Here is a 66,633-nt window from a genome sequence, read left to right on the forward strand (position 1 = left end):
AACTAGAAATTATCATCTGTGAAATTGGATATAGAGCCTCATAGTGAGAATGATAGACAGAGTTACACTGAGGATATTTAAGATAGATCATTGTCATCTCACAAACAGCATTATGGGGGATAAAGGCCTCCATAACTCCAGTAAAGAATTTTTTTTTAAGATTTTTATTTATTTAATTACTTGATAGAGAAAGAGAGCACAAGCAGGGGAAGCAGCAGAGGGAAAGGGAGAAGCAGACTCTCCACTGGGCTGGGAGCCAGAGTCAAGGCCCAATCCCAGGACTCTGGGATCATGACCTGAGCCAAAGGCAGACATCTAACTGACTGAGCCACCCAGGTAATCCATGAGTAAAGGTATTAATAAATCTTTCCTTATCTTTATGATTGTCATTTTGTCACTGAAAGTCTTTCTAGTATTAAGAACATTTCCTATCTTTTCTATTCAACTTATTTTCCCCCTTTTGTATTACTTCTATCAAAAGGAGAGAAAGGAAAGAAGAAAGATTGTTTGGGTGGCTCACTTGGTTAAATATCTAACTCTTGATCTCAGGTCAGATCTTGATCTCAGAATCATGAGTTCAAGCCCCACATTGGGATCCACACTGGGCATGGAGTCTATTAAAAAAAAAAAAAGAAAGAAAGAAAAGAATGAAGGGAAGGGGGACAAGAAGGGGGAAAAAAGAAGAACGGAAGGAAATTTTTCTATGATAGAATTAAATTGCCAGAGATTTATAGTCCAAGAGATAAAAATTAAACTAGTGGCCTAATTTTGTATTTTTCTGTCTTCTAATTCCACCAAAACACAATTTAGCTAACATCTATAAAGCCCACTTCTGGAAAATACTCAAGAAATTTAGTTCTCTAAAACTATTTCCATATTGTAGTTTTTAATTTGAAGGCATTTTAGCTTTTGAAAAATATTTCTTGAAATGCTAACCTGACTAGAGCACAAAGTTTGAACATTAGGTACAATTTTTAATTCTCATTTCATCTTGTTTACACCATTACCGTATAATAGTCTTCTATTTAAAACAAAACATAAGTGAAGAGTAAGATATCTGGTCACTTATTTTATATGAGCATAGAAAATAATTACAGCATACTATTATGTATTATTTATTTATTTAAAAAGCTATCAGTTTTACATCTTGACTGTTTATAGAGCAAGACAAAGGCATTATAGAACCATCCTGTCAATGTAGGCCATTTGTATAATAACTAGAAATTTACATAGAATCCACAATCCAGTAGTATGAATGGTCATTTATCATACTTTAAAGACAAAATAATCAAGAAGGAAAATGCTTTGTGTGCTTTCAGGTATAAATATTATATCTTCTTTGTGAGATAAATGTTATTTCACAGTAAATAATAATGGCTACAGCATGATTAACCTCATATGAATTGATCTTAGAATTTTGACAGAGGTAAATATGTTTATATTAATGAAGCTAAATCTAAGATTTGTCTAGTAATTTCAATTTTTTTTTTTAAGAAAAAAAAAAAAAACATAGGGACACCTGGGTGGCTCAGTGGCTGAGCGGCTGCCTTCAGCCCAGGGTGTCACCCTGGAGTCCCGGGATCAAGTCCCACATCGGGCTCCCTGCATGGAGCCTGCTTCTCTCTCTGCCTATGTCTCTGTCTCTCTCTGTGTCTCTCATGAATGAATAAATAAAATATTTTTAAAAAAATAAAAATTAACATATAGTATTATTCATTGGACCTTCAAAGACAAATACTCTTGGTATGATAAATATCCATTTTCTGATATAATTTCTTTTATAATAATTTGAGCCAAATGAAAGAAATTGCAGATATTGCAATTTCATATAATTCAACCCAACTACATGAGCAAGAAAACTAAGGAATTGAAATAAGAGAAAGAAAGAAAATGTAAAGAAGAAAGCTGGTTTAGTAAAGATAAACAATTCTCTAATTGTGTCATATTCAAATTATTCTAAATAAAAGCTGAGGAAAATCACAAAAAAATTCGCATCCAAATGACTTCGAAAAATTTACACAAAACATTGGTCTAAACAACCAAGGAACATGTGACATGTAAATTTTATACTTTGACTTTGTGTCATTATCAGGTATCTAATGGATGAGAGATTAATAAAACATTCTACTCAACACTGAATAGTTAAGCATAATGAATGGATAATTCTGATTATAATTATTTTTTTTAAAGATTCTATTTATTTATTCATAGACACAGAGAGAGAGAGGCAGAGACACATACAGAGGGAGAAGCAGGCTCCATGCAGGGAGCCCGATGTGGGACTCAATCCCGGATCCCCAGGATCACACCCCAGGCTGCAGGCAGCGCCAAACCACTGCGCCACCGGGGCTGCCCTGATTATAATTATTTATAGAAATAACAATGCATTTGCAAGAAAAGAGATCTTTTTTTTTTTTTTAAGTTGATAATGTCAGGGCTTTATCATACTTTCTTGACTTAAATAGTAAAATCATATTGTAGGGACTACAGATGCTCTGTGATGCCTTATACCTGAAACTGTTCTAGGTAAAAACCCAAGTAGCAATTCTGCATATATTATTAACAATGTGAATGTTTATAGTGAATTCCAAGTTATGAATTAACTACATAATTGACATATTTTGAGGGTCAACTACTTATAGTAATTTAGGATATTAATACTGATCTGAGAGCAAAAATGAAAACACTATTGATCTTAGCTTCAGTTTGATAACATAAAATTGGCATAATGACAAAAACAAGTGAAATGTAATCAGGCAATTCAGGAAATACTGTTTCGGTTAAGACACTTTAGTACAGAACTTCAAAGTATTCAGAGCCTTCAGTGTAGGTTTTAAGACATTATTGCTAATAAACCTTCCATAGAATCCCAGTAATCCTCAAAGAGATAGGATTGTGATATCAGCCAGTGCTGCTGCTAAATAGATTATCCTTTCTTTGACCCCTTGATTTGTTCACAGTGTTGATGTATTTTATTAATGCTCACCATTTTGGAGAATTAAATGTATTTTATTGAGGGAACTTGATAATTTTTTATGGGTCAAGGAGGATGAAACATGAACAGCTCTTCTTCTGGCATGTGCACTACAACAAAATAAAAAATATTACATGTCAGAGAACATCAGATCTCTAGTACAGATTTTAAAATATAAATACAAAGTTTCTCAGGGGCCAATATTATGATAAATATAGTTTTCCCATTTTATGAATTTGACTTCCTAAAAAAATCCATCATATAGTAGAGAAACTGCTATCCAGTATTCTGTTTGGTACAGACCCTAAGTGAATTAGCCAAGAAATTTTTAAAAACAAAAGAGGAAAAGTATCTTTCTACATTCTTCCAAGTGGACAGATATGACAGGAAAATATGAGGGTGTTTGTTAAAACCATGGTTTTCTTCTCTGATCCGTATATTCCCTTCCCCTTGTCCACACAGATGTAGTTCTTGACAATATGTTTCTTCTAGGCACCCCGAATTCTTCCAGGATACAATTATTTGGTTTATGGGTAAGCAATTTATCTAAGCTTGTCAAACAAGAATTTCTTTTCTGAAAATTTGGATTTAGACTTAGAGGCAGCAGTTAGATTCTTTATATATATATATATATATATATATATATAAAGTGTAAGGGACGCCTGGGTGGCTCAGCGGTTGAGTACCTGCCTTCCGCCCAGGGCGTCATCCTGGGGTCCCAGGATCGAGTCCCACATCGGGCTCCATGCGTGGAGTCTGCTTCTCTTTCTGCCTTAGTCTCTGCCTCTCTCTCTCTCTCTCTCTCTGTGTCTCTCATAAATAAATAAAATCGTTACTAAAATATGTATATATATGTATATATGTGTATATATATATATTTACACTTCATATATATATATATATATATGAAGTGTAAATGGTATACATGTGTGTATATGGAGTGCCAAATGTTCCCTCTTCACCTGACCAGCAATGGCCCTTTAACTACAGTAGGAAAAAACAAAACAAAACAAAAAAAAAAAAACATTTTGTGTGAAACTGGTGACAACTGACATTTAAGATCAGAAAAAGAGCTGTTTATACTTGATACCTTAAGATGCTGTCTGCCCAAAGCTCTGAAAGACTTTAAGGTAGGAAGTAATACTTCCCACAATACCACTGAATTTTCATAGAATCATTATATTTGATAATAAAATGTACCTGTTTAATCTCAAAAACAAAAAAAAAAACAAGCCCATGGTATCATCAACTGAAGTGGAGAAACAGGCTACCCCCAGCCAAGCCTGTTTCTCCACTTCAGTTGATGATATCACAATTTATACTTTTTCTCAGGGCAAAATCATTGGAACCATTATGATTTACCTCCCCAGCCCACCTACTATATTCAATTCATCAGTAAGTGTAGTTGGTTCAACCTTCAAGTCCCAAATATAACCATATATCATATATACTACTCGCCACCCTAGTCATGAAAAGTCTCCTTATAGGTCACCCAACTTTGGCTTCCTATAATGGATTTTGGGCACAGAAAACATAATTCTATTTTAAATACGAATAAGAGCAAAAGAGGGTGGGGGAGATAGAAAAGGAAAGATGAGGTAGAAGACAGAGAAGAACACAAGGAGGAATGTGAAGGAGAGATGAGAAAACTAAGGAGAATGAGGTGTATGTGAGAAAAAGAAGAAGAAAGAAGTGTGAGCTGAGGATAGACAACTAAAGAGAGGAAAGACAAGAGAGAACAAGATAAAGACACAATGGAGTTATCCTTTCTCTCCTACCATCCATATGTAATCTATCATCAAATTCTATAGATTCAACTTCATAATATATCTGAAATCTGTCAATTTATCATTACTTCCACCACCACTACTCTAATACAAGCTATTGCCTCTTGCCTGGACTACTTTAAAAGCTCCCTAAATAGGGATGCCTGGGTGGCTCAGCGGTTGAGCGCCTCCCTTCGGCCCAGGGCGTGATCCTGGAGTCCCGCTTTGAGCCCCGCCTTGGGATCCCTGCAGGGAGCCTCCTTCTCTTGCTGCCTCTGTCTCTGCCTCTCTCTCCGTATCTGTTATGAATAAAAAAGTAAAATCTTAAAAAAAAAAAAAATGCTTCCTAACTAGACAACCTACTCTGTCCTTGCTATATCCATTTGTCACATAGCAAGCAGAGTGACTCTTTTAAAATGTAAATCACATGATATCATTTCCATATCTACTCCTTCTGTGGCTTCCCATTATACTGAGGAAACAATAACAATTCTTGATGAGCTGAACTCAAGCTGGTTCTCTGACCTCCATTCTGATTACTGTCCCCTTTGCTCACTGTTCTCCAGGTGCCCCAACCCCCAGGCTGGAATATGCCTCACATTCTCCTACTTCAGAGTCATTGCTATTCCTCTTGAGATGCTCTTCCTATACATGCCTGGCTTCCTACTGGAACACCAACCTTTCAGAAAGGCCTCCATAAAACATCAGCCCTTTCACTGTCCTTGACTCTAATTTATATTTCCCTATTGGACTTACCAATATTTGACATTTTAGTACATTGATCCATATTGGGTTTTTTTGTTTGATTGTTTGTTTGTTTGTTTTTTATCAGTGTTTGCCCACTTTCCTATAGGTACTTTCCCTAAAGACAAGGACTTGTTTTGTTTACTTTTGTATTTCTATTATCTAGAACAGAGTCTAGCATGTTAAAGGCACTCAGAAACTAGTTGTTGAATGAATACAAGACAACAATAAATCTAGACTTATTCTTAAACCTCTACCTGTTTGTTAGCATGAGAAAATATAAGCTAAATGTCCCTATCATCCAATTTAATTTAAACTGAGATTGATTCAATACTTTTAAAAGTCCCTTTAAGTTATAGTTGATCATTTGGAAAAAATAGTAAATCTTCTTTTTAATACTAGATGTTTTATTTTTTTTAATATTTTTATTTATTCATGAGAGACACAGAGAGAGAGAGGCAGAGACACAGGCAGAGGGAGAAGCAGGCTCCATGCAGGGAGCCCGATGTGGGACTCCATCCCAGGTCACCATGATCATGCCCTGAGCTGAAGGCATGCGCTAAACCACTGAGCCACCTGAGCTGCCTAATACTAGATGTTTTAAATGACTGTCTCCATCTCCATTTCTTTTCCCAAAATGATGACAAAAGACATGGGTGGCTAGAGAGTGAGGCTCCTTGTGGCAATAAAAGACAGGTAGTTCTTAGCTAATGAATTTATTATATAATTTTTCCGGAAAAAAAAATTTTCTGGAATATTTTCTTCAATTATTCTCTCTAATTTGACGTTTGCTTCTTCATGCTACCTCTGTTTGACTTGTTTTTGTCACAGAAAGTAACGAAATTATAAATACTTTTATTTGTATATACAATAAGCTATTTTTTGATACTTTAGAATTTCTGGTCATAAGTGGCTGTATGTTGCATACTGTTTGTTATAAAATATTCAATAGAAACTTGATATTAATTCCTGATGTTAAAAAAAGCATATACTTGAGTTGAATATGATCAAAGACACTGATTCCAAAGAAACCATTCCTTATATTTTTACTTGTGAATGTCTAAACTTGTTTAAGAAAAAGAAAAGGAGTCACCCTGTGTTTTGAAGGTCATCAGCTAATGAATATTACTGTTTGAATTTTCTTCTTAAAAAGATTCATAGAATAGGATAGTATGATATTTAGATCATGAACCTGTTTATAATCAAAAGTATACAGAAAATTTTGTTCTGATCAGCATTGTCAGTTTTATTTCTAATATAATGAAATGTTTTCTTCTTGAGAAAAAAAATAATTATCCTTTGCAGATAAGCTTTCTCTTTTGTATATTAGACACACACACACACACACACACACAATCCAGCTTTAGTATAATGGATCAGAGCTGAGTGGTGTGTACTGACTCAGAAATAAGGAATGACGTTGCTGCAATGCATACCATATTTGCTTAGATGGTGTTTTGAGAACCAACTCAAGTCATGTCTTTTCCTTCATAACAGCCAGCAAAGCTATAAAAATAGGGGCTCAACAATAACTAAATTTTCATCTAGGAAATGCAATTAATGGCCTTATTCATCTACAATTTTAAGATTCTTCTACCCTGCAACTACCCAAAGGGTGATTGGTGCCATTTCCATGTTTTTTGCCTTCTTTCCACTACACCTAATAAATGGATTGTTTTGCATTCCTCCTAAGTGATGTTAAAGAGTTCTTAATTCACATGAACAACGTTGTTGAACTAAAAAGAATTGGAATAGACTGTCTATAATTAACTGCTACAAGTTGCCCACAACAGATAAATGCATAAATGTATGAGAAGTTTTACAGAGTAGGGAAAAAAAGAAGAAGAGTGAGAGAGCAAATTGTGATTAAAGAAACGGAATTCAGGGGGCATACCTTGGTTTCCAGAGCTACAAATGAAGTTGTGATACTTTTAAAGATGTTAGCAAAACAAACAAAAATACTTTAGCAAAACAAAGAACCTAGCATAATAGCAGAAACTATAAAGATAATTTAAGACAGCTGGAACCAAAGAACAAAGACCACCTCAAAATAATATTTCTATTTTTTGTCAATGTCTAAGGTACTGTACTAAAAGTATGCATGAGTTCCTCACCTTTGTTTTCATCATTAATTTCTAAAGTTAGCAACAACTTTTCAATAGTATTTGAAATTGCATTTATTCTTTGAAAGTTACTGAATTCCAGAATAAAGTGGTCATTTCACACATAATTCTGTTGTCCAAGTAAGGCTGAATTTAAAACAAGTCATATAGTTTCCCTTAGCATGAAAGTTCTAAACTTTCTGGTGTATATAAAATTAAAAATAAAGAGTCAATAATACTTAAGATAAATATTACATGTGATTAATAACCCAAGTATATGATTTTCTACCAAATCTATTCATCATTATCTTGTTAAGCAGGCCAGTTCTTTAATAATTTGGAATTTTATTTTTTTTTAAATTCTGGGTTTTTAGCAGATTTACCATAACCTTCAAGTATTTGAGTTAGCAGAGAATTTATTATGCCAGTTTCCATAAATATCAGTTATATGTATGTTTTCACATGTCAGACACAAACATATCTCAGACTCTCAGTTTTACACTAGATGTCTTCTTATGGATACCACAAACATCCAGGAATTCAGCTTTTATATTGTTTTCCACACTGATCTGAACAGATAATTCCAGATAAATACTTTAAAATCAGAGGAAACATCCAAAAAATGGAAAAAAGTAAATTTCTTTAAGTCATGTATTTCACTTGAAATACATGAGTTTAAGAAGTTCTAGCAGTTCTCCAAATGATAATATGCTTCCTAAAACCAGAGAAAAAATTCGTGTAATACATATAAATGTGTGTATTGCATTTCCCAAAATTTAAAATAATGTTCTTAAATGCAATTTTATGTATGTTTACCAGTTTCCTTTATTCTAGTTACAAAAAATTATTTGAAGTGTACTTTACCTTCAGATAAAAAAAATAGCATACCAGTTACATAATTAATTATTCTTCAATTTCAGCTTTATATTTTTAATATTGAATGGTAACTACTAATCTAAGGGAAGAATGAGTTAACTAAAATTTTATACTGATGGGTACATTACTATCAAACATAATTAAACATTTTTAGGTTGGGAAACTAAATTCCATTCCACAATCAAATAATTATAAAGAAAAATCCAAGTTATATAATAATACATGACTAAAAGTTATCATGTGAAACTACCATTATGCTGACTTGACAAATTTTATGTGGTCTCCTCCAGCTTAATGTACATATAAATCATTTAAAAGAATGTGCCAAAATGCACATTCTGACTCTGTAGGTCTAGATGTAGTCTGAAATTCTAACAAGTTCCAGTGATGCTGATGCTTATAGATCATGGAACACATTGAATAAGAAAGGGAAGATTTTAGGAAATTCCTCACACACTATATCATAACTATAATAAATGTCATCCTTTTACAGGCCATGCTAACCTCCTAAATATTAATCTGACTTAGCATTTTTTACTGGACACAAAGTGATTATCCAACTCGCACTTCTTCCAGTGACTTTAGTACTAATACCATTTCCCATTCACCTCCACCCCTGTCAAAGGCTATCAGTCCAGTTAGAAACATTTGATCCATGAAGACAATAAGATTCTTTCTGGATGACTACTTTTTTAAAAGATTTTATTTATTTATTAATGAGAGACACAGAAAGAAAGAGAGAGAGAGAGGCACAGACCTAGGCAGAGGGAGAACCAGGCTCCATGCAAGGAGCCTGATGCAGGACTCCATCCCAGATCCCAGGATCATACCCTGAGCCACAGGCAGACGCTCAACCACTGAGCCACCCAGCTGTCCCTTTCTGGATGACTATTAAAGTTTAGTCACTTTTGAGATGCCTGGGTGGCTCAGCAGTTGAGGGTTTACCTTTGACTCTGGGTATGATCCCCCTGGCCCCTCCAGTCAAGTCCCACATCAGGCTCCCCACAGGGAGCCTGCTTCTCCCTCTGCCTATGTTTGTCTCTCTCTCTCTGTGTCTCTCATGAATGGATGAATAAAAATCTTAAAAAAAAAAAGCTTAGTCACTTTAATGGAAGCCCCTCAATACAATCTTATGTTTCTGATACTGAGATCCTTGGAGCTGCCTTTCTGAAGTTTGATCAATTCATTTTAATCTGAGTTAACTTCAATACGTATCCAATAAATCCTCCTCTGAATTTAAGTTAGTCAAAGCTGACGTGTCTCTTGAAACTCAATAAACCTCAATAAAACAATCTATCAGAGTAAGAATCAAAATATAATTATTATGAACATTGCCTCTACTGAACACCATAAAAAAATAAGTGTCAAAAAAAATAAGTGTCATTGTGCTATAGAGTAGCTACTAGGTGCATGACTATTTAAATAAATTAAAATTAAAGAAAATTTAAAATTCAACTCCACTGTTGCACTAGTCACACATTAGGTGTTCTATGCCTTTATGTGACTTATGGCTATCATATTAGTGCAGATAAAGGACCATTTCCATCATTGCAGAAAGTTCTGTAGGAAAGCATTATCTAGAGACTGACATCAAATAAATTGATTGGGGTTTGTGGGTATAGCTAAGTTTAGAATAAGATTACTTAAACATGCTAAAACAATTCCTTGGGGATCCCTGGGTGGCTCAGCAGTTTGGCGCCTGCCTTTGGTCTAGGGCGTGAACCTGGAGTCCCGGGATCAAGTCCCCTGTCTGGCTCCCGGCATGGAGCCTGCTTCTCCCTCCTCCTGTGTCTCTGCCTCTCTCTCTCTCTCTCTCTCTCATAAATAAATAAATAAATAAATAAATAAATAAATAAATAAATCTTTAAAAAAATAAAAATAAAACAATTCCTCCATTGGACATCATACAAAGAACGAATTCATAAATTATATCTCTAAGTTCTACTTTCTCTTTTCAGAAGGAAACTTCATAAACTGTCCATTCTTCTATGAATGCTATAATACTCTTGCCCCTATTTCCAGTAGCCAGTACGCTTATCCTAAATTTAGGATGACTCTAGCCAGTATGCTTATCCTAAATTTAGTCATTAACAAACCATATAGAGTTACTATTTGATAAAACTAATTAAAAAAAAAAAAACTAATTTTCAGGGCAGCCCGGGTGGCTCAGGGGTTTAGCGCTGCCTTCATTCCAAGGCCTGATCCCGGAGACCCGGGATCAAGTCTCATGTCTGACTCCCTGCATAGAGCCTACTTCTCCCTCTGCCTCTGTCTGTGCCTCTCTCTCTCTCTCTCTGTCTGTGTCTCTCATGAATAAATAAATAAAATATTTTTTTAAAAAAACTAATTTTCATTAACACGATAAAAATTAAGTCTAAACTGAGAATTATACTATATGTTGGCAAATTGAATTTAAATAAAATACAAAACAAAACAGTTAAAAAAGTAAACTGGGAATTATAAATGAAAAAGAAAGTATTAAAGTATTGGATCAGAAATACTAATTAATTCATTATGCATATTCATAATAAGTAAAATATGCTAAAATACTTATGTAAGTAAAATATGCTAAGAGGAGGCCATTCTCGAAGAATCTAAAACAAATCAATCTTATAGTCACTGCAGACCAATGAGGAGAGTTCAAAGGTCATTCACTTTCCATTGGCTAGCCAATGATGTCTTTCACTGAAAGTACAAGGTATCACTGTAGTATTTTATTTTACCTAACTCTAAAGTCATATGTCATTATATATTTCTACATTACACAGTAAAAGTAAAATATTATGTTGTTAATGTTTGAGACTAAATATTTACCCTACCATTCCCCTAGTAGGCACATACTCATTAAAGTGTAATGTCAACCTTGTAAAGGGAAGAAGGCTTATATGCGTACATATATACATAGACCCATGAATCTGGATTCAGACACTTTTTGTCTAAATCTTCAGCCCTGTCCCTTCCAGCCACCGTTTTCTCCCTATATGAGAAGATATAAGGATGAAGGTCGCCACTCTTTTTTGGCTTTTCTTGTTTTCAAATGATACCGAATCTAAGAGGTAATAATCAATTCTAAAAAAATATCCTTATTAATTAAATAACCAAATTATAATCTTTACCCATGTATAAACATATCTTTATAAGAAAACCCAGAATATTCTGAGGTAAACTTACTGTGAAGACAACACTTACAAGCTGATGTGTTCTCTAACAAACAAGCAACTTTTTTCCATATGACATTTTATATGCAAGATGGTACCTTTATTCTGAGTCTTATGATGAAAATATATTGACCATTTAATAGATTTCTAAATAGATCATTTAATATCTGTAGCAAAGTATGGGTAATACTTAGAACATAAAAAATTCTGACTTTGGAATTTAATTATTTAAGCTTTTGAATATTGCAGGAAAGTTTTTAGAGTGCAGAAAATAAATTAACTAGTTGATAAAAGGAGTATGCTAATGAGACTTTGATGCCTGTATATATCAGTTAATTTCCATCTTTTTCATTACTTTTAAATCTTAAAACTGTGTTTGTGTGTGTATATATAATATGTGTATGTATGTTGTGTATGAGAGAGAAAAAGAGAGACTAAATTAATGCAAATGATCCCTATATCAGAAAGAACTGCTATGAGTACATGTGTTACTCACAATGGATCGATATTATTATTTATTTGAAAATGACACTTAATCATATTGCTTGTTAATTAAGTTACAATATCTCTAAATCTGGAGTCTATTATTATCTCCATTATATCAAAAACAATTCTATAATTGATAAATAATTTTGGTGGGGCTTACCAGCAGATTTACCGGTACTGATTTCAGGAATTAAATCAACCCACTCAATTGAATGAAGTTCAATTCCATATAATTGGCCTGTGCTCTCCTAACTCAAAAAACAACACTCATTAAACTGTAATACATCTGATTACTTTATACAACAAAAGCAACATACATCTAACTGATAGAGCAGCTGTGGTGAAACAAAATACTCTCTTCCCTTTTGGAGACCATTAGAAAGCTAAAGCTGATAGATGAGTCAAATCCACAGGGGAAACTCTAATAGAACAGTAAAACAATATAGATAGTACTCCTCTGCAGAATTATGATCCTGTTAAAGGAAATTTCTCTCTAGAACTGTCCTCAATGACTCCTACACTCGTTCATATTAGAATACCTATAATGTGTGACACATGGAAAGTAAATCTGTTTCAAGTATGCATGGTCAGATTAAAAGACTATACTTCGCCATTATTTAAGTGTTCCATTTCTCTTTTTAAAGTTAAAACATATGTCATGATGTTACCATTAGCGTTTCATATTTATACTATTCTGCCTTTTCCCAATAAAATTATTTATCACTGTCTATACTTTCTACTTACCACTGATATAAATTTTATTTCAAATTGATGTTAATATGAGTAAGGAAATATTATTTAGTTGTACTATCATTACTGCTACTTATAATGTTTGCAAATATCCATGGTAAATCAATGAAAGGACACCTTCAAGGCATTTCTACTGCAACAAATGTGACTTTTATTAATGTAACTTTTAAATGTTTTGATATAAATTAACATGTGAATATAGATGTAAATGTTTTAAGAGAATATTTCAGATCAATTGATGAAAACATGTTGATAAATAGTTGGTGAGCTACAGAACAAGAAGATGAGGGTTTAAAGAGAAGAGGCTCACAGAGTGGAAGTACATCGACAGAGCAGTAGAAAACTAAGAAATATAAATTACAATTACATGGAAAATAAATAAACAAATAAATAAATAAATAATCATTACATGAATCCTTAACCTTAAATGCTTTTCCACTGGGAGGTAGAGGAAACAAAGGGGAAAAAATCTTTACCAGACTTTGGGTATTCCAAATAAAAAAAGGAAGATCTTTTTGCTGTCTCTGTAATACAGGTGCTATCTATCAATATAGCACTATAGTCAGGCCATGTGGTCCACTTTAGTTAGTGTCCTCCTAAGTGACTATTAATTAGCATGTTATTATATAATAAGTCTCCTTATCATTCCCAAGTTTATAGTTGGTTCCTTACTTTCTTCTTTCCTTGGAGTATGCTTCATGAGTCTTCTGAAGAAGTTCCAATGCTTACAAGCGCTCAGAGCAGTAACGTGTTTGTTGGCAGCAAGTTTTAGTAACTGGCAGGGAGGGAGTAGACAATAAATGAGCCAACACAAATGAGGATCATAAGTAATAATGAAACACTAATAATAATGAGTGGAGTAGTTTTCCATATCTCAGGCTTTAGCATCATTTAACTGAGAAAAATATATATGTTTTAAATTGTAGTAAGAAATATTCCTCTCTTTAATATGTATTTATTCATACAACAACTAATTGTTCACCTATGATATTTCTGGAAATGTGGTCTGGGATAAAATTACTTTTCAAACTTCATGATGAACGTGAATTTTAGCTCCCTTGCCTTTTTCACTTATACAGGATAGGTACCTCTGACTTCAACCTGTGAAAAACTTTTAAAAGGTGAATGAAACACTGAAATAAAAGAAAAACATACACATAACTTAAAAGCACAGGAAGAAATCTTCAACATTGTAATTTGGAAAACAGCCTTGTATACTTACAAGGCTTATATTTTTGCTTTGAAACAACACATGGTCTGCCCATTTGCCACACCTAAGAAATGTCTAGGCTACCCACATATCTTGTTAACAATTTCTTAGATTTACAACCACCATGCTGATCAAAAATGCTTTCTGAAGGTATTTTGTCAAAATGAAATTAGTTTTACTATTATGTGAGAATATATTAATTTGGGATAGAGCTGAAAGTATTATTTCTCACCTAGATTCTATATGAGGTTCCAATATGGAAAACAGGTCAGTGGAACTTAAGGAATGATTTGTGCCAAGAGAGAAAAAAATAATCTTATATATTATCAATTATATAATGAGGTTTGCAGGCAATTATTATAAACCATATCATCCATTGGCACTTGGGTCTTAATATTTAAAAAGCAACCCTTCCGTTTGTTTTTTCTTTAAGACAATACTTAAAAAAAAAAGACTATACTTAAGTCACCTGTTTTCAGATAACTGTGGACAAAAATTTTGAGGTTCAATAATCTATATAACTATGTTAAGAATTATTTGTAAGTAATGTAACTGATATCAGCATGAAATAGTTTAGAACTAATACTCCAGGGGCTATTTTTATTACACAAAATATCATGGTTAATATATTTCTGCTCTTTTCAGCTATATTCTTTCATTCAAAATAAGTGAATTCTGTACCCCACTTGTGAGTAAACCACTTAGGCAGTTGTCCAGGGAACAAAGAACATCCATAAAAGAAAAAGAGAGGTACAATGCATTTTCCCTAAAAAGAAAAATAAACTGTCTCTAGAAATATAAAACTGGCACTAAGCATTTTAGTTAAAAAATACGAAAAATGTCAACCTTCACAAAAATTATAACTAATAAGCACAATGCTAAAAACAGATTTTGAAGACTTGGAATAAGAATTTTAAAAATATATAAGCCAATAAAGAACATAAGCATTGAGAAACACAGCAGAATCTCTAACAGACTTGGAAATCACTAGACATGAATCCAGACTTGATTAAAAAGGTGACATTCTGACAAATACCAGGGTGAATTTTATTGCAATTTCTCAGTGAAAAAGGAATATGAAAACCCAATGTCTTTTGCACATAATTATGTTCCCAGTTGATTGCATACTAAATTTTATATAGTTCTCATTCTATAGTGATGTCAGTGATTCTACACATAAACATTAAGTGTTCATAGAGTCCTAATAAAAGAATCCTCCCAGGCATACTTGCAACAATGACCTCTATGTAATTGGCCAAGTTCTGGTGCCAGGAGTACAAAAAAACAAACAAGAACATTCTCACAGATAATTGTTTTTAGCAAGGCTTATTTTTGTTTGGGTGTTCTACTTATTACATATGCATGCCTGATCTCTTGCAAAACTAAAGCTTTATAAGAATGTCAAGGTTAGAAGTGAGGTTCTGTAATTTTCCATTAGTCATCAGGTGGTAGATTTAAACAGCAGATTGTGACTTTCAATTGGTTTACTTGGCTGGTGCCAAAGCCTATTCAAATGTTCCCTGCTTGTTGTTTACTTTTGTATTTGTGACTCAAAGTATTGCTGCCAAGTATTCTATGAGTTCTCCAAAATATTTTAATGCAAATGGGTTGGAAATGTCATCAGGACAATTATATTAAAGAAAAAGGTCAAATAAATCCACAAGCAAATGGGAAGGGGGGGGCACTTTCACATAGATCATTAATTCTTAATAATGAAGATAATGAAAGTAAGGCACTGATAAAATACTATGTATTTAACATTAGCTGAGAAATAATGATTAAGCAGTAAAACCATAAAACTGTGATTGGAAGATGACAAGCACATTCCAAGCAGAAAACAGAGCAGAAATGAAAGCACAGTGGTAGGAAGAATAAGACAGAAAAGGCAAGAGAGCAAGGACTGCAGAGTCTTCACAGTGTTTGTACTTGGATTTTTTGTAGAAGCCATCAGTATCCTGTTAAATAGCCATCCCAGGCAGCGGTCAAGTCCATATGCCCAAGGTCAGATACCAAGGGGGCTAAATTTTGCAACAAATGTGACTAGACAAACTAAAGGGCACACTTGTGTGAAATTATTGGCCTGCTCAGCAGGACCAATTCTAATTCCTTTTTTCTAGTATCTGACAACATTCTCTATCTCCTTCTTTAAAGTGCAAATGGCATGTTGCTATTAACATCTGATATCAACTCCTTAAAGCCACTGTCAACTTTGGTTTACAAGATTCAATCTATATCTGCTGTCTGTTTCAAAATTCTGAGTATCACAAGCCTATTTTATATCTCATTGTAGTCTCTTTGTCTAACCAAATCTTAAATACAAATCAGAAAACAACTAATAGTAAATATGCAAGAGACTTTAAGGCATATAATAAATCATCATTTTTATGACATTTACTATATGTATTGAATTTAAAAGTTTCATCTAAATTATTTATGATCAGATCAGGCCAGGTATATAGGAGAAAATGCATCTATTCAAATATAGTCAAAGCATCAAATCCCACTTATTATTCACCCTCATTATTTTAATTTACCTTGTATAAATTAATATATTTCAAAATTATAGTATGCGATGTTAACCTTTATTTCAAAACCAACATATGGTTTCTCTATTTCATGAAGTAGCTTGTGGAGACAGTACAGTGATTGATAAAAATATTTAGACACAAGAAGGAACTTTAAAGTTCACGCAGATACCAAAGGTCAGAAGAGGCAATAGTTTCAAAATCCAGGAAAACAGTTTGGGCAACTGAGATAAGAAAATGAAGCAAAAAGACTGGGTAACGCAGGCCAGACAAAGGCAAACTTTCATACAATAGGAATTTAGAGCCAAACTCTGAATATTTATGGGAATTATATGATCCAACATCACATAGGGCCTCAAACTAATAAATTTATGATAGATTTATGAACTTATTGTTTGATAGGAAAAATATGAAGTATTGAGCCTCAAAAATTAAAAGATAAGACAAGGGCACCTGGTTGGTTCAGTCCATTACATCCAACTCTGATTTCAACTCAGGTCATGATCTCGGGGTCCTGAGATCAAGCTCCACCTTGGGCTTCTTGCTTAGCAGGAAGTCAGCCTGGGATTCTCTCCCTCTCTCTTTTCTTCTCCTTCCACCTCTGACCCTCGCCCCACTTGATTCCCTAAACAAATAAATAAATAAAATCTTAGAAAAAAAAAAAAAGGAAAGAAAGACAAGACAAATAGGTACCTCTAGCCTGGAAGATAAAGTAAGGTGAAGAGAAGGAAAACCATGCCTAATACTTTGCCTTTTTTTAAGCATGAATTTTAAGTTTCTTATTAAAGTATAAAACATTTTTAAAATGATGATCCTAAGTGTTTAGTTGCAATTACATGCAACCCTTTAACTACCCCCAAAACATGATAAAGAATATTTATATAGGACATTTATAAGAAAATTTACATAGAACATTTATATAATTCCAAAAAGTTCCTTTATATCCACTTACCTTTCCATTTCTATTACCTCCTGAGGCAACCATTTGCAGATTTCTATAACTATATATTAGTTTTGTCTTTTCTTGGAATTTACGTAAATGAATCATTGTATGTATTCTTTTTTTGCATGTAGATTCTCTTATACAACAAATGTTCTTGAGATTCATCCATGTTGTTTGTATCAATAGTTTATTCTTTTTTGCTGATTAGTATTCTATTATACAAATGTACAAATGTTTATCATTTGGTTTACCCTATTAATGGATATTTGTTGGGGTTTTTTTATTTTCAAGTATTAACCTTAAAAGAATACACCTCTATAAATATTTATATTTGATGGCTCTGTAGATAGCTGTCACAAGACAGATGTATGTTTAACTTTATAAGAAACTCACAGATAGGGGTGCCTGGGTGGCTCAGTAGATTTTTTTTTTTTTTTTTTTTTTTTTTTGGTGGCTCAGTAGATTAAGCATCTGCCATTATCTCAGGTTATGATTCCAGGGTCCTGAGATCCAGCCCCACATTGGGCTCCCTGCTCAATAGGAAGCCTGCTTCTCCCTGTCCTCCTGGCTCATGTTCTCTCTTGCTATCTGTCTCTCATAAATAAAATCTTTAAAAAAGAAATTAAACACACAGATAGTTGTCCAAAGAATTTATTTTGTACATTCCTACTAACAATTTATCAACATTTTATTTTTTTAAATATTTAAAAATTGGGACGCCTGGGTGGCTCAGCGGCTGAGCTTCTACCATTGGCTAAGGGCATGATCCTGAGATCTGGGATCAAGTCCCACATCAGGCTCCTCTTAGGGAGCCTGCTTCTTCCTCTGCCTATGTCTCTGACTCCCTCTCTGTGTCTCTCATGAAAAAATAAATAAAATCTTTAAAAAAAAAGATTTTAAAATTTATTTTAGAGAGTGAGTGTGCAAGTGGGGGGAGCAGAAGGGGAGAGACTCTTCAAGCATACTCCCCACTGAGCATGGAACCTGACACAGCGCTCAATCCCACGACCCATGAGATGATGACCTGAGCCGAAATCAAGAATTGGGTGCTCAATCAACTGAACCACTCAGGCACCCCGCAGCTTATGAACTTTTTAGTTATTCCATATACTCACCAACAGAGTTCCTATGTACCCCCAACAATATTAATATTTTACATTAGTATGATAACTGTTGTAATTAATAAGCCAATATTGATGCAGTTGATATTGTCAGGTTTTTTTGTTTTTGTTTTTGGACCTCTAAGTAGATGGCAAGCAGTGTATCACTGTAGCTGTAGTCATCATTTCCTGATGACTAATGATATTCATTATCTTTTCATTTTCCAATCGTCCATTACTTTGCAAGACATCTGCCATGTCTTTTGCCTTTTTAATTGGCTGTTTTGTCTTTTTACTGTTGATTTGTAAAAATTTCATATGTTCAGTCTTTTGTCAGATAATTGTATTTCCCAGTCCATAACTTGCCTATTTGATGGTGTACTTGGTAAGAAGAAAACCTTAATTTTGATAAAGAACAACCAATATATCATTATTTTCCTTTCGTAGTTCTAATAAATCTTTTAATGTATACTTAATATTTAATTTAATAAAATCTTATAATAAACCTTTTCCTGTTCTAAGTTAGTAAGAAGACAGTACCAGAGAATTCCCATGTACCCTACACCCAATATCCCATGGTACATTTGTTATAATTAATGAACCAATATTGATACATGTATCAAACTTTATTCTCATTCTGTTAGTCTTTACCTAAGGTACTTTTTCTGTTTCAGCCTCCCATTCAGGACACAATATTTCATTTAGTTGTCATGTTTCCTTAGGTTCCACTTGGCTGTGACAGTTTCTTAGACTTCCATTGTTATCAGAGACCTTCATTGATCTGAGGAGTACCAGCTAGGTATTTTGTAAAATGTCCTTCAGTTAAGATTGTCTTTTTGGTTTTCTCATGATTAGATTGAGTGTAATGGCTAGATCACAGGATCAAAATTCAGTCAAACATTATTCTGGATATTTCTGTGAGGGCATTTGCGAAAGAAATTTACACTTAAACAGTGGATTTGTGTAAAGCAGATTGTAAGCCTCAATCAGTTGAAGGCCTGAATAAAATAAAAGATTGCTCTCTCCAGAGCAAGAAGGAATTTGGTCAGCAGATAGTCTTCAGACTTGAACTGTAGCACTGACTCTTTCTTGGTTCCCAACTGTCTTTCTCTCCTTCAATATCAATATAGATACAGACGGACCTGTTGGTTTTGTTTCTCTAGAGAATCCTGACCAATGCACTGCAGTTATAGGTTCTGGGGACAAAGACTTTAGAAGTGCCCTTCTCATCTCATTATACAAAGAGTATATACTATCAGCATGACTTATCACCATTCATATTAACTTTGCGTGGCTCAGGTAGTCTGGGTTAGATTTCTCAAATGCAAAGTTACTATTTCTCCCCTTTCTACACTGTATTCTTTGGAAGGAAATCATCAGGGATGCCTGGGTGGCTCAGCATTTGAGCATCTGTCTTTGGCTCAGGGCATGATCCCAGGATTCTGGGATCATGTCCCACATCAGGCTCCCTGGATGGAGCCTGCTTCTCCCTCTGTCTGTATCTCTGCCTCTTTGTCTCTCATGAATAAATACATAAAATCTTAAAAAAAAAAAATCTTTTTACCTCATGTAAAACCTATCTCACTACTATCTCGTGTAGTTTTGTCTTTTCCAGAATGCCATGTAATTGGAACCATATAGCAAGACTTTTCAGATGTTTATTTTTTTTTCTATATAAACATCCAGTGGTTCCAGATTAAAAGATTATTCCTTTCACTATTGAGTTGACTTTCTGGGAAATTAATTGACCATGGGTTGATTAATGCATGAGTCTACTTCTAAACTTGCTGTGATGTTCTATTGATTTTATTTGTCTATCCTTACGGCAATGATACATTATCTTAATTACATTAACTTTATAGCTTAAAATGTGAAATTACAAGTCATTCAATTCTGTTGTTATTCAGCAAGATTGTATTGGTTCTTCTAAGTCCCTCCACTTGCATATAAAATATAGAATCTGATTGTTGATTTTATCAAAAAAGACTTCTAGGACTTTGATTTGGATTGAATTGAATCTATAGTCCAATTTGAAGGAAAATAATATCTTAAAATTGAATCTTTTAATTTATGATAATAGTATCTGTTTCAGTCTTCATTAATTTCTCCCTTAAATATTTTGTAGTTTTTAGTATAGATATCTTGCATGAGTTTTACTAGATTTGTTTCTATGTATTTAATTTTTAAATGCAATTATAAATGGTATTTTTTACTTTTTTATTTGCCAATTGTCATTACTAGCTTATATCATTACAATTTGATTTCTGTATATTTACCTTCTGTCCTATGCACTTATTAAAACAATTTATTATGTCTAGTGATCTTTTTTTGGACCCATATGGTATTCTACATACCAAAATCCTGTTTTTTACAGTTTTATTTATAAACATTATGCATTTCAATCTTTTTCATGTTTTATTGCACTGGCTAGAAATTACAATAAAATGCTGATGAATGTTAATGAGAACAGACATCCTTGCCTTGTTCCTGATGTTAGTGGAAAGTTACTTATCAATTTGCCATCATATATGATTCTATCCTCATTTGGTGAAATTTTTATAATGAATGAATATTGAAAAACTAGTCAACTACTTTTTCTGCATTTATTTAGGTGATTACATGATTTTTATTTTGTGATTTTGTGAATGAGCTTCAATGTTAGCCACTAGCATTATTCTTTTATGTATTTCTGTATTGAATCTGCTAATATTAACAAAATTGAATCTTTTTTTTTAGAAAGATTTTTTTTAAGAAAGATTTTTATTTTATTTTATTTTTTTAATTTTTATTTATTTATGATAGTCACAGAGAGAGAGAGAGAGAGAGAGAGGCAGAGACATAGGCAGAGGGAGAAGCAGGCTCCATGCACCGGGAGCCCGACGTGGGATTCGATCCCGGGTCTCCAGGATCATGCCCTGGGCCAAAGGCAGGTGCCAAACCGCTGCGCCACCCAGGGATCCCCAACAAATTTGAATCTATGATCATGAGAAGGGGTATGGAGGTATAACTTTCCTTTTAGATACTATATTTACTAGGCTTTGATGGGAATTGTTCCTTCCCGTTTTTTTGTTTTAAAGAACTTATTTAATATTGGTTTTATTTCTTCTTCTTCTTTTTTTTAAGGTTTTATTTGTTTATTCATGAGAGACACAGAGAGAGGGAGAAAGGCAGAGGCACAGGCAGAGAGAACGGCAGGCTCCACGCAGGGAGCCCGACGTGGGACTCGATGCCGGGTCTCCAGGATCACGCCCTGGGCTGAAGGTGGCGCCAAACCGCGGAGCCGTCGGGGTTGCCCTGGTTTTATTTCTTTATTTAATATTTGATATAATTCAATGGTAAAGCCATCTGAAATTTGAGTTTTGTGAGGTTTTGATAACAATTTCAATTTCCGGGGATCCCTGGGTGGCTCTGCGGTTTAGCGCCTGCCTTTGGACCAGGGCACGGTCCTGGAACCCCGGGGCTCCCTGCATGGGGCCTGCTTCTCCCTCTGCCTGTGTCTCTGCCTCTCTCTCTGTGTGTCTCTCATGAATAAATAAATAAAATCTTAAAAAAAAAAATCAATTTCCTTAAAAGATAGGAGGCTACATGGATTTTTCTATTCCTTTATAGGTCAATTTGGTAAGCTGGTAAGTGAAAACATTCACTCAATTATTTAAGTTACTGAATTTACTAACACAATGCAGTACTTTTCAACTTCAACATTATGGGTATTTGGGGCTATATAGATTTTTATTATGGGAGAATGCTCTATGTTTTGTAGTATGTTTAGCGACATCGTTGGCCCGTATCCATAAGATTCCAGTAGCACTTCTTCCCCTAGGTTGTGACAACCAAACTATTTCCAGATATTCCCAAATTTCCTCTCTGAGCAAAATTGTCCCCACCTGAGAACCACTGGCATAAAGTTATTCATAATACCCCTTGTGTCTTTAATGTTTGTGAGATATGTAATGATGTCCCCTATTTTTTAATAATACTGGCAATTTATATTTTATTTTTTCTTTGTTAGGAGCTCATCAAATTTATTAGTCACTTCAAAGAAGTAACTTTGACTTTGTTTTCTTTTTTTCTTTTACTTCATTAATTTCTATTTTTATATGTATTATTTCTTTTCTTCTTCTTAAGTTGGGTTTAGTTTTATCTTTTCTAATGTAAAAGCTATACCTCCTCCTTCTTTTCTAATACAGGCAATTAGTGTTATAAATTTCCATTTACACCGATTTTGGATGCATCCTACCAATTTTGATATATTGTGTTTTCATCATCATAGAGTTTAAAGTATTTTTCATTTTTCTTGTGATTTCTTCTGTGATTCATGGGTTATTTTGAAAATAATTACTTAATTTCTAAGTATTTTGCCCTTTTCCAAATATTTTTGTCACTTATTTCTAATCTGTGGTCATAGAGCATGTATTATTTGTTCCTGTTACTTTGAAATTTATTGAGACTTTTTTATGTGCTAGCATATAATCGGTCTATCTTGCTGAATGTTCTTTGTGCAGTTAAAAGGAATTTGTACTTTTGATTGATGGATTTCATATTCTGTTAACTTCATTGGATCAAGTTATACAGTGTTATTCAAATCTTCTTTTCTTGATTTTCTTGTTATTGTTCTATTAATTATTTATTCTAGATTTGTTTATTTCATCATTTAATTGTATCATATATCGTTTTGTGGCTTTGCTGCATACCTACTGAGACTTGTATCTTCTTAAACAATGACTTTTGTCACCATGGATTTGTCTTTTTTTTTTAAGACTTTATTTATATATTCATGAGAGACACAGAGAGAGAGTCAGAGGAAGAAGTAGGTTCCCTGCAGGAAGCCTGATGTGAAACTTGGTCCTAGGACCCCCAGTTACCACCTGAGCCAAAGGTAACTCTCAACCACTGAGCCACTCAGGTGCCCCTATCATGGTGAGTTTAAAGACCCTTTCAGAAATGTCCAACAAATGGGGCATTTTTGTGTTTTTGTGTTTCTATTAAGTTTCCTTTTGATCCAGGCTCACATTTTCTTTTGCCTTCACACATCTCATAATTTTTATCGAATGCTAGATATTAAAAAAGGAAGAGTAAATAGTATTTGCCCTAAAAAATATCTTGCCACTTTTTCTATCAGACTTCTTGTTTGGAAGTTTGAGTCTATTAACTCTTTAGATTTGCTGAGTCTGGACTTTGTTTAAGCTTTAATTAGATTCAGTCCATTTCCTTAAAATGTGCTTGGGTTCTCAGCACAGGCAAAACCCTGGAGATTACTTTGTACATGATAGCTCACCCACTAAACTATCTGCTACTCTTTTAGCTCAAAAACCCAGCTTCCAGTATGTCCAAGAGTTGTTCTCTTTATTCCTCAGTCTTGCCTGTCTTTCAGTGTCTGCATATAATTGTCTCCATCCTGTTCCCCTGCTCCCAGTCTTCAGAGGGCTGCTGCAATACACTTGATGAAAGTCTGGAATCCTCAAAGGGACTGCTCCCATCAATCCTACCTCACTCCCTCCCTTTCACATACTATGTTTGAAAATTTTAACCTTTGGAGTTAGAGATAGGGTGGGTGCAGACTTACTCAGACTGGAGCTCCATGAGATTGTCATTTATCATTCCAATCCACACACAACCATTAAACATTTGGCTGGTCTCCCTTTATCTCTGTTTATGGTGCATTCATGTAGTATAAAGGTACTTTACGTGTCATAAACTGTTCTGTGTAGGCAATGAAAGAAGTTGTTGCCTTTTGTATTAAAATTTATTAAAGTTTGTGTCCTCAGGTCTCTGACCAGCTTTTTGTTTGCTTGTTAGTTTTTAACTGACTTTTAAAATTCTCTCTGTTTTTTTTGCTGGTGAAGAGGACCAAAAGTTTTCTCTTGCAACTTCCTAAGTCCTAATTGGGCTCTGTATTTTTCTTATTTTATAACCCTTTCAGAACCCTCCTCCAGGGTTTCTGGATTCAGTTCTCCACTTTGCCACAGTGGTGGTGATCACTTACTAAAAACTGAAAATACTTCATTTCTCCCCTAACCACTTAATTTTACTGATTGTTCTTCCTTGCATTCAGGTTGTAAAAAGCTAGTTGGCCCCCTGTGACTCATATGTGTCCTTGCTTCTTATTCCCGGAGTCTCTCACTCCAGTCATGTTTCCCTTCTTTTCTATCTATGCATAACTGGGTCTCCCTGGACTTTGAGAACAAGACTGACCTTTGTTAGGACATATATAAGTTGAATTTAACCCTAAGGCTTTTAGTTATCGTTAAGCTCAATTCTTGGACAAGTACTTACCACAGATGTATTGCCCAGACATTTTGCCTAGATCCTTAACTTGCATTATGTTGGCTCTCTCACTCTATTTTAAGGATTGCTTCTTTCTGAAACCTTTTTTTTTTTTTTTTTTTTTTAAAATACTAACCATCCTGTCTAACCCTAAATCTGAAAATGTTACTTCCCAGCTGTGTTTAACTTTTGGACTTGACTAGTTGCCCAACTGAGCACATAAAACTTGTTATTATTATTCTCTAACTTCTTCTATAGCTATGGTCACTGAAGAAAAAAAAATTGTCATTTCCCCTTCCCTCTATTTACCAAAACTCCAACTTGAATAGTCTCAATGTCTTCCAAATAACTTATTAGATTTGTTGTCTCACCTGGATTGCTGTTCTGATTATTTATTTATTTTTAGATTTTATTTATTTATTCATGAGAGACACAGAGAGATAGGCAGAGACGTAGGCAGAGGGAGAGGCAGGCTCTATGAAGGGACCCCAATGCAGGACTCGATCCCAGGACCCCAGGATCATGCCTTGAGCCAAAGTAAACACTCAGCCACTGAGCCACTCAGGTGCTCCTGATTATTTGATTTAATATATAACCTCCAAAATGAATATGGGAGATAATAATTAGGATATCAATACTATGAGAATATATTATTTGAATTTTAAATAATCTTGACCTTGGAAAACATATGGCTATATATATATTTTTTAGTATAGTGGGCTTCTTCTATTCTTTGATTACCAGGAGCTATTAGTAATTTAATGATCATCTTCATCTATCAGCTATCTCATTGTTCTCATTCCACCAGTTTGTCAGGAAATAAAATATATAAAACAAATCATGAAATTTCGAATTATGTGACTCTATTCCTCAGCAACATCACTGATTTTAAGTTTAAAAACTCTTTTCTCTGAGGCATCTGGGTGGTTCAGTTGATTGAGTGTCCTACTCTTGGACTCTTGGTTTTGGCTCAGGTCATGGTCTCAGGGTCATGGGATTGAGCACCAATTTGGGCTCTGCACTCAGTAGGAGTCTGCTTGAGATTCTCTCTCTCCTCTGCCCTTCCCCCCTTTCTCATAAATAAATAAATCTATAAAAATAAATTACAAAATTAAAAACTCCTTTCTCCAAATTCTATATTTAGCTCCTTCCATAGTCTCTCAGGAAACACTCAGTGATAACCAAATCCTATTGATTTTATTTCCCAATTATTGCTACCTATTCATCTTCTCTGTTTACCAGGCATTATTACCTTTATTCTGGATCCTTCTCATACTTATATAGTGTACTTAATGATTAGCATTAAGTCATAATTCTAAATTAGCATTAAGTCATAACTCCTTAAGCTCTAACTCCAAAATGACTAATTTTCTTTCTCAGTGTTCAGCCTAATTTCATTTTCTAATTTGTCCTCACATGCAGTTTATGCTATTTTCATCAGATGTTTATAGTTAAATAAACCATACTCTTTTATAGCTCAAGGCTTGTGTACATGTTTGTTTGTTTGTTTGTTTTGCGTGTAATCCATTTCCAGTTTTACTCCGCTAATTTCTTCTCAAATATGTCCTCCTCTAGAAATTCTTTACTAATCCCTAAGTCTGAACCAAATGCTATTTCTGTATGCCTCCTGTGCAAATTTTTATCATAGCATTTATCACATTATAATTGTTGATTTACTTAACTCTCTTCCCCACTAGGCTCTAAGTAATATTGATGAGTTCAATGCCATTGAAATTAAGAACTTCTGCTCTTTCAAAGGCACAGTTAAGAGAATGAAAGAACCACCACAGACTGGGAGAAATTTTTGCACACCACATCTGATGCAGAATCCATACTTGTATTTAGAATTAAAAACTTATAACTCAGTAAAAATAAAGTAATGATAAAAAATGGACAGAATTCTGAACAGACACTTCACCAAAGATGCTATGAGGATGGCAAATAAGTACCTGAGAACATGTTCAACATCAGTAACCCTTAAAAAATGCAAATTAAAACCATAAGAAACCAGTACTGACCTATTTAAATGCCTAAAATTAAGAAGAATGACCATTCTAGGAATTGACAAAGTTATGGATCAAGGAAAGTCTTAAACACTAACAGTGAGAATATAAAATGATAGAGCCACTTTGGGAAACAGTTTGGCAGTTTTTAAAACTTCAAACTTAAACCTATCACAGATGTTCTACTCCTATGTATACACTTCAAAGAAATGTAAGCAACATGTCTTAGAAAGACTTGTACATGAATGGTCACAGCAGCTTTGCTTATAACAGCCAGAAAGTTGAAAGTAACCGAAATATCCATCAACAAGTGAATAAATTGTGGTACATATTTATAAGGGAATACTTAGTAATAAAAAGGGATGGACTATGGTACTTGGAACAAGTTGCATAAATCTCAAAATAAGTGCACTGAATGAAAAAAATCTAGGAAAAGAAGAGTATATAATGTTTGATTCCATTAATGAAAAATTCAGAAGATACAAGCTAATCTATAATGAAAGAAAGTATATCAGTGGAAGAAGAGCAAGATGGAATTATAAGACACAATGAAATTTTTGTGGATGTGAATATATTCATTATTTTGATTATGGTTAATGGTTTCACAAGTACATGCATATGTTCAAACTTCTCAAGTTGTATACTTTAAACATGTACAGTTAATGGTATGCCAATTATACCCCAATAATACTTTAAAGAAATAAAAAATAAATTAAAAATCTCCTACACATTCCTAACTTTATCAAGGGAATCTTAATAAATCTTTTAGTGGTACTTAGATAGCATTCTTCTATTATTCATATACATTATTTCATTGTTTTGTTGATTTACTCCTTTACGTCACTAAATTATAGGCAATATAGAGGGGAAAGACATTATTTTTGAGATTGATTTCTTAGAGCTAAAATAGGTCTTTTCAGAAAACACACATTGTTTCTGTTCAAAGTAGAACACTGACTTGAATGGACATTGTCTTGTACTGATGCCCAACACCCTCTTCTTATGCTAATATTTGTCATTATTAATTACTGGTGTTTGAAATTTGAAGACTAATCTGGAGATCAGCAGAATTGAACATGTAATATTTCACACTGAAAGTTAAGAACTTTGAGAATTGAAATTAAAATGTTAAATACATATATTCTGACATATCTTGTAGGTATGCCAGCTTCTACATGTCTCCTCTGTCTTAAATCTAAAACGAAGTCATCCTATGCATGTGGTTGCATGTGGTTCATAAAATTCCCCAAAATCTTTGCTAGGGGTCCCATGTCGGAAAAACGTAACAAATAATAAGGTTAACAGCCCAAGCCATACCAAACTGTCATAATTTAGGAGTCTTAGTGTGGAGAGGCTTTCGAACTCAGTGTTTAAAAAAAAAAAAAAAGAAAAAGCACGATGAAAATTAAAGGAAAGTTCAGGGTTAGCACGAAAATCTCAATAGATATTAAGGTAAAGTATAAATGATATTTTCTCTCTTAAACTAAAGCTTTTTTGCTCTTTGTCAGCAAAAAATCCTAAGAACTCTAGGGTAGTTTTGTGTTATTGTATGGAGCTGTGTTGTCTAAAAGAATATGTCCTGGCCACATGTGGCTATTAAGAAGTTGAAATGTGGCTAATCTAAATTGAATCAGGAAAATTTAAGACTTCATATGAGTAAAATATCTCATTATTATCTTTATTATATGTTGAAATAATGTCTTGGACATATTGGGTTATTACAATTCTATTTTTTTATTTTTTCTAACATGGCTACCTAGAAAATGCAAAATTTCATATATGGCTTGCATTTGTTGCTCCATTATATTTTTGTGGGGCAGCACTGAATATACAGAATAAACAGTTTCATCCAGTGCTTGAACTGATAATTGGCATCTCTGAGGAAGAATTTCCGTATTTTTATTAGTCCCTTTAAGTTCTAATCATTCTATTTTGAATAGAGGAACAAAAGAGAAAGGATTCTAAAATTTTGATAACAGTATCACTGCATTCCAAAAGGGTTGGAAGGATATTGCTGTTTGTGAACAGATATTAAGGGGAGGTCTTGTATCACCACATTCCAAAAGGGTTGGAAGGATATTGCTGTTTGTGAACAAATATTAAGGGGAGGTCTTGTTATAAAAAAATAAGTCTCCAGGCTAGTTTCAAAAGAGAGAGGTTGAGATAAAGATAGCATCGAACTGGTCTGTATAAGAGAAATTCTCCATTTTCATCTGCAGCAGCTTGAGAAAAAGGGATTCTGGTACTTAGAATTTAGGAAAAGCTCAATAGAGAGTCAGAGGAGGCCCCCAGGGAAGAGATGGACAATTGGGCTCAGGAAGAAAGGGGATCACTATGTGACTCTTGGCATAAAATGAACTTTAAACTTGAATAAAGATCAGCGTGGTACTGTTTTGTTTCCTTTTTTTGTGCTTAAGTCCCTTTTTATTTCTACAAGTCTTTGGTAATCTGTTTGTTGTCCATACAGCTTTCTGTTCATTGATTGTAAAATGATGGAAAGGAGCCGTGTTTAAACACATGGCAGAGGTATATGGAGAGCAAAGAAGCATCCAGAAGCAGTGATTAGATAGCACAAAGTGATCAAGATTTGAGCCAGGAGCAAAGCACATAAAATAATGACAGTCAATTACCAACAGAGTCGTAAGCCCTTCTCAGAAATATTTAGAAAAACTGGGGAATGCACTCCTTTGAAGAAAAGGTATAAGGGAACAGAAGTAACATGAGTTCTCTCCTTGATGAGTAGACTACACCAGGTGGAGTTGTCACACAAAGGAAACTTTATTTACAGCAACTAAGGAGATCACTGAATAACTCCCAAAGCCATGACTCCAGAAGTGGGTTAAGTGGGTTTCTTTTATCTAGGGTAAGGATGAATCTTCAGAAATGGAAGCTTTGTCATTCATTTACAAGGAAAAGTGGGCATAGCATTGTGCAACCATTCTTGGAAAACATGCTTATACACCCTATGTTTAACATAACAATAGTCTGTTATGTTAATAAAGCTTGTGCTCCTCCTGGGGCGGAGACTTTGATACAATTAGCAGAGGTAACTACTGGACAAGGAGAAGGGACTATCAGTGTACTCAAAGAGCAGTTATAAACTGGATGCATCTTGGGCTCCTTCTTTCAGGTAAGAAATGCAGGGCCTGGCTTACTTTTGAAACAACACAGGACTTCGGGGTAGTTTTACCACTCTTTTACTGTCTTTGATATGGTTTGGCTATGTCTCAGCTTTTAGAGATGTTAGTTTTTACATTCTCTTTGTTTCCTTAAAATCATTAACTATTGAGGTTTTTGCTTTTTATTTGTAATTCTGACACCTAGGAAGTTCTGTAAGAAGTGTGTTAGGGCAAGTTGAGGCAGTAATATCACAGGAAATAGCTGAGGACCTAAAATGACTTCTCTTTCTGAGGACCCCTACCTCTGCCTCCTTACAGGAGAAGGTTCAGGTTATTTCTTACCTTTTTTAAAGATTTTATTTTATTTATTCATGAGAGACACACAGAGAGAGGCAGAGTCACAGGCAGAGGGAGAAGCAGGCTCCATGCAGGGAGGCCGACGTGGGACTCGATCCTGGGTCTCCAGGATCAGACCCTGGGCTGAAGGCGGCGCTAAACTGCCGGGCTGCCGGGTTCAGGTATTTCATTTGCTTATTAATGTAAAGGGTGACTCTAGAAGACCAGGTAACTAGTTGTTGCAGGGTTTTTTCCTTTGGAGACCATGGTTCTTTGCTGCTTTGAAGAATGAAGAGGCAGACCAGAGAAAAGTGGTGGGCAGCAAAGCAAGGTTTATGGAGTGACAGCAAAATGATAGTACAAAGCTCCCGAGGGAGGGGACCCAAGAGGGTAGCAATAGGACTTTCTAACTCTATGGGTTATTATGGGCTTGTTAGTGGGCTGTTTTAATCAGATTAACCTTCCCTGTGCCTGTAATCCAATCAGGTTTTTGTCACCTGTCACTTGGGAAACGATGGAGGGCTCCTTCTAGGGTGGTATAAATTTCTTTTAAGGGTGGTTCCATTTAGGGTGGGGCCCCCTGTTCTTGCCTGGCTGCCTTCCAACTATCCTTCATGATAGGGAGTTATATTGGGTAATTATACATGTGGAATGAATACTCAGGAATCTTTAGCTTCTCACCTACTTCCAATTCCTATTTCAGACTTAATATGCAATGAGAAAATATAACTCTAACTACAGGTTCTAACTAGGTTTTTAAAAACACTATTTCAAGGTCAGAGTGATGAAGTTTTGGAATACAGGTGAGGTCTGGAGCCGACGACCAAGGAAGAATTCTTGAGACAACTTTGGTGCAAAAATGGTGGTTTTATTAAGGGATGGAGAAAGGATCTGTGGGCAGGAAGAGCTTTTGGCCTGAGCTTGTGAGGAATGGCTGATTATATACCCAGGAGTTTAGGGGAGGTAAGCAAAAGGGAGATTCCAAAAGGATTTTCATATGCTAAGTACCTTACGAGATACTGGAGGCTTTCCATTGTCAAATTGAAGACTGCTTTTCCCTCTAGCAAGGCATTAGCATTAGCCTCGTGAGGAATGCCACACATATCCCACCCAGGGGTGGGGTGAGGTGGTGGCTGTTGTTTGTGGGTTATCAGCTGTGCTTTGTCCTCAGCTAGCCCTGTTCTCCCATCCAGAGGATAACTAGATGTGGAAGTGATGCACTCTCTATATAGGAGCTCCCTTAAAACTTTAAATGTTCAAGTAATTTTTTTTCACTCATTCTCATATGACATTTACTGTATTATATTAGAAGATTATATGCTTAGGGCATTTGTATTTTTTACAATGACAATCCACAAAACACCAAACCTACTTGGACATCTTTCCACCATTCCTCACCTTGGTGGCCACTGAAGCAACTCTGAAGAACCCCTATAACCAGAATCATGGGTGTCTCATTTCATAAGTGAAAATTAAAACCTATTCCTTTAAATGTTAAACTCGATTTAAATAATTTTTTAATAGGACATTTAAAAAACCGTAAAAAGAGGACTGTTCAGAGTTTTCTGAAAAGAAATGAGGGGTCACCTAGTATTGATATACCATGATTGAATCCTGCCTCTGTATTTCTAACTCATAATTATCATTTCCCAAAGCCACTTTTGAAAACAAGGAGAAATAATGGCTAGCAGATACAACACCATTACTGGGACTACTGATTTAGGTCTAAATACAGCCATCTTTATCTAATTGGGTTTTATAACCTATTTTTTTTTTTTTTTTTTGCCATCCTTAATTATTTTACAGCTAGGGTTTTTACTCTAGTCTTAATGGACAGACTTCAAGAAAAACTTTGAACTCTTTGAAAATGTATACAAAATACTGTTGTGTATCTCTGTTTTCCATTGGGAGGCGGAGGGTCCCCAAGATTATGATTTGTTGAAACCAAGCTATTTATTTTGAAAACTCAAATAATGTTAGTGGAAGACGCCATTCCCTGCCCTCTTCCTTCACCTTCGGAAGATTTGGCTAAACAAGAGGGGTTGAAAATGATTTGATCAATGCCCCATTGTTGGGCATTTAGGTTAAATGAACACACTTTGTACATAAATCTTTTTTAGAGTTCTCATTAGTTTTAAGATAAATTCCAAAGGGTAAGATTGCTGCACCAAAGGATGAGAAAATTAAAGTCCCAAAAATTAGTTTATTTAATTTATTTTTAGTAATCTTTACACCCAAGGTGGCTCTGTAACTCAGGACCTTGAAATCGAGTCCCATCTTGCTTCTATTCAGCCAGCCAGGTGCCCCCACCCCAATTTTTTTTAGGTGCCCCCAAATTTTAATAGTCTTAATACATGTTATGAGATTGCATGTTCACCAACATTGTGAAGACTTAGCTGTAGTAACTTTAAATCTTCAAAAAAAAAATTGTGTATTATTTTGACTTGTATTTCTTACTTTCACGTATCTTCATATTCCACCAGCGAAACAAACCGGTCCTGCCCAAAGAGAAATAAAATTCCATTCCTTCCTTCCGTCCTTCCTTCCCAGGTATGCGGTGACCATGATGGTAACAGCAGCTAACATTCATGAAACGTTAAAATTTCTCTGCAGGCAACAGAGTCTAGTCTGCGCTTGACAGGTATTTTCTGGATCTCACTCAATCCTTAAAACAACTCCGTATTGTTATTCCAAACGAGACAGCCCAGCCTTTGAGACACTAGCCTCAAGGCCCGGCGACGATCGGAAGCACCGGGGTTCGGGCTGGGCTCCCACCGCGGTCACTCACCTGGGACTTAGGGGACCAGGGGGTGGAGGACGGTGACCTACGCGCAAAACCAGCAACACCAGACCAACCAGGAACAAAAGACAGGGCTCCTGCCGCACTTAGCTTCCTTCTACCAAGTCAAAGCTTCTAAATTTTAAAGGATGTGACTTTTTGGCTGCCCGACGCCTGTCTACCAACCAGTTGATCCCATTCCCAGCGTCGCGAGCGTCAGCGACGACCGGCAAAGCTGCTCAGCTGAGGGTTGAGGCAGAGAGTCTTTTTTTTTTTTCCTTTTGCTAAAGGAAAAAGCCTGATAGGAAGAAAAAAAAAAAAAAGGGTTAATACTATTTTTAAATTTTCGAGGGCTAGGACGACTATTTTTTTTTAACCTCTGGGTCTTGGGAGACCAAGGCAACAGAACCTGCAGGGTGAACAAACTAGAGCCGCCGCGGCGCTTCCGGGCTGTAGCGAAGGGTCAGAAGGACGCATGCGTGGGGCCCGCGCCTGGGTCACCCACCTACGAAGGCGCTGTGCGCAGGCGCGGACGCAGGTTGCAGCAGCGCCCGGCCTCAGCTGATGCCGTCCTCTGGCCGCCCCTCCCCCGCCCCGTATCCGCGGCGGCCGGGCGCCTGCAGGCCTGTCGCTCCAGCCCCAGCGGTCGCGACCGCCGACCCCGTGACACTGTCCTCGGGCCTCTGCGCGCGGGAGCAGCTCCGGACGGCGCAGCGCCCCGCGTGACGGTGAGCGACCCTGGACGAGCAGCGCCCCCTCCCCCCCCCGTCCCTCGTGCGGAGCGGAGCGGAGCAGAGCAGCGGCGCCCTGGGAAGAGCCGAGACGGACGGGGGTGGGGGTAGGGGTGGGGGGGGGGAGAGGAGAGGCCGCAGGGGAGCCGGGCCCGCCCGCCACCACAGAGGCGCTTTCAGGGTTGGGTGATGGCGGTGTTGTGTCACCTCCTACCCGGACCCAGCCTCCTGCCCAGGGGGCTCCAGGCTCTGGCCCGAGCCCGGAGCGCAGGGTTGATTCCAGGCCCTCACACCTTGCGCGGTCAGGGGGCCTGGTGTTGCTGTTGTGGAGCTGTCTTGCAGGCTTGCCTTGCCCTTTCACCTCTCCGGAGTAGTCTGTGCGCCGAGTTTTGTTTATGTAGCTTATGAAAGGTGATGGCTTACTTCGTTATCACAGAAGATCATGACCCTTTTAAATTGGATGGAGTGCTGTACTTCTTTTTTTTTTTTTTTTTAAATCTCTCTACGCTGCCTTAGATCCATGTTGGGTTTTCAGTAAGAGATTGTGAGGAAAAACATGGATTACAGGGAAGAGAAGGGGGCATAGCACCTCCTCATAAACACACCGGCGAGTCTCCAGGAATAAAAGTGGTAAATGTTTCTTCCCTGTGAGGAAAATCCGGTGGGGGCGGGGGGCGGGGATACGAAGTACCTGACAAAAGTCTGGTGCCTGTCAGCTAGCCTTGCTGAAACAAACACCTGTCAGAGGCCGAGTCATCAAAACAACAGATAGGAATAGAAAACAGGCCCATGCTGAGAGCCACTTGATCTTGATCTTGCCTTCTGTGTCTCCCCTCACCCTCCACCAAAGCATTCTGGTGCGGTGCACCTTACACGCCGGTTGTGTTCACTGAGATCCCAAAAAGGATGCCTGAGACCTCACTACTGAGGCCTCCCATCCCTGTTCAGCTGATATTCCATATAGGTCAGTGTGTGGGAACAGTGATGTTAATTCACCCCTCAACTATCTGTGATTGGCAAGGGTTCGTTTGGCTTGGATTTATTTATTTGTTTTTTGTTTTTTTTTTTTGCTTGGGTTTAATGTCATTGAGACAAACCAAGAGAAGAAGAAGATAATGCATTTGTGGAAATTACAAAATCATTTATGTTTTTAAACTTATATGGACAATGTGTGTAGTTTGTTTTTTAATGGTAAAATTGTGAAAGTAAGCATCTTCATTCTACAATTTTAAATTTGTCTCCTAGTTGTATAATTTTTTATCCTGCTATATACACTATGTTTCAATGATACCAACACTTAGATGGCATGCCAGTATTAAAAAAACTTTTCTTCATATGATAGTGTGACTTGAATGACTGAGTTTTCCTTACTCAAATCAATGAGAATTTTTAAAAGAAATGTTTATCTCTTCATATAAATGTCTATAATTATTTTTAGGAACTGGTAAAAGATACATGATCAAATTTAGAAAGAGAAGAAATGTTATTTTTAAATTATGCTTTCCTTCTTTATTAATTTTCCCTCCGAATATCAGCAGATTGGATTATGACTTTTCTCTTCATCCTTAAAATTGTGTTACTCAACTGCAGTGCTATTGCATTACCTACATGCAAGGATTATTTTAGTATAGGCGTGGTGTATGTATAAGTACTACTACTTATTCTTACTTGGTTTCCCGTTATTTTTAGATACTATCATTAAAATTTTGAAATTAATGTTCTAAATTTTGTTTTTTATATTGGTGAATTATATTAAATATTTTGGAATACTAATTTCATAATTTTAACTGCCAGCAGTTGAATGAAAATAATCTGCATGATTGGTTTTTTTAGTTTTTGTTGCAAATGTTTAAACGTTAAGGCTAGAAATGTGAGAATGAGAAGAATTGTGGATTTTATTTATCACAAAGGGGAATGAATTTTATAAGGCTAAAAAATACTACTTTGAACTTATAACCAGGGGTTAGGGGCCCAAGAGAACCTGGCTCCAGGAGTCCCAAACACACCAGGTTCAACCACTCACCACTGACAAAATCCAAAAGCAAAGAGAGGAGTGGTGGTGAAACAAAGGAATTTAGTTCAGTGAGGCCAGCATGGGGAAGACAGCGGACTAACATTTCAAAAAACTGTCTCAAGTGCAGAAAATACTTCTGAGTTTATATAAGGAAAATGTGGGGAAAAGGTGGGTGGGTACATGCAGGTGGGCAGTAAAGGTTAGGTTAGATCCGTCATTGTCTTGCATTAGTCAAGCTGCCTCTTACTGCTTGAGGTGTTAGTTTTGCTTCCCTCCATAGGGATGCTTTACCCTCAGGGTCTTTTGCCTGAGTTAAGAGATAAACTGGAAGGAAGAATTTAATTAGAAAGTATAGCCTGAGGTCTATCTGGAGGTAGTTGTAGTCTTTTAGATTTACCTGGCTATACATATAATAGGTAATCATAATCTGTTTAAACCAATTTTAGCATTTAGCACTAATTGGTTTAAAGATAGAATGTTTTTGTTTTATTTATTCTAAGAAAAGTGAAGGCCCCTTTCTTTTCAGAGAACCCTTAGGGAAGTGTAGACTTCTCATCATAAGTCTGATATATCATTTTATAATTTTTTGTTGGAAGAACACTTTGGACTCCTGGCTCCCTTGTTTCAGACATTACTTTCATTAAATATAATTCTAATCAAAAGTAATTTGAATATTCCCTTGTAGTTTGCTCTATATTAATTAGATTCGTATAAAAATCCCACAGTATTGATGTATACTTTTTTCTCTAAAATTTACTGTAAGATTTTTCTTCTTTTAGACATGGGAAAGTCTTTTTCTCAGTTGCCTTTGCATTCAAATAAAGAAGATGCTTATGATGGAGTCACATCAACTGAAAGTATGAGGAATGGACTGGTTAATAATGAAGTCCATAATGAAGATGGGAGAGGTGGAGATGTCTCTCAGTTTCCATATGTGGAATTTACAGGAAGAGATAGTGTCACTTGCCCCACTTGTCAAGGAACGGGAAGAATTCCTAGAGGTATGTGTTGCTGTGTTGTTTTTCCTTTAAAGAGTAATTCCAGGCTTTCGCACAAGTAATATAAAATCCATAGATCTAAGCACAGTCCTTTGTTTTAAAACTCTTTTAGGATTAAAGTCAAAACCATGTATTGCCTTCAGTTAAAGGGACACAGAGAAACAAACATAAACATTTAGAAAAAAAATACACAGGTTAAGGTTCCTAAAGAAGTCATGAAAACCACCCGTCTACCGCTAGTATTTTTTCTTTCCCACCTGCAATAGCAGATACGTACTATCACTTGACTGAAACATTTTAGAACTATTTGGCATCAGTAGGGGGTCATAATCACATGTTGGGCTTTAGGAACAATTTTAAGTAGTTTGGTGACCTAATATTTTTATTCATGAACTAAAGAATAGTAAGAAGCCAGTCATGCCCTAATTAGTCATTCTTAAGAGGAACTACACGAAGAGGGATGGTAAATGAAGATGAGCAATATGGGGGAAAAATCAGTTTGTGGTATATCATAGGGAAATCCAGAAGGGAATAATCTTCATGTGCTGTTTGTAGGCTAGACAAATTTTAGTAAAAGTGGCCACAATGGAAATAATAAAAATACCTTGTGCTAATCTTGTTTTGTTCTTGGTTGAAGTTGATAGGGAGCCCTGGAGAAACCATGAGGGAAGGACAACGTGACAATAGAATATACACCAGTTTCTAATAACGCCCTGGGTTGGGGAAGTTTATATATAGAGAGAGTTGGCCTTTTGAATGTGATGGTTTTATCTTTGCAGGGGTAAATAGCTGTTGGAGAATGAAAGGATTTTTCTAAGTGAAGGGATTAGTGCCTCAGGCTCAGAGGAGAGAAAAAAGGACTATTTTAGCAACTGGATGAGTTTTTGAGGTATAGCCAATAGGCTTTTTGGTAGCCTGGAAGTGGATAGGAAATCAAGGATGACTCCGGAAAGTATTATTGTCTGAACAGCTGGAAGAATGGAAGTAGCTAGCTCTTTATTAGAATGGAGAAAAGATTTGAGTGTATGTGTATGTTCTGGGAGAGATCAGGAGCTCTATTTTACAGATATAATTCTGGAGATGCATATTTGACATCTAAGTGGATATATTCAGTAGGTAGGTAGTTACAATAAGTGCCTGGAATTCAAGTACAAGGCCTCTGCTATAGTCATCAGAATATAGGTGGTACTTAAAGCTGAGTTGGATGAGAGTACCAAGCAATCAGTGTAAATTAAAAAGACACTGTAGTGCTGAACCATAGGGCTCTGTGACATTTCAAAGTCAGTGATATGATAAAGATTTAGCAAAGACAATGAAAAAGCAGCCAAAGGAGAAGGAGGAAATTCTAGTGTGTCTGGTGTCCTGGAAATAAATGTAGGAAGTGTACTAAGGAGAAGAGACTAGGGAGTGAGGGGAGTGGATCAGCGGTTTGGCACCTGCCTTTGACCAAGGGCGTGATCCTGGGGACCCGGGTTTGAGTCCCGCATAGGGCTCCCTGCGTGGGGCCTGCTTCTCCCTCTGCCTGTGTCTCAGCCTGGGTCTCTCATGAGTAGATAAGTAAAATTAAAAAAAAAAAAAAAAAAAAAGAGAGAGAGAGTAAGGAACTGTTAGATGCTACCAACAGATCAGATAATATAAGGACTGAGAACCGACCATTGGATTTGATGATATAGATACAGAGTAGTGGACACCTTTAAAAGAACAGCTTGGCAAGTTGCATAAGCATGTATAGCATATACAGAGTGGGATCAAGAGAGCACAGGAGGAGTGAAGTTATATAGTAAAAAAATTTTTTGAGTTTTACTATATATATACATATATATAGTATATATATAGTATAGTATATATATAATAGCATATATAGTATGTATAATAGTATATATATAAAGAAGAAGAGTGGTGGTAGCTGGAGGGAGCTATGAGGCCAGGAGAGGGAATTTTTTTTAAAGATGGAGTGAATAATATGTTTGCTGATGAGGAAAAACAATGGTTAATGCAGGAGATGGGAGAATTATTAGATGTAGTGCACAAGTTTAGGTGACTGCTCTTACAGAGGAGCACCTACAGTTTACTCTTTGTAAAAGGAGAAAAGGTAGTATATAGATACAGAAATAGGTGGGTGGATGTGGTAGTGGTAGCTTGTGAAAGTTCTTTCTTGTTTACCACATCATGGGCTAAGAGTGAGGATATGGAAGGAGCTATTGGCAACTTGAAGCAAGAGGTGAAATTACAGAATTGTGATTTTGGAGAGGCAAGTTGAGAGTGTGAACTAGGGAGTATTGTATGATGGTTGACATCATTAAAGGCCGCTTGAGATTATTGATCTAAACAAGGCCAGTGAGCAGAGTTGCATATTTTTCTCTATCCACATTTATCCATATGGATATCAGCATATTAGCTAAAAGATTTCTTTTAGGGCAGCCCTGGTGGCGCAGCGGTTTGGCGCCGCCTGCAGTCAGGGGAGTGATCCTGGAGACCCGGTATCGAGTCCCACATCAGGCTCCCTGCATGGTGCCTGCTTCTCCCTCTGCCTGTGTCTCTGCCTCTCTCTCTAGCTGTGTCTCTATGAATAAATAAATTTAAAAAAGAAAAAAAAAGATTTCTTTTAAGCAGGATTGTAGTTTAGCCAAATGAATACCCCCAAACAAGACAGGATACATGTACATACAGAGAGAAAAATATATATTATAACATATATTTACATGTGGGTGTGGGGAGGTAGTGTGTGTACATGAGGGGAGAATTGGTAGAAGGGGCATGGAGGAATAATGGAAGCATTATAGGAAGCTTAAAATAATTTGACTATAGTGGTTTAAGAGTTAGTACAAAGAGCCACATTTCTGATAAGATTGAAAAATTGTTTATTAAAGATCTATTTATGCATTTAAGTATATGGATATAGCCCAACCTAAGAAATAAAAGATGGATTTTAAATTGAGTTACTGTAGATAGTGTGTGGCCTGTATGAGTTGTGGAAGCCTCATTTTGTATGCTCTCTTAAAGCATGAGACTTGTTATATGTCAGATTTGGTTTTCAAGGGGCATAGTTTAGTAACCTCTAGAGAATTTTAGGACATTAAGGTAGCAATATTTCTTCTGTTCTTATCCAGATAACCAAATCAGAATCTACGTGGAAAATAGTTGAAAGAAGTCTTGGTAAATTCAGATCTACCAAAAGCTGGGACTTTCAGTAAACAGATTACTCTTTCTCATTCTTTGTATTATTTGTAGTCATAGCTAGACATCAAACTATGAAAAATATGTTATCTGTTTGGAACTCTGTGTCTACTAGATAAGTTTTGAAAATTTCGAGAGCAATTTACCAGAGAGATAAGATGAGACCCAGATTTTGGTAGAAAGCCACTGTATGTTATGTTAATAAATTTCTAAACCTTTTACTTTTAGGGCAAGAAAACCAGCTTGTGGCATTGATTCCATATAGTGATCAGAGATTAAGGCCAAGAAGGACGTAAGTGATAAAAAAAAATAGCAAAATTTTTGAGTATTTTTTGCTTTTCAAATTACATATAATTACTCTAACAGTATTAAAATGAAAAATGCTATCAGGTTGTTAAATTATGCCATCAGATGCTTCATATCATTAAAAAAAGGATTTCTGATTTGGGGTAACGTCTTCAAAGCAGCTTAGTCTGAATCTTCTCAGATCTATTTACTAAAACAGACAAACCTAGAATAGCAGTAGGAAACACAGAAACATTTTCATCAAAAAATGGGTGTTAAGGTTCTCCTACTCATCCCAGAATAAAAATGGAGCAAGGGTCAAAGCATGTTAGCAGCTGTGTAGAATTTGTGAAGGGAACGAAGAATTGCTGAAGGTCCTGAGAACCCTGATATACAAAGCAAATGTTCTGATACATAATTCCCAAAAGAAGAGGATCCCACACAGAGCACTTCCAGCAAATGCTTCTGGATAACCTGTCAAAATGGGAGGACTCTTGGTGTTATATACCTTGGAAAAGAGTGTAGAAAAGGCTACAGAGATACACTAACGGGCCTTAAGAAGATCAGAAGGTACTAGACCACCTTGATCTCTCAAAGACCTTGGGAAAACACCAAAAACTCTTTCAAAAGGACAGACATATCCTAAGGAAAAGCCTGCTAGGGATTGAATCCATTTTGTCCAAAGAAAGAATAGGGAAAAAAGAAAAGTTTCAAAAACTAAAGAGAGAGGATCCCTGGGTGGCACAGCGGTTTGCCGTCTGCCTTTGGCCCAGGGCGTGATCCTGGAGATCTGGGGTCGAATCCCACTTTGGGCTCCCGGTGCATGGAGCCTGCTTCTGTCTCTGCCTGTGTCTCTGCCTGTCTTTCTCCCTCTCTCTCTCTCTCTCTCTCTGTGTGACTGTCATAAATAAATAAAAATTAAAAAAAAAAAAAAAAACTAAAGAGAGAATCTCAGAATTATAGAAGTGTTTATACATCTTAAAAAAAGGGATCCCTGGGTGGCACAGCGGTTTAGCACCTGCCTTTGGCTCAGGGCGCGATCCTGGAGACCCGGGATCGAATCCCACATCGGGCTCCCGGTGCATGGAGCCTGCTTCTCCCTCTGCCTGTGTCTCTGCCTCTCTCTCTCTCTCTCTTTCTCTGTGACTATCATAAATAAAAATTAAAAAAAAAAAAAAAAAAAAGAACAACTTTGTATTCCAATAGGAGTTTTGAGCAGTGAAGCTAGGAAGGCCACCCTGGCCCATCCTTATCATCTAAAATGCAAGTTTCTGTTAAAGGTACAAAAACATGTCCTTTAAACATGAGCAACAAAAAAGTATTGCAATGAAGCATCATACAAAGACAGTTAAAAAAAAGTGGGGATCCCTGGGCGGCTCAGTGCTTGAGCGTCTGCTTTCGGACCAGGGCATGATCCTGGAGACCCGGAATCGAGTCCCACATCAGGCTCCCTGCATGGAGCCTGCTTCTCCCTCTGCTGTGTTGTGTCTCTGCCTCTCTCGTGAATAAATAAAATCTTAAAAAAAAAAAAAATGAACTGAAACAAAATGCTGACCCATAGTAGAAGCATATCAGGAGACATGAAAACTGGAACTTAATATTGTAAATTATTCTAAAAGAAATTAAGAAAACTATGGAAGCTATGAAAGAATTGCAGGAGTTGGAAATAGAAAAGCTCAGAAATGAGATGACTAAACAACATGAGGACATGGAAAACCTATGTACCTTGAATTAGAAAAAATTAATTTCAGAAATGAAACCAAGGAAATGAAAACTGGTAGAACACAAGTGCAAATTGTAAAGTATGGCAAAGGAAGTAGAAGTTACAAAGGAGGAAATGAAAACACAGTTAATGAAAAGTAAGATAAAACGGTATAGAACACAAAGAAGATTGAACACACATGTTATTGAAGCCTCTGAAGAAAAATCAAAGGAATCAAACTGAACAAATACTAAACATTCAGTTCAAGAACACTTCTCTAAAGTAAAACAAGACATGAACTTCAAAATATTCTACCCATCCTAGTGAAATGACTGGACTTTGAAGGTTAAAAAAAGAAAGAAAAAAAACCTCGATAAAACCAGGCAAAAGGATCAATTAATTTATAAGGGACAGAAAATCAGATTAGCATGCTTCTTGACTGCAGTGCTCCAAACAAGTAACCAGTAGAGCAGAATATTTAAACATTCATAAAGGGGTGCCTGGGTGGCTCAGTCAGTTTAGTGTCTGCCTTCAGCTCAGATCATGCCTCAGGGTCCTGGGATCGAGTTCTGCATCGGGCTCCCTGGTCAACAAGGAGTCTGCTTCTCCCTCTGTCCCTCTCCCCAGCTTGTGGTCTCTCTCTCAAATAAATAAAACCTTTGAAAATAAATATCTATGGAAGGAAAATGAACCAGGGATTTTTAAGTCTATAGTAGATGGTTATGAATATTCAAGAAATTAGGCTTAATTCCTCTAAATCTTAGGATGAAAAACCTTTTCTGCATTTGATTCAAAATCCAGTGAGGAAAGAAAAGATGGAATTCATCTTACAGAGCATAGATTAACTTTTATAAGATGAAAACAAAAACCTTAATTAAAGCCAGAATATAAATGGCAAGCTGGGAGTGATGTCTGTACATTATCACAGATATTATGAATGACTAGTCCACAAGAAAGAAATACAGATGTCTTTTAAGCATGGGAAAAGATGTTCAGTCTTATAAGAGAAAAACAGATTAAAACAACATTGAAATACCACTTCTTATCTACCAGATTAGCCAGAACTCCAAATTTTGACAGTGTTTTGTCGGCAGTACTGTCTGAAATGAGCACACACATACCTTATTAGTAAAGGGGGATTTGGCATTACCTAGGAAAATTACATATACATTGACCCTTTGGCTCAGGAATTCTACTTTGAAATTTTTTTTCTAAGGATAATTGTCAGATATAGTCAGTGGCTTTTGTGAAAGTTATCCACTGTGCCAATGTTTGTAATAGCAAAAGACTAGAAATAATGTAAATGGCCAGTGATGAGGTTCTAGTAGAATAAGTTATGCTACATCTATACGATGATGAAATGAGGGAGAACTCTATATTGTACTACTGTCGATATCCAAAGTACGTTTTTATCTGAATAAACACATACATACAGAGAAGGAGAGAGAAACAGTGGAATGATAAACCAAAGACTTCTAAAACAATTACTCTGAGAGTTTGGGAGGGAACTAGGAAGGGGGAACAGGTAAGCAAGTGAGATCTCTGTATGTATATGTATTTATATTGTTTGGACTTTAGAAATACATTTTTTTTAAAAGAGAACTTAAAAGTTGAAATCAGAAGGAAAAAGAAAAATTCCTAAAAACTGAAACAAATGATTCTAACTGAATTCCAGTTCGTGGCATAACCACAGATCAAAGAATCACTTTTTTTAAAAGATTTTATTTATTTGTCAGAGAGAGACTGTGCACAAGCATGGGGAGCATCAGGCAGTGGGAGAAGCAGGCTCCCCACGAGCAAGGAGCCCAATGAGGGACTTGATCCCAGGACCATGGGATCATGACCTGAGCCAAAGGCAGACGCCACCTAGGCATCCCTGAGAGAATCACTTTTAAGTGACTTGACAGTATTTCATTTTGACTGTCAATGTCTAGTAAGACATGTTCTAAATGACAAAGACAACTAAAAACAAAAGTTTAAACTGCACTCAATAGCTACATTATTAGAAGTAATGTTAGTATCATTTTGAAACTGATACATAAAGCAGATAGTTATGTACTAATGCCATTAGGGAATAAGATTCTTTGCATAAAAACAAAGGGCTACAAATACAAAATCAAATAAATTTGATTTTTTACTTCTGACCAAGATGGAATCCTCATAGGCACTAGATTTATTTTTCTGTATAAAACAACTAAAAAACCAGACAGATAAATGAAACCATATTTTTGGACAATAGGCATCAGTCAGTACAGGACAGTGGTATTTGAGAAAGGAAAAACAAATAAGGTAAGTCCTACAATCGTATCACATTAGTGTCTAGGGAAAAATACCAGACCACAGCACAATGGAAAGAGCCCAGACAGAGTTTAGCAGTGCCCCTAAACTGAGGAGATAAATGGTAATGGGAATCTAGGAGGCCAAGACCAGACTTAATAGGACATAGTACTACTAGGCAGTAGAGAGCCACACTGGGTATTCCTTGAGTGTTTAGCTGAGTACTGGTCAGTGTATGTGTATAAGGAAAGTATTTGAGACTGAAGGAAGAACCATGCAAAACAGGACAGAGGGAACAATCCTCAGAGCCCACATAGGGCTAGGGATAGTTTCCACCAATCACTATGGAAAATTTCATAATTCATAGGGAATTGTGTAGAGTACTCAGGATTATTTCCACAGTAACAGAAAAAACAGTAGATTAAAAGCTGTAATGCTCATGCTTAACAAAACCCAAGAGCAGACCTTAAAAGGTTCAAATTGTTTTCAAGAAACTCAACTCTACCCCATACAAAACTCAAGAATATATGCAGGAATACTAAAATATCCAACACTCAACATGGTAAAATACATGAGTCGGCATCCAATTAAAAATTACCAAGCATGGAAAGAAGATGAAAGATGTGGCCCATAATGAGGAGAGTTCACTTATAGAAACAGACCAATAAATGACATAAAGTGACATGCAAGACATAGAAAGAAACAAAGGTGCTGCTGTGGAGTTATTTGTTGGAGAAATCAGGAAAATTGTATTTTGAAACCCTAGTTTGGAGGGTAAACTTGAGGATGGAGGCGGATCCCTGGAGATTGGAAATAAAGAGCGAGAAAAAGAAGAGCTAGATTTCAAGGGGAATTTGAAAAATAGTAAAGGCATAGAAAGTTTATTTTTTTCTTGTCTTATATCTGCATAATATTACTCCTTTCCTGATTTTCAAAAAAACAGTTTAACAACATCATCAAAGCAGAGTTGATTAATGTCAACAGTATTTTTAAAACTGGAGTACATAAATACTTTGGAATGAGAGATTCAAAGTGTTAGTGCGACTTGGTGAGATTGATGAGGCATGTGGTTATGTCATTATGTTTTTAAGGATTTCACAGGTTCTGATGAGCCGTCACTTTAGGGAATTATATAATGGCAAAACCCACATGTGAAAATTCTGCTTTAGTGAATTCAGAAGGGAGAGAAGGGAGTCTTGAAGTCTATTTTTTTATGAAGTTCCTCAGCTTAATTAATTATAGTGTATAGCCTGGTTTAGGAATTACTGTAGTAAATATTCTACCTACGATAGCCCTGAAATCCCAGTCTCCAAAATGGTACATATGTCTTTTAAGGAGGACATTTTAACACTTAATAGACCAAACCCAATCCTACTAAATATTTTTATAATACAAAAAGTTGGTAAAATTGTACATCTACTGCAAGTATAATAGGGAAAATTCAAGTTGAAAATATCTTCTCTAAATGTTTTTATTATGTACTTTTTGATGCACATGTATTTCAGTACTTCATTTTTCTTTTCAGAAAGCTGTATGTGATGGCTTCTGTGTTTGTTTGTCTGCTCCTTTCTGGATTGGCTGTATTTTTCCTTTTCCCTCGCTCTATTGACGTGAAATACATTGGCGTAAAATCAGCATACGTCAGTTATGATGTTCAAAAGCGTACAGTATATTTAAATATCACGGTAAGTACAAATTTACGTTAAATATTTTACTATATTCCTTTATGATATTAAGTATGCCTTTGTCCCTTTAGAGAATATTAAATGTGGCACTGGTCAGTTTGCTTCTGTGTGTCTGCTATTGATCTTTATCATTTCTGGTTCTGCTGAAAATGGCAAATAGTACTGGCAATTGTGTATACAAGAATCATTTAAGCATTTGAAGTTGCCTTTAAGATGGTAAAATGAACAATCTTGGGCAAAAAAATATTAACAGTTTGTTCACTTTTCAACATTTGACTTCAACTAGCTTCTAGCAAAGTGTTAAAATAATTGATTCTATAAATGTTATAAATATACCATTTTCTTTTCCTTGTATTTGGTGGAGTACAGTTTTTGTTTTTTGTTTTTTGGTTTTTTTTTGTTTTTTTTTTTTTTGTCATTTTACCAGACTATTCCTTTATGGTCTTGAAAGATAAAGTATAGATGACTGTTTGATTTCTCTTATAAATTAGTGAGTGGGAAAATATCCACAGTATTTTCCTGGACAGTGGTGTTTCAGTACTCTACAGCCTCCCTACTCCTGAAAGCAACAAACAAAACCTCAGAGAAGGTCTGCCTATTTAACTGTTAACATTTGTTTGAAAAGAAGCATGGTTTGGAAACCACTAAATAATTAAAAAGGAAAATGTGTATTGGTCATGCCACAAGGGTGCATCTGTGTGGCAGGGGTTTGTTGGGAAGAGCAATATTGGATTCTAGTTGGTTTTCCTTGCAGGGGTGGTTCATATCCTTGAGGTAGAAATAGAGATACCTCTGGTTGTAGTTGTGAGGAGAGAGGTTTGGAGGGACAGGAGTATAGGGGAATGGTATGTTAAAATGGAATTGCTCATTAATTACAGGAGAAAAAGAACTCTCCTGGGTCCATTTATCCTCATTACTTACCACCAAAAGTTGTTAATCTCCTGGCTTAAAAAAACAACTGCATCTATGGAAAAAAATGTGCATAAAACAACATAATGCTAATTATAAATCATTTCATATGACTGGTGAATAATTGTTGACTATTTTCTCACTCTATTTATTTTTTAAGATTTTATTGATTTATTCATGAGAGACACAGAGAGAGGGAGGCAGACATAGGCAGAGGGAAAAGCAGGCTCCATTCAGGGATTCCAGTGTGGGACTTGGTCCCCGGACTCCAGGATCACGACCTGAGCCAAAGGCAACAGCTGAGCCACCCAGGCGTCCCATATTTTCTCGCGTCCCATATTTTCTCACTTTAACAGTCATCTGGAATGAGAATTGTATTTTTCTTTTTGTACAGCGTTTAAGGCAGTGGCCAGATTTTTCTTTTGGCCAACCTCTGAAACTTGTTTTAGTATCAAATATTATAAATTCATAATAAAAGATTAAAAAGTCCTATGATGTTCCATTCTAAATATAAATATATTTAGATGTAAATATACTTTATTTTCAGTAAATATTCAGGAATTCCCACTTTTTGGGATGCTAACACTTAGAACGTATGAACATTAAATAAGAAATAATATTATTATATAAGATAAACATTAAGCTTGACTGGATTACCATCAGATGAGGTTGAGTTTTCCATAGGTTCTCTATCAGTATTTTGAAAAGTGGATTATATAGTACTGCGTTTGTTTCTTAAAATGAATATACATTAGTACTGCTTACTCTGCTTTAATAACTTTTGTCTTTCTGCTTATGAACATATTAATCATTGTAATACATTTGAAAAATACTGTGATGTATATTTTTATTTCTACCTAGATCTAACTATAAATATATACATATATTTGCTAATAATGCATGTATATATTTGCATACTTATATGCATTTAGAAATGTAGTCAGGTATTTTCATAATGTATATAAGGGATACACACGTGTATAAGTGTATACACATGCACAGTTTACCTTAAGTGAAATCTCACTAAATTTTCCCATATTAAGTGCTTTCATGTAGTCTTTTATATGGATGTATTACAATTTACTCAACCATTTCTTAGTAGATGTTTAATTTTGCTATTATAAATATTCAGAAAACATCTTTGTACTTAAACTTTGTTTCCATTTCAGGTTACTTCTATAGGATAGATTGCTAAGTGTAAATTTGCTAACTAAAGATCACAGATCATTTAAGACCTTTGATAATAAGTCATCATTACCTAAAAGTTTATTTTAAGATTTTATTTATTCATGAGAAAGAGAGAGAGAGAGAGAGAGAGAGAAAGAGGCAGAGACACAGGCAGAGGGAGAAGCAGGTTCCATGCAGGGAGCCCGATGTGGGACTCGATCCGGGGTCTCCAGGATCACACCCTGGGCTGAAGGCTGTGGTAAACCGCTGAGCCACCCAGGCTGCCCTACTTAAAAGTTTACGACTGTGATCTCTTGACTTACAGATTAAGTGGATTCTCACTGCTCTCAGCAACAAAATGTCTGATAATGCTAAACTTTCTGTCTTGGGTTTTTTTTTTTTTTTTTTTTGGCTGTTGTTTTTTGTTATCTTTTTAATCTTCGGTACATTAGAGGAACTACTTTAGGGACGCCTGGGTGTCTCAGTGGTTGAGCATCTGCCTTCAGCTCAGGGCGTGATCCCGGGGTCCTGGGATCAAGTCCCACATCGGGCTCCTTGCATGGAGCCTGTTTCTCCCTCTGCCTATGTCTCTGCCTCTCTCTCTCTGTATGTCTCATGAATAAATAAAATCTTTAAAAAAAAATCTTCAATACATCTTTTTCTAATTCTTGTAGTTTTATTCTCAACCTGTTTTGCATCATTGATCCCTTCACTATTCTACTGAAAGCTATGGACACTTCAGAGAAAGAAACATACCAGCATTATTTTGCATGTGCAAAGGATTCCAAGATTCTTCTGAATCCCCTTTGGCGTGTATCAGAAAGTCTATTGACTTCAGATTAACAACCCTTTCCTGTAGTGTTTAGAAATTAAATTGACATGGGTAATAAGAGCCAAGTAAATGAAACTATATATTTAGATAAAGGTTATTTCTACTATTATGGGATTTAAAAATTCTCTATATTTATAACTATAAATTAGTGCAAAAATGGGGTCACAAAATCACTGCTAGCATATTCTTTTTTTTTTTTTTTTTAAGACTTTATTGAGAGAGAAAGCTAGCAAACCAACGGTGGTGGGAGAGGGAGGGGTAGAGAGAATGAGAAGAGCAGACTCTCTGCTGAGCAGGGAGTCCAAAAGCAAGCTAGTGGGGCTCCATCTCAGAACTCCAGGATCATGAGCTGAGCCCAAGGCAGACACTTAATTGACTGAACCACTTAGGTGCCCCTACCATGTTCTTTTTTTTAATCCTTGTTTACTGAGACTGTTGTTTCTTTCCATTTACTCCATATGGCATTGTTCTACCTTTTTCCATATTCATATTAATTTATAAGCTCACATTTAGCTTTTTTTTAGTTTAATACTTATTTTCAAAGAATAATATTTTGTACATATTTTATACATGTTGGTTTTCTCACCTGTTAATACTTTGTAGAAATCTCTCCTAATTTTCTGGTTTAGAGTTAATCTCTTCTTTCCAGTGGGCCACATAATATTCCATGTAATGATTTAATGCTATTCGGCCATTTTTGTGAATGGGCATTCACTTTGTTTTCAGTTTTTTTGTTTGTTTGTTTAGGATGTTACTGTCATTAACATCCTAATATTTTTATTTCTTTAGAATAAATGCTCAAAAGTAGGATTGATAGGTCACAGGATATACATTATTTTTATTTTAGTGGATATTGCTAGTTTCCTTATTTGAATGGTTGCAAGACTTCACATGTTTTCCAGGAATGTAAAAATAGACCCTTTTGCTCATATCCCTGTCAGGAATAGAATTTGTTGCTTTCTACAAGTTTTACTAGTGTAATGTATCTAAAGCAATATTCTGTACTAAATTCAACTTTTTCTCAACCATAAATGAATTTGAGAATTTTTAAGTGTTTCTTGGCCATTTATATTTGTACTCTTTTGATTTGTTTACTCATGCTTTGCTTTTTTTTTTCCTCTTAAGGCTTTGTTTTTTTGTTTTGTTTTGTTTTGATTTTTTTTTTAAGATTTTATTTATTTATTCATGAGAGCCACTGAGAGAGAGACAGGCAGAGGGAGAAGCAGGCTCCATGCAGGGCAGAGGGAGAAGCAGGCTCCATGCAGGGAACCCGACGTAGGACTCGATCCCGGGTCTCCAGGATCAGGCCCTGGGCTGAAGGCAGCGCTGAACCGCTGAGCCACCCGGGCTGCCCTCTTTTTTGGTTTATAAGGACCTTTTGTGTAGATGATAACCATTACAATCTGCCTTACAAATATTTATCATTTAGTTTCTGTTGATATCTTCGTGATGACTATTCTGGATGTTTTATTTGTTATTTTTTGTCTCTTGATTTAACATTTTTTCATTGGTCATTTTCTAAAATAATTTAAGATAATCATTATGAATTAGAATTGCAGAAGTTGCCCCAGCTATTAAGCATAGAAATATATAGCTCCATTTTTTTGCAACAGACTTTGAATGTATCACATTTCTTCCTCAAAGTGACCCAGTTAGAATCTCTACTCAGAAGTTAAAATCCAATTTCTTTTAAACAAAATTTATTTAAAGTATTATTTAACATTTTAAATGGTCATCTTTGTGTTTAGTAGACTAGGAAGTAGCTTATTAATATTGACTGTGAAGATATTTATATATTAACATTTATCAAAAACTTAGGTGAAACTTAAATTTTTAATAGAATTTTTGCTAAGACTACAAATAGATTTTCTAACATTCATTTTTCTATATTCCTGTACAATACACTTTTTGGACTTTTTATTGTGTTTATTATCAGCATATTATATACATAGTACTCACCATAAAACCAAATAAGCAGTTCCTTTAATGTCCTTTGATATTTTTGGCAATACTTTTCTTCCTCCTAATAACTGAAGCATGGCCACAGCTGAAGTCTTTATTTTTTTGAGGTCATTTAAAAAATTTATTTATTTTTAATTTATTCATGGGAGACAGAGAGAGAGGCCAAGACCTAGCAGAGGGAGAAGCAGGATCTCTGTGGGGAGCCTGATGCCGGACTCCATCCTCCATCCCAGGACCCCAGGATCATAACCTGAGCCAAAGGCAGACACTCAACCACTGAGCCACCCCAGTGCCCCTAAAATTAATTCTGAGTACATATTTGTTATGTTTATACATTTTTTATCTTTCTTTTGCAGAACACACTAAATATAACAAACAATAACTACTATTCTGTTGAAGTTGAAAACATCACTGCACAAGTTCAATTTTCAAAAACAGTTATTGGAAAGGCACGCTTAAACAACATAACCAATATTGGCCCACTGGATATGAAACAAGTAAGCTTCCATCATGAAATACTTTGGAGGAGTTAAATGAATCTTGACTTTGTCTATCATATTAACTTGAGTCAAGGGGAGGTGGGGAGATTTCCTTAAAAAAAAAACAAAAAAACAAAAAACTGACCTTGACATGTGTCCCGTCCATGTATAAGAGAAAGTCTTAGAATCAACTTTGCAAAAGGAGAAATTTCTAAACCTTGAGATTATGTATGAAATGTGTCTGCAATACTTGACTCTTTGATCCTCTTTCCAGTTGGCTTATTTTCATTTTTTGCTTTTCAGATTGATTATACAGTACCTACTATCATAGCAGAGGAAATGAGTTATATGTAGTAAGTTTTGATTTTTAATCATTTTCTCATTAAATTATAAAGTATGAAGAATAAAGTATATGGACATGGAAACCACATTTGGAATAATCCTGTTGGCCTCTGATTGTTTCTGTTCTCTTTGCCCTTGTCAACATACATAATATTTATGTACATTATGTACCTATATACTTAATATTTGTTTTTTACTTATTTATTTTTCAGAATTAAGATATTCTTACATATTTTAGTATTTGTTGACTTTTTAGTGTAAGAGAACTAAAAAAAAATACTAGTAATTTATAATACTCTATTATTGGTTTGAAATTCTCAGGCTTTTCAGTTGAATCTAACTGATTATTGACTCTTATTGACTCTTACTGAGTAAAAAAAAGGGATAAGGGACGCCTGGTGGCTCAGCGGTTAAGCATCTGCCTTCAGCTCAGGGCGTGATCCCGGAGTCCCGGAATCCAGTCCCATATCGGGCTCCTTGCATAGAGCCTGCTTCTCCTGAGTCTGCCTCTCTCTGTGTCTCTCATAAGTAAATAAAATCTTAAAAAAAAAAGAAAAAAGATACATTTTTATCACCTTTATACCAGGCTTACATAGAATTTCTAAGTAGTAGACTGTTTACTAAAATTTCAAAAAGTGAGTAAAAAGTAGCAATAATTTGTAGCCTGGGTTAAATAGCTCTACAAGTTCTATAGTAGGAAAGCATGTCTGTTTTTAGAATAAAAAGTCATGAAGATACTTAACCATTATTTGAGCTATAGAAAGTTTTGAGTCAATAAATGCTTTTATCTTTTTTTTTTTTTTAAGATTTATTTGTTTATTTTAGAAAGAGAGAGAGCACTCAAGGTGGGGAGGGGGAAGATGGGGGAGAAGGAGAAGCAGACTCCCTTCTGGCAGGGAGCCCGATGGTGGGCTGGATCCCAGGACCCTGAGTTAATGACCTGAGCTGAAATCAAGTCAGATGCTTAATCAACTGAGCCACCCAGGCACTCCACTTATATCTTCTTTATAGTATCTCTATTAGTTGTAACACAGGAGGAATCATAATTAAATAATTTTAAATTTATAATATAGCTTGCATTTATTCACATTTTTTCTTTTTAACAGTGATTTCTGTACACTGATGTCCATCAAAGTGCATAACATAGTACTCATGATGCAGTAAGTATGAATTTTTTTTGAGGTATTTCTTTGTTAAATTAAGATGTATAACATTGGCTTATAGCATATGCAACGCCTTTACAAATATCAGTTCAATTGAATTTTGAACCCTATAAAAGTTCTATGAGGTGAGTAAATATTCCACTTTACAAATGATGAAAAGAGGAGCTCAAGGAAGCAATGAAGGATGACATGGCCACTAAGCAGTGAATCTGGACCTTGCAAGAATGCTGGAAAATGAGGAGGGGGTTGGGACAGAGAGGAGGACTGCCTGTAGTAAATAATCCTTAAAAGTAATGAGAAATACTGTTACTGGTTTGAAAGATGGGTATTATTCAAAGCCATTAAAAAATTGTAGGTTATAGGTTTGGTGTTTGGGTCATTAGCTGACATCTAAATAATCCTTTTCCTGTGATAAGAGAACTATATGATTTTTTTTTAAGATTTTATTTATTTATTTGAGAAATAGAGGAGGGAGAAATAATCTGAAGCAGACTCTGCTGAGCACATAGCCCGATGGAGTGCTCAATCCCATGACCATGAGATCATAACCTGAGCCAAAACCAAAAGTTGGATGCTTAACTGAGCCACCCAGCCACTTCTATAATTATTTTGAAGAGTGAAATGAATGTATTTTTATTTCATGATAAGTGTTCTGGAAACATATTTTGCTTTGTATAATTATTTGAGCAAGGCTTGCTAAACCAGCATTTATGTTTTCTATTAGGGAAATAGTCCCCAAGAGGTCCACATCCACAAAATTATCATTAATCAGTCTCTGAAGAAAATTTTGATATATAGAAGTATTCTCAGTTTAGGAAACGTTTTATATATATATATATATTTTTTTTTCGTTGTTTTCTTTTTTAGAGTTACTGTGACAACAACATACTTCGGACACTCTGAACAGATATCCCAGGAGAGGTACCAGTATGTTGACTGTGGAAGGAACACAACTTATCAGTTGGGGCAATCTGAGTATCTAAATGTACTTCAGCCACAACAGTAAAAACCGAAAGAGATGCCACTGGAGAAGAAATCCCTATTGATATTTTTCTGAACTCGGAAGGATGAGGTACTTACTTCCTGATAGAAGATCTTCAATTGAACAAACCTAAAGTTTACACTTCCATTTTAGGGGTACAGTTAAAATTGTGTGGACTTGTACATTATACTCTGTGTTCATATCTGTACCAGGATCTTTTACTTGAATCTAAATTTGCTGATTTTCTTCCCCCTCCTCCCCTAATGGGGACATTGAGACTTCCCAGGTAGGACAACAAATAATTATCTATAATTCACAGCTTCAGTGACTACTGGAAACATAATTTTGATGATGAACATAATTGGAGAAACTTTATTTCTGGATGTTTTTATAGAATATTACCGAGAACCTGTTATTCATGAAAGACTTTTAAAAAATAACTTTTTTTCTGTTTTACAAATTCCCATTGCTACATAGTAGTATTTCAGGATATTTTAGCTTTTAGCTAAACATTTGTAGTTTTTCATTTGTTGAAAATCTACTCATTTGCACATTTTGACAGTCTTATTTCAAGCTAGTACTTGCATAACACTAGAAACCAAAATAATCTTTGCAAAGTTCTGTACCTAAAAATTTTTTAAAGCCCCGTTTCACATGTCTTTCCATGTAAGTAAGTTTTGTGAAATTTTTGTGTAGTCTTCAAACATAGTTAATGTACAATATTGTAAATAAACTTTGCATGGCTTTTATACAGCTTTAATAAATATCAAAGTACAGTTTCAACAAAGTAAGTCGCTCATAAAAATAAACAGGAGAATGAAATTCAGAAACTTACAGAATGTGAATATGGTTCCAATTACATATGGGATCAGGCATAAAATAGTTTTGAAATAAAGTATTTTGATTCTCCACTTTTTTTTAAATATTGCTTTGCATACTAAGAAGTTGTAGAGATACTTTTCACAACTATTAGGTATGTAAGTCACCCATGTCATCCATTTTATACCTGTTTTAAGGAGGAAATTATGTCTTTGGTAGAAATTATCCAAGAAATTTTGTCATTAAGCGATGGTGGCTATATCAAAATTAAGAGCTGTATTATCCTTTTAAAAAATTAATCACTTTGCACTTCACATGGATATCATGCCTCTAGTGGTTACATTTTAAAATTTTCAAATTTTTATTTGGATTTTATTTAAAATTGTTTTCAAGTATAAATTACTTTTTCACATCGTTGTTTTATATCTTCAATACCATTTTCCATTCGGGCTTCTTGCCTTTTCACTTATCAGGTTCTGATTACCTTGTAAATACGTACCACTGAGGGTAGGGGCCGACTGTGATACCAAAAAAATAAAATAAAATAAAATACGTGGCTTGAGATGAATTTCTTTCTGGTTCCTAGTGACAGAAGTCAGGTCTCCCCCTCCCCCCCAAAAAAGTGCCTAACTTATATCTGAAACATACCTAGTATCAGTCAGACTCCAGCTATAACACACAAGCTTTGTCTAACTATTTAGAGTGAATGAAGCCTCCTTTCTGCCTTGAAACACTCAGGTCTCTCCTTAGCTTTCATATTTTCTCCACCTTTTCCTGAGTGAACATTTTAAATGGGTGGAATGCGCAAACTTTTTTTTTTTTTTTAACTGCTTGTCTTACCTTAATCCATTGCGAACTCATCCATCTTCACTGTTAAAAGTCACCCCATCATATTTGTTACAGACTCACTGTCAAATCCAGTCTTAATATGTTTTTCTTCTGCTGTGTTTTTTGACTACTCCCATTCTCCTTGAAACTACACGCCTCTAATATATTGATTCTATTTGTATTTTTCAAATCCCTTGCATTTCATTTTCCCTGTCTTTTGACATCTTTACATGAGTATTATTTAGATCCTCTTTTGCCTCAAAATTTCTAATTCTGTAACCTTTAATTAACCATCTGTTAGGGCTTCCAAGTCTTTCTATATACCTGACTGGTCACCTGTCTACCTAGAGATAATAGTATTTCAGTGACACTGTGGAAAATCATAAAATGTTTGAAAAACTTTTTAATCATATTCTGTTTTCTTGTCCTTGAGTCCTGTGTACTTCAAAATCACCATTTTTTTCAAAATCATCCTTCAGATATGCCTCCTTCAAAAATCAATCCTGATTTATTTTTCTGCTCTGTATCTTTTAACCTTGGAAAGGTATGTAGTGTAAATTAAATGGAATTTTCTATTGATTTGTGGTTCTGATATCCTTTTAGAGTGCATGCATAGTGTCTGCTGAAGAGATAGAAAAATGAGGGAACATTTACTTTTAGTGACTTAGTTTTAAATATTTTGTCTTCATTTTTTTGTCTTCGTTTTTTTAATTAAAAATTCTTTATTATACCTACATTCCATGAAGTATAAGGTAGAAAAACCTAGAATTTAAAATAAGTGCAAATCAACAGTAGAGGAAAAGAGGATCACCTGTTACTGCTTTCAGAGAGGTTTAAGTAACTTGCCAGAATAAGCCTGGAACAGAGTAGGCTGTAAGTTAATAAAATTACAAAAACACATTCAGGTGAAACAAAATTATAGCCATTAAAAAAAAAATAGGGAAGAATGAATGAGCATTGTTCAGTGAATTTTTTTCTTGCATAATGGTAGGGTAGATATTGTTATGTGTTTTTGATTTTTTTTTTTAACTGCTCTTGGATCTTATTCAAAGGATATGGTAAAGATGTTAAATTTTTTTCCTGATACTCAAGAATAATTTTTTTCTTGAATTACACTTTTAATAGACTGGTCGTTCTAACCAAATGCAATATTATAACAAGTCTCTGTGTATTGATATTATATCTGATACTATGGTCTTCTAGAGCTCTTTCATAATGTTTTTCTTACATAATTTTCTTATATAATTTCCCTGGTCCTGTGAGTCAAAGGATGGCAGGATCCTCATCTTTTAGAAGAGGAAGGAGATGCATAGGGAAGTTATGGGACTTGAAGAAGATTACTTACTTAGTAAATAGTTATATTGGGCCCAGATCTAGTTTTTCTGTTTCCTTTGTGGGTGCTCTGTCATTTAAAATAGAGTCCATTAGGAAGCCCTGTTGACTCAGGTTAGTATGAAAAAACTCAGAGAAAACATTTACTTAGTTAATAGTGACAATCAAAATAATATTGATGAACTAAGATTTGGGTACTTTTAAAGTTAGTACCGTACCTGAAATAATTCTAAATGAAAAATGAGCACTTGTACAATATTTTGGTATAGCATAAACTATAGCTGATTTTTTTCTGTTAGAATTTATACTCCTTGATCATTCCAATAAATATATGACTGATACGTTGTCAGAGTAGGCTATTTATAAATAATAGAGATTAATGTATTTGAGATTAGAAATAAGAACAGTGTGAAAATATTAAATACCGAATAAATTGCTTGAAATTGCTAAATAACCGTCTTTAATATAGTATATGACATGTAAATGATTGGTTTTATTTATGAGCAGTTTTTCATGCTTTTTTTTTTTCTTTTTTAAGCCAGTGAGGTAATTACTTTCTCTTAAGAGTTCATGACAAAACAAAATTCAATTTAGATCTTCTGAATTATAGTTTGGAAGTGATACAGTGCAGTGTTAGAAGGAAAATGATTGCCAAAACACAAAAACTATCATTACTGCAATATAATTCTGAATGTTTTGATGTAGGTTATATCCTCAATTTTTTAAAACTTCCTTAATTCTTTATATAATGATTATATTTCATTTTGGAAAATAGTTTGTTAGGTGCTTGACCCCCAAAGTAAGTCACTGCTCAATATAACAACATTTATTAGTTATTTACTGTGTCATATACTGTAGTAATCTCTTATGTGCATTATCTGATTATTACTCAGAAGAGCCCTCTAAGGTTGATACTGACAATGCCTCATTTTATATCTGAGGAGATTGAGTTCTAGAGAAGTTAAGAAATATACATAAGGTTGGAAGTGGCAGATTTGAAATTCAAAACGTGTCTGATTGACTCAAAAACATCATTGCTCTTAAAATTAGCATATCTTCTTTCCAGCCTTTGAGAATGTTTTATTTGTAAAAATGTATTGATTATTGCACTTAATATATAAGATTTTGAGGGTTTTGCTAGTATTTTCAAAAATACTATTAGTATACTTTATTATCTTGTAGATCTTTGGTATGATAAAAATCGTTTCTCAATGAATTTTAAAATTTTTAAATTCATACTTATCTGTTATACAGGATTTTTTTTTTAAAGAAAATTTTAAATTTACAAATATACATCAGACTTCTTTGGTGAGCAGTGTGAATTGAATTTCAAGTTATTAGGTTGCAAACCAAAGGTTATTTACCATTGTGTCATGATTTTTAGGTCATAGTATCTGGAAGCAGCAACTACATGACTCAAATACATCTAAGAATAATTAAATTTTATTTCTCTTTTTCATAAAATCAGATTTTAAATGAGATGTTTATCTGAAACGTTTATTTTAAGGAAAATATATGTGTTTGAGAAGATGGGGTTAAAAGACTTGAACATTATTTCTTTAAAAAAATTATTTTTACATGAAAACAATATATTTGTGATGTGCTTAAATCAAAAATTTTATTCTATATCCCAGATCTTATTTCAAAGTAAAAATTTTCACTTAGCTGAAATTTCTGATTAGAACCAACATTTGTGTATTTTTGTGCTTAGTGAGAATGTAAATTTCACAGTGGATTTTTGAAATTTATCCTTACTTTGGATAAAAGCAAGTGATATATTTATAAAATTACTATAGGGATAAATTAAAAATGATAATTTCCATTAAAAAAACTAGTATAATTATGTTTATAGTTCTTTTTACACAAGTTTAGCACAGAGTCTAAATTAAATATCTGTATTGACCCTAAAACTATTCCATAAATTAATTTAACAAATATATGGCAAGTTTTTCATAGCTAAATAGCTCTTCTAGAAGGAAATTGTTGCCTTCTGTTTAATTACATTAATTGAAATGTGTTTAAGAGAAATGTTTTCAGCATATTTTGTATACTAAAAAACAAAAAGGGTTAGTATTGGGCCAATGGCCAAGAGGTAATATTACTACCATGTAGACTATTATTGTTCAAACTGTCCCACTTCCCCCAGAATTTTAGAAACTAGAAGTCTGGGAGATAATGTATCAGCTGTGGTTGGGTGATTCTAAAGTGTTGTAAGTATATTCATCTTTTAATTATTGTGTAAGATGGAACAAATGCCAAGTTGCAAAATATGCATAATTTTGTTACGTAATGGTTTGTTTTAGGCATAAAATACCAGCAAGCTATGCCTTGTGTTCTGTCTTATATTTCCTTATAGAACTATATTAAGTAAGATTTTTGGAAAATAATTTAAAATGCTTGCTGACTTGACCTGATCGGTCAGATACTTGAATGATGGCATTACTGGATAGATTCTAATCCATGATTCTACTTGTGGAATAAAGCATAATATAGAATGAAAGACTATGTTTGGGCACTTACTCTTTGCTAATATTATGTGTTAGCCTCCATCATAACACCATAACACGCTGAATTTCCAAGTTGAGCAGTTCTATAATTGTAATTATTGTTGCTGTTCATGTAACAAAACATGCTTATATTAGTAAAAGGAATAGAAGTGCTCCCAAATGCTATTTTTTTAATTACTTGTAACTGTTGCTCTTGTAATTGTGTTTGACAAAATAAAATTTGTAAACATTTTAGCATGAAAAATAAAATTTGTATCAGGCAAGTATCTTGGTCTTACTTTTGAAATTCCCTTGACAAAAACAAATCAATGTAGATATTGAAAGTCGTTTAGCTCAGAGCTCTCAAGTCCTTTCAGTTCTCTCCTGAATTCCACTTTTGCATCATCCTTGATTTATTTTTCTTCATCCATTTGGCTTCCATTCTGTTGTCAAATTCTGTTTTATGTCTGTAATATCTCTGGAATCTGTCTCATATTTGAAATCTCTGTTGCTATTACTCCCTAACTTGTTTACTGAAGAAAGCCCATTTCCTTGCTACTGGTATTGACAACTTTCCATATTTTGGCCATACCTAAATCCACACTCTTTTTTCTTGTCATTTTCCTTCACCTCTGTCCCAGCCAGATTGAAATGTTGGCCATTCTTGGAAATAGTCCTTTCCATTATCCATGCTTTGCTCATTGTGTTCCCTTTTCCTGTGAAAATTATTTGACCATTTCTTTAATCCTCAAGCCTATCTGTTCTTCAGTGTTCAGCCCAGTGCCCCACTCGACTTTCTGACTCTTACTGTATATTCACTCACACATTGAGTGACTTATTTTCCAAATGTGGCACAGTTTTTAAAAGAATTGTCCAATCACAAAGAAGGTTTTGGTTTTGAACTCAAAACTTTTTGCTTGAACTGAACTTAAAAACTTGTTTTAAGCTTTTATTTCAATCAATATTTACTACATGTTTTGCAAGTTTACAACTAATGTTTTAATTATAGTTTTAAAAATCTTGTGTCCGGACGCCTGGGTGGCTCAGCAGTTTAAGCTCTGCTTTGGCTCAGGGCCTGATCCTGGAGTCCCAGGATTGAGTTTCATATCGGGCTCCCTGCATTGAGCCTGCTTCTGTCTCTGCCTGTGTCTCTGCCTCTCTCTCTCTCTCTCTCTGTATGTCTCGTAAATAGATAAATAAAATCTTTAAAAAAATAAAAATTTTGTTTCAAGTAGCATGATCTGAAATTAGATGAGATTTAACCAAAACAACTTGATAGTTACTCAATAGGGGAATAAAAAAGATCTATTACCTGGGTGTGCTCTGCCTAGTGAATTTCCAAAGGGAGAAAGAAGAATCACCAGCAAATTTGTGAGAGTTTTTTTTCTGGTAGATTTCTGTTCCTTTGATCTGTGGTTTTCAGAATTTTTTATCATTTTAATTGTGAAACCTATTTTTAAAGTAACATCTTACATACAACCCCATTATGACAAAACCTAACCACTTTGACTTAGGAGCAGAATGCATGCAGTCCGAGACAACTCCTTCCACAGTAGAAGAGGAAGCCAACCTGCAGCCACTTCTTTACTGATAACTTAGGGCAACTTAAAATTCCTTTTGTGTATGACTAGCACATTTTTAGAAACTGAGCAAATACAAGCCTAAATTTATTTTTTAGGTTTATATTTTATGAATAGTTTTATTTTTTTTTAAAGGTTTTATTTATTCATGAGAGACACAGAAAGAGAGAGGCAGAGACACAGGCAGAGGGAGAAGCAGGCTTCATGCAGGGAGCCTGACTTGGGATTCGATCCCAGGTCTCCAGGATCACACCCTGGGCTGAAGGCAGCACTAAACCGCTGAGCCACCGGGGTTGCCCTTATGAATTGTTTTAAAATGACAAAGGGAGCTCATGGAATTCCTAACTTTCTAATTAGTGATTTTCCATTTTTACATATATTTCAAATTATTACTTTTTACTTATTTATGTTTTATTTATTCATGAGAGACACAGGTAGAGGGAGAAGCAGGCTCCATGCAGGGAGCCCAATGTGAGACTCGATCCCGGGTCTCCAGGATCAAAGGAAATTAAGAGAAAAAAAAGGCTTGAGACTTTGGACAATGTGTATCATCTTAAAGTGATTATATAATGAATTTATTTTTATTTTATTTTTTTAAAGATTTTATTTATTCATGAGAGATAGAGAGAGAGGCAGAGACACAGGCAGAGAGAAGCAGTCTCCTCACAAGGAACCTGACGCAGGAATCAATCCCAAGACCAGCATCACGCCCTGAGCCAAAGGCAGACACTCAACCTCTGAGCCATCCAGGCCTCCCATGAATTTATTTTTATTTAATGGATTCCAGATTCATGAATAGAATATATTGATAATAGCATTTTTTTTAAGTTACCAGAAGAGAATAGAACTACAAAGAATTCCAATCCCATATCTGCTTCAGATATTTAATTCTTAAATTTTGAAGGGTGCACTTCCTAAACAAAACTGAGTTTTCTGCCCTGTTGGTAATTTGTGAACAATTATTTCCGCTGTTTAGAACAAATACAAATGGAGATAATCAGGCATATGTAATAACCTATGTAAAGTTAAGAATAAGATTAAAGTCAGATTCTTTTAAATGGTGTTTACTAAAATGTGAACTTTCATGGATCTGAAATTGATTTGAGTAAAAAGACTTTTTCTATTTACATCCTAAAATAAATTTTAAAAAATACATCCCTACTTGTTATGTTTTACCTTTGAGTCCTTACCAGGTAACTTTTGTGTTTTTAAGTTAAGCAATATGGAATATTGCTTTAGAAATTGTAAAACTATGTTATTTGAATATTCACATTACTTAGCACACTTAATTTAAAAGCAGCACCTTAAACCAATATCTTCCTTATAGAGACGACTTTTAGGCAAACAGGCTTGAGCTGTGGGATGTAGGAGAGGGTCACAGCAACCTCCTGGCTGAATACAGATGGGCCCATCAGTTGACCCACCTCAAAACCTCCAAATGGCCCTAATTTACCAGTGGGCTACTTAAGACCAGGCACAGTTTCCCCAAAAGGGAAGATTCCATAAGTTGCCATATCTCTCCATCCTCCCTCTTTAAAAACAGCCCCTACTGTAAGTCAAGCTAACATTTTACTGTATGAAGAGGACTGTATGAAAAAACCACAGTAATTGATTTAAATAGGCTGTATTTTGATGCTAAATTGCCAATAATTTTCACATCACCTACTGTGTGATTTATAATCATGTATTTGGTCTTCATCACATTCCTGGTACTGCGGTCCTAAAACGTTTGGAATTTCTTAAGTGATAGGAGTGATAAAAATGCCTTCTCTTATTTATAGCAAGCCCCTTTCAATCACAGCCGAATTTATGTTAATGATGTGGTATTTGGAAAATTCCTTGGGTGGACTGGTTGCTGGGAAAGCCAGCTATTAGAGGTTGGAACTGGCAATGTAATCCCTGAGATTTTTGCGGAAGGGTGGGGGAGACCAGAAATGGAGCTCAGTTATCAGTGTCTGGTGATGTAATCAGTCATGTTTGTGTAATGAAGCTTCCATAAATATCCAGAATGACACAATTTGGAAAGCTTCCAGGTTGGTGAAGGCATCCAGATGCCAAGGGGGTGGCAAGTCTCAGTTCTATGGACACAGAAGCACCTGTATTGAGGACCTTCTCTACCTCACCCAGTGTACCAATTTAAATTTTTTTTTTAATTTTTTATTTATTTATGATAGTCACACAGTGAGAGAGAGAGAGAGGCAGAGACACAGGCAGAGGGAGAAGCAGGCTCCATGCACCGGAAGCCCGACGTGGGATTCGATCCCGGGTCTCCAGGATCGCGCCCTGGGCCAAAGGCAGGCGCCAAACCGCTGCGCCACCCAGGGATCCCCAGTGTACCAATTTATTAGGCTGTTCATCCATATCCCGTATAAAAAACTGGCAAATGTTTCCATGAGCTCTGTGAGCTATTCTAGCAAATTGAATTCAAAGAAGGGGTCATGAGAACTCCAGGTTTTAGCCTGTGACTCCAAGTACAGCCAACAATCTGGACTTGAAGTTGGTGTCTGAAGCGGGGGCAGTGTTGTGGGGCTGAACCCTTAACCTGCAGGATCTGATGCTATCTTCAGGTAAATATTGTCTGGATTGAGTTATATTTGTAGGATACCCAGTTGATGTTCACTGAAAATTGGAGAATTGCTTGATGGTGTGGGAAAGCAAACCATCCACTGATTACTTTTTATCCCTCAAGTATTTTGCCTTTTATCCATACCTCTGGTAGGAAACAAAAATGCCCTTTTAAGTAGAAGGCTTTCTGAAACTGGGTGATTACTTAGTTCTATGTTACCTGAAGTGGATGATGGCCGCTGGTAACTCACAAGAGACAAGGAAAAATGAACTGATTTTATAAACCTGAAATGTGATTCTCAGATGCAGAATATTAAAAAGCCAACACTTTCTACAGAGCCACTCAGCACTCCAGGGGAAACTTGATCTGTAGGAATAATAATAAGCTATAATGTTAATAACCAAGTGCACCTCACAGGGGTACTAAGCTTTAATGACTCAATATTTGTGGAACTCTTTGAGCACCTCCGAGGTTATATAAGCATAAATGAATAAGTAGGGATATCATATACCATAGTTATTTCTACATTAAATCTCTCCTGATAATTTCTTATAATATCTTATACGGTAGACACTGTATGAAGCTAATATATGAACAAAGTTATGGAAAAAATAAAGTACAAAATCTTACATTGTAGTGACTTCCAATGAAATCATTATACTCTCATATTAGTTAACGAGAATGGAGTCATTAATTGCACCTCTAAGAACTCATTCCTAGGTTGTAAAGTAGGAAAATGAAAATCTGGAATAGACAATATATAAATGACTATAAGGAATTTGAAAAAGCACTAATTTTTTTAATGGAAGGGACAGCTAAATTTTTTTTACATTGAAAAAGTTATGATATTTTCTGTTTAATAGAAATTATATATATTATTTTTATACATATTCTATTCCTCTTTTCCAGTCTCACCTCCATTACTAACACTATATATACAGTCTGTTACTTTTAATGCTCCTAGGTTTAAAAAAAAATCTTTACAAGAAGCCTGTGTATCTTTTATCATATTTTCCAAAATGTGCCAATAGGATTGTAGTATTTTCCTCATTTAAACTTAGGTGTCTAAAAATAGAATACATTAACCCAAATGATCTCTTCAACAAGTTTTGCTGTAATATGATATCCACCAATGAAAGATTCATTTTTCCCAGTGAGTATCATCTTTTAAAATAAAAAAATTCTCTGAGAGTATTCTGTTGAGACTGCTCTTCTCATCCTTGCTTTTTGCCTTTCCCTTAGGTGGCATCACTTTCCTTAAGATAAAGGGAATTTCTAGAAGGAAAGGGAAAATAATAAGGTCATATCCTTATGAGGAAAATAATTCTGGGTGAGATAACTATCAAGTTTTGAGCAGGTTCCTCATCTTGAAAGGGCAGAGGGGACATAGAAAAGTGGGAAGACATCAATACAAAAGCCACATGCTTTATGTGCTGCCTAGGAGCAGATGGGATTGTCAATGAACATCAGAGGCATATATCTCTGATCATATTTTCTGTTCACTGAACATTCTTGCCAGCATTCTGCTTTTTATTTACAGCATTGACATTTGAACACAGTTAACTGTTCTACTAAATTTTCTAACTAAATTTTGTCCCTCTGGTAGCACTGTGATCAGTTCATCTCAGACTTGGACAACAGAGGTCTTTATCTACCCAGGCAGGTGCTGGAGCTCTGGAGCTGTTTTTCACCATGTCACTCCTTATAGGACTAAGGGCATGTGGTCATCCAGAGACCACATTCTGCCTTTAGACCATACCATGGGTAGCTGGGACTCTGGATGTCTGTTTCTGAGCCCACTTTTCAGCCCCGTGTACTCATCCTTATATCCCAAGGGTGGGCAAGAGACAGCTGTTAGCAGGGATGTCCATGGATCTTGGATGTGAATGTGTCCTTTGGCCACCAGAGGCACAAGTGTAGAGTGCTGTTGGGGAGAGAAGGAATGGGGAACAGGAGTGGGTGGTAAAGTGGAGAGAGCTGGAGATGGGACTGGACCAATTCCTGCCATCACTACATTAGTTGTAGGATGAAAAAAACTCTGAAAGTCTATTGGGGCCTCCAAATTCCTTTATTTTTTTTTATTTTAAGATTTTATTCATTTATTCATGACAGACAGATAGAGAGAGAGAGGCAGAGACACAGGCAGAGGGAGAAGCAGGCTCCATGCAGGGAGCCCGACGTGGGACTCGATCCTCAGTCTTCAGGATCACACCCTTGGCTGAAGGTGAAGGGGCTCCCCGGGACCTCAGAATTCCTAGACATCACCCCAATCCCCCTTTTTTTATGGTGTCTCAAGCTTTAACCTCACACACAATTCCTCACAAGGTCTGATCTGAAAAGCCTCAAATAGAACATGGTCTTTCAGCCTTAGGCTTCTTGCAGGATTTTTAAGGAAGAACCCAGGAGGTAGAGCCTGGGATCACTAGGTGGTCAGAGGATTCTAGACCTAAAGAGAAGCCTTCAAGCCTTCAAGAAATCTTCTCCTTTGCTGCCTACACTGCCTTGTACCACAATGTTTTTGGCAAAGAATGAAATTAATTTTGAAATCCTGCTATCCATCCTACTGTTCTTTACTGACATTAAACACACACACACACACACACACACACACACACACAACTGTGTAGAGCTGTATTTGTTTTTACAAAGGTAGAAAATATTTAACAATTTGTTGGCCTATTTTTTGTATCTTTTATGTTTGGACTGCTAGACCTGATTACCTAACAGGGCATTCATGGCATCCCTGGGTACTATTGGTATAGGACTGAGAGGAAATTACTGATTCAGATGAGTATTTTTGTAATACTTTCATGCTACAGTGCAAGAAAAGGGGAGAGAATGGAGGAATCTCATGCATGCTATGAAGTTTTCTTAAAATTGTACTGCCACTCATAACAAAATGACTCTTTTTCTCATAGTTTGCAAAGCACTGATCTATATTTAAAATGGAAAATGATTAAATCCCTAATAACTCTGCATTTATAAGTGACTATTAATGTAGAAAGTCATGATACAGTGTATTAAAAATTATTATGGAACTTTCTTTTAGGCAATAAAAAAAACTTTAGAAATAACCCTTCATTTTATATGTATGATGAAGTTGAGACCAAGAGCTTCAGCTAAGGCCCTATAATTAAATAGTATTGGTGCCAGATTCCTAATCTTTGTGTTATAATCATTCC

General features: G+C 35.4%; 1 protein-coding gene and 1 long non-coding RNA gene across 3 annotated transcripts; one reads left to right on the forward strand and one right to left on the reverse strand.

Annotated features, from left to right (window-relative positions):
• The first annotated feature begins 29,942 nt into the window (after positions 1–29,942).
• On the forward strand, positions 29,943–59,589 carry TMEM106B (transmembrane protein 106B). 2 transcript variants are annotated; one of them, XM_038556954.1, is made up of 8 exons: positions 29,943–30,031; positions 36,660–36,881; positions 40,284–40,347; positions 45,845–46,004; positions 51,231–51,371; positions 51,657–51,706; positions 52,802–52,855; positions 53,726–59,589. In XM_038556954.1, the coding sequence occupies exons 1-8, from the start codon at positions 30,007–30,009 to the stop codon at positions 53,862–53,864; spliced, it is 855 nt and encodes a 284-aa protein (XP_038412882.1). In that variant the 5' UTR covers positions 29,943–30,006; the 3' UTR covers positions 53,865–59,589. The 2 variants fall into 2 exon arrangements, with proteins under 2 accessions (XP_038412882.1, XP_038412883.1); XM_038556955.1 differs by lacking the exon at positions 29,943–30,031 and adding an exon at positions 33,661–33,863.
• Positions 32,123–33,642, reverse strand: LOC102156909. The gene is made up of 2 exons (XR_005369474.1): positions 33,545–33,642; positions 32,123–33,433 (listed from the first exon to the last, which is right to left on the reverse strand). It is a non-coding gene; the product is annotated as an uncharacterized LOC102156909 (long non-coding RNA).
• Positions 59,590–66,633: the final 7,044 nt, after the last annotated feature.

The sequence above is a fragment of the Canis lupus genome, chromosome 14 (assembly GCF_011100685.1).
Source record: "Canis lupus familiaris isolate Mischka breed German Shepherd chromosome 14, alternate assembly UU_Cfam_GSD_1.0, whole genome shotgun sequence".
Lineage (NCBI taxonomy): Eukaryota > Metazoa > Chordata > Mammalia > Carnivora > Canidae > Canis > Canis lupus.

Excerpts from the sequence above, each read along its gene's own strand:
- TMEM106B (XM_038556954.1), top strand. The coding sequence starts at position 30,007 with ATGCATCTTGGGCTCCTTCTTTCAG. Across the intron at positions 36,882-40,283 it reads AACGGGAAGAATTCCTAGAG|GGCAAGAAAACCAGCTTGTG; the intron begins GTATGTGTTGCT and ends TTTTACTTTTAG. Across the intron at positions 52,856-53,725 it reads AACATAGTACTCATGATGCA|AGTTACTGTGACAACAACAT; the intron begins GTAAGTATGAAT and ends TTTCTTTTTTAG.